This window comes from Bos grunniens, chromosome 5 (assembly GCF_055505025.1).
Source record: "Bos grunniens cultivar Pamir isolate PY7600 chromosome 5, Bosgru_T2T1.0, whole genome shotgun sequence".
NCBI lineage: Eukaryota > Metazoa > Chordata > Mammalia > Artiodactyla > Bovidae > Bos > Bos grunniens.
Window position 1 is genome coordinate 33,193,252 of NC_141169.1, and position 56,062 is coordinate 33,249,313.

General features: G+C 55.8%; 2 protein-coding genes and 3 long non-coding RNA genes across 20 annotated transcripts; 3 read left to right on the forward strand and 2 right to left on the reverse strand.

The window, feature by feature from the left end:
- Nucleotides 1-229: 229 nt before the first annotated feature.
- Nucleotides 230-36,997, forward strand: HDAC7 (histone deacetylase 7). 9 transcript variants are annotated; one of them, XM_086399756.1, is made up of 26 exons: nucleotides 230-533; nucleotides 16,602-16,652; nucleotides 19,915-20,102; nucleotides 20,201-20,291; nucleotides 20,599-20,710; nucleotides 21,497-21,612; nucleotides 21,784-21,909; nucleotides 22,247-22,338; nucleotides 22,527-22,622; nucleotides 22,760-22,940; nucleotides 23,124-23,320; nucleotides 23,545-23,718; nucleotides 24,883-25,102; nucleotides 26,639-26,772; nucleotides 26,925-27,045; nucleotides 27,287-27,336; nucleotides 28,511-28,618; nucleotides 29,476-29,531; nucleotides 29,728-29,815; nucleotides 31,172-31,291; nucleotides 31,513-31,610; nucleotides 32,791-32,909; nucleotides 33,531-33,664; nucleotides 33,982-34,066; nucleotides 35,508-35,646; nucleotides 35,790-36,997. In XM_086399756.1, exons 1-26 carry the CDS (start codon nucleotides 245-247, stop codon nucleotides 35,833-35,835), a joined length of 3,231 nt encoding a protein of 1,076 aa, XP_086255882.1. In that variant the 5' UTR covers nucleotides 230-244; the 3' UTR covers nucleotides 35,836-36,997. The 9 variants fall into 9 exon arrangements, with proteins under 9 accessions (XP_086255882.1, XP_086255883.1, XP_086255888.1 ...); XM_086399759.1 differs by having other exon boundaries at nucleotides 374-547; XM_086399761.1 differs by lacking the exon at nucleotides 230-533 and adding an exon at nucleotides 802-1,027.
- LOC147371737 (uncharacterized) lies at nucleotides 1,634-6,795 on the reverse strand. 5 transcript variants are annotated; one of them, XR_015163724.1, is made up of 5 exons: nucleotides 6,378-6,550; nucleotides 6,023-6,078; nucleotides 5,573-5,732; nucleotides 5,291-5,384; nucleotides 1,634-1,834 (listed from the first exon to the last, which is right to left on the reverse strand). It is a non-coding gene; the product is annotated as an uncharacterized LOC147371737 (long non-coding RNA). The 5 variants fall into 5 exon arrangements; XR_015163722.1 differs by lacking the exon at nucleotides 6,378-6,550 and having other exon boundaries at nucleotides 6,023-6,159; XR_015163725.1 differs by lacking the exon at nucleotides 1,634-1,834 and having other exon boundaries at nucleotides 4,745-5,384; nucleotides 6,378-6,623.
- Nucleotides 6,084-8,761, forward strand: LOC147371738 (uncharacterized). Its single transcript, XR_015163727.1, has 3 exons — nucleotides 6,084-6,139; nucleotides 6,345-6,428; nucleotides 8,632-8,761. It is a non-coding gene; the product is annotated as an uncharacterized LOC147371738 (long non-coding RNA).
- Nucleotides 36,969-45,811, reverse strand: SLC48A1 (solute carrier family 48 member 1). Of its 2 annotated transcripts, none has more exons than XM_086399774.1 (3): nucleotides 45,561-45,811; nucleotides 39,773-39,940; nucleotides 36,969-37,609 (listed from the first exon to the last, which is right to left on the reverse strand). In XM_086399774.1, the coding sequence occupies exons 1-3, from the start codon at nucleotides 45,694-45,696 to the stop codon at nucleotides 37,578-37,580; spliced, it is 336 nt and encodes a 111-aa protein (XP_086255900.1). In that variant the 5' UTR covers nucleotides 45,697-45,811; the 3' UTR covers nucleotides 36,969-37,577. The 2 variants fall into 2 exon arrangements, with proteins under 2 accessions (XP_086255900.1, XP_086255899.1); XM_086399773.1 differs by lacking the exon at nucleotides 36,969-37,609 and adding an exon at nucleotides 37,927-39,153.
- A 61-nt stretch (nucleotides 45,812-45,872) lies between these two features.
- Nucleotides 45,873-55,585, forward strand: LOC147371740 (uncharacterized). Of its 3 annotated transcripts, none has more exons than XR_015163720.1 (4): nucleotides 45,873-46,051; nucleotides 46,190-46,518; nucleotides 50,056-50,243; nucleotides 54,692-55,585. It is a non-coding gene; the product is annotated as an uncharacterized LOC147371740 (long non-coding RNA). The 3 variants fall into 3 exon arrangements; XR_015163721.1 differs by having other exon boundaries at nucleotides 45,887-46,051; nucleotides 50,044-50,243; XR_015163719.1 differs by lacking the exon at nucleotides 50,056-50,243 and having other exon boundaries at nucleotides 45,893-46,051.
- The last annotated feature ends 477 nt before the right edge of the window (nucleotides 55,586-56,062 follow it).

The window sequence follows — 56,062 nt, forward strand, 5'->3', positions numbered from 1 at the left end:
GACACTGGGCACATTGCTGAAGTTTGACTCATAGGGACCGGGAGGGGTAAAGTAGAGGGGGGGAGGGTGGTGGGGGGAGAGGAATGGGAGGAAGAGAGGAAGAGGAGAGGAGGGAAGGAAATCCCTTGAGAAATTTCTTTAAAAAAAGAAAACTTTCAAAATCGGCACCACCCCACCCCCTTTTTCTTTTAATAGGAACAGGCTGGACCCTTCTATTCCCCTCAGCAGGCATGGGGGGGGGGGCATGGCAGAGGGGGAGGGCTGGGCAGTGATTCAAATCAGATCCTGGAACTTTCCTCAGGCACGTTGTGCTTGGGGCGGGGTCGGGGGTGTCCGTCTGGGATTCCTCGCCGGGACCGGTGACTCCACGCGCGTCCCGCGGCCTCCCGCCCCTCCCCGTGTAACTGCTGGCTGGTGGGCCGTGCGTGCTTGTGCCTTTGAGCGCGGGGGTCCCTCCCTGCGGCGTGTCTGTGTAGACGACTCTGCCCCGGGCCAACATGGATGTTTGCTTGCGGCCCCGGTCGCCCGCGAGGGTGCGTGCGCTCAGGTATCTGGGTTTCCGGGAATTGTGCGCGGGTCGCTGCGCCGCGCGGCGGCCGGGACTTGGGCTGCAGCGCGGCGGCAGCGCGCGGGTCGGGGCCGCGTCCCCCGCGTTCCGGGTTCGGCGCTGCCTCCCCGCGATCTGGCCGCGCGGGGTGTCCGCCCGCCCGTCCGCCAGCCCGGGCGCCGCGCCGTGTCTGCCGGGTGGTGCGTCCCCGGGCCGCGAGCGCCTGCCCCCTCCCTCCCCTCCCCCTTGGCCCGCTCTCAGACTCAGATAAAGCATTTCCTTCCATTGTCATCCTACCCTGCCGGCCGGGCTGCCAGGGCCCTCCCCCTCCCGGCCCCCTCCCTTCCTCTCGCCGTCTCACAGTCGCTCCGCAGCCTCCGGCGACCGGGGGGGATGTGAGGCCGGCGCCCCAGCCCCCCGCCCCGCCATGAGCCCCCCGCTCTGAGGGCCCCGGCCCCTGGATGCACAGCCCCGGCGCTGGTGAGTACTGGGCTGCCGCCCCCCGTCCGCCCCGCCCTGCGCGCGGCACCCAGCGCCGCCCGCCCGGGCTTGGGCTTGGGCTCCGGCTCCCGCGCGGGGCTCCGGGCGGCCCCGCGGGCCCAGCCCGGCGTGCGCCCCCGCGATCGTGCCCGCGTCGCCCGGCTCCGCGGGGCTCTGGCAGGCTCCCGGCCCGGGCTGGTTCCGGGGCCGGAGGGTTAAGGGCCTCCTGCGGGGCGCCCACATCCGCCCGCCCCGGGGCAGCGACAGGCCCGAGGGAGGGAGTTGGAGGCCCCGGGCCGCCGGTGCGCGGGCCCGGCGTCCCATCACCCGCATTCACCGGGAGGACTGAACGGGGGACCCTGGAGGGAGGGACGGCCGCCGCGGCCCCGGGAGGGGGCGGTGCTCCCGGGCGGAAGGTTTGGAAGCGCTGGGCAAAGGGCAGGACCCGTTGAGTTGGGGCCACACTCTGAGCCCCGAATATCAGCGCCCCCAGCCCGCGGACCCCGGTTGGACTTTTCCGACCCCTCCGCTGGGGAAAGTGATCCCTATGAGGGAGGGTCTCTGACAGCAACGCCCCCCGCCCGCCGCCCCCCCAACCCTGCTCACCCATCTGGGTGAAGAGACACCTGTGCTCAAGTGAGCTGTGGAGGTGCTGGCGGGGCGCGGGAAGATGGGGACCGCAGGCTGTGTCCTGAGCGGTGGGGGACAGGATGTGTGCCCCCCAAACCTGGGGTCTGTTGGTCCTGGGGAGTGAGAGCAGGCGGCAAATCCGGCAGCTGGGCTGAGCTCTGATTCTGGGCCTGTGAACTAAGAGAGACCCGTGGGACTTGCAGGCCAACCAGCACCCCCACCCCCATTTCCTTCTCTCCTGCTGCCCAAGCTACCCTTTCAGATCTGACCTGGCCAGCCACTGGGGCTCCTCCCACCCAGTCCAGGCCATTCCTTGTCCCTGCTGGCCGTCTTGCATACCCCAGAGGCCTCCCCCTGCGTCTGGACGGGGCCTGTCCTGCTGCTGCCCATCCCTCCCCACACCCTCACTCAGCATCTGCTTGAGGCCCAGCTCTGCCTGCCAGTTTCAGTGGCCCTGCTGGGGACTCAGCATCTGGATTTATCATCCTATTCCCTGGACATGTATTTGGGTCGATGAGGACTTTCTTCAAGACCCCTGCCCAAGCCACTGTGACTCAGTTTCCGTGCTCCCTAACAGTGGCCCATTTCTCCCCTGTAGGACCCCATAGGTCAGGTCCTCCGAGTGGCTTGGGCAGCCACACACTCCTTTCCTCATACCAACTCTTTTGGAAGCTCCTTCTCCAGCCTCTGCAAGACCATTTGCAGAGCTCATTGCTCAGCATCTCAACCTCCCTGCTTTCTTCTCTCTGTCCCCTCTACCCACTGAACTAAGAAGTAATGTTCCTCTTCCGTGGAGTCACTGCTGGGGAAACAAAGGCACAAAGCAGTCTCGCTGTGCTGCTCCCAGTGAACCTGAACTGGAACGAGGTCCGGGATGCGCTGGGACTCTTCCTCGGCCTTTAGTCCCATGATGTTCCTGGGCCCCGCCAAGGCCAGGCTCAGAGCTGCTTCTTGGTATTACGCCTGGAATGGCTCCGGGGCAGTGTTCTCCTGAGGTCTCTGTGTTCCTTAGCCTGAGCCCAGGGGTGGGTGTCTCTGGCCACCAAGTCTTAAGCTGTTATCCTGTGGCTGGGAAGGTTGCATTCAGGTCTTGCACTGACCATTCCAAGAATCTAAACTGGTCACTCTACTTTGACACTGAAGCTCAGTTTCCCCATCAATAAAATGACCACAGAGGAGGAGAGGCTGACAATAGGAGATGGACTGGTGGTGTCCAGGATGGGGGCTGTTATGGCCCCCATTTCCTTCAGTAATGGTGGACCCCAGCTTTCATTCTTTTCTGGGAATGAGAGTTGGAACTTTCTTTTCCACCATCCTCTCCTCAATCTGGATAGAAAGCCCTTGGAAATTAGAATCTCATGTGTGATGGGTGTGAGGAACGGGTACCCTCCTGGGGCTGCAGGCGTCTGTGCCCAAGGCAGAACCCCCACCACCTCTTTGCCTTCCTTCTCCTGGCCTTTCATTTTAAGAGCTGGTAATTTTGAAGTTGTCAGGAGTCCGAGAGAAGATAAGCTAAGGTAAGGCCCGGGGTCACCCAGCCAGGGAATGGCAGGCCAGGTGGGGCCAGGACCAGACCTGCTAACTCTGCCAGTGCCCATGCTCCTGGCCTTCTCCTCCCCGGCCTGGCTCAGGTCCCGCGCATGCCCTCGTCATGCCTTGGCCTGACCTGTCCTTAGGCAGACCTGAGACCGGGGCCTGTGGTGGGGTGAGGGGTACTGCTGGAAGCAGGGCCAGGGTGAGGCCTGGGAGCTGGCATCTGTCTTTCCAAGGCTCTGGGACTGTCGTTTCTGTGTTGGATTTGTTCACTAGATGGGGCACTTCCTCTGGGGCAGGAAGCTTTGATTTCCTGTGGTGGGGGCGCTGGTAGGATTAGGAGTGGGGGACTCAGCTCTGGGCCATCCCTGATGTTGTTTGGAACCAAAAGGAGCAGAGCTTTCTGCATAAGGCAGGGGAGGCAGGAAGGAGAGCTTCGGTGAGGAGGCCCCGGGTAAGGCCAGAGAAGGAGGCCAAGAGGGCAATGAGATGGGGAGGCGGGGCGGCGGTGGGCAACACAGCAGGAAGCCTGGTCAGCAGGTGACCCTGCCGGGTATTGTGTTTCCCTGTGATATTTCCCCCTGTTTCTGTGGCAACCTTCCCAGGGGGACCCAGGCCTTGGAACTGCAGGAAAGTGCCCCCAGACAGCCCTTTCCTTAGTGGTCTGAGTATTAGGAGGAGTCCTTAAATCTGGCCACCTCCCTTACCATTTTGGCTCCTAGGGACCAGAGCTTGGGAATCTAGGCAAGTAAGTGAGCATTGGGGGTGGGGGCTGGGTGGCTGGGCTGGGTGGAGCCCCTTTTGCACCTCCTGGTGGGGGAAGCAGAAGAGACGTTTTTGCTGGACTTTTGGGGTAGGGGACTCTGTGCCTCTCATCCCATCTCTCCACATCCCATCTCTCCACTGTCCTCCAGCTCTCCCCCTGTGAAAGGGAACTGGACATCATGCTGCCTGGGGCAAAGGGTGAGGGGGGAGTGGCAGAGGCAGGAGAGATGTTGTCATCAGCAGAGCATAGCTCCTTTGGTCCTGCACCACTTCCCAGAGGCCGAATAAATTCAGGATAGTGTCTGTTTCGTGTGGATCAACACGTGATGGGTGTGTATGCACACTGAGTGAGTGGTGGGGGTCTGCACGTGTGCCCCTAGGCTTGTATGTAGAGGTGGTGATTCCATGGCAATTTGCAGTCCATGCGGTGGCTCTTTGTTGGGTGTCTGGGGAACATGCACACATGTAGTATGGATGTGCGTGGTCTCTAGAGTTGTGCACCTTTGCATTCTTGGCTCTGCATGGGGTGGATGGATGTGTTTGGAGGGGATGTATGCCTGTGCAGGAATGGCTTTTTTTTTTTTTGAAGTCCAGGTATTTGCTGGAAAGCATGCTCATCTCTCTTCAAATGCTGGTTCCCAGGCCACTTGCTTTAGAGTTCAGGACACTTGGAACTGCAGGAAAGTGCCCCCAGACAACCCTTTCCTTAGTGGTCTGAGTATTAGGAGGAGTCCTTAAATCTGACACCTCCCTTCCCATTTTGGCTTCCAAGACATTTCCAATTCCAGGTACATTTCAATACCTGGGGATGTATTCAAAATAAAGATCCTCAGGCCCCCTTCCAGACTCAGAATCTGCAGGGGTGGGGCCTGGGAGTCTGGATTTTGACACGTGCTTCAGGTGATCTGGTGGCAAGCCGTGTTTGAGGACTGCTGATCTGGGCCAACCTTTTCAGTTTTTCCTTTGAGGAAACTGAGACCCGCAGAAGGTATGTGGTTTGTCCAAGGACACAAGGATAGTAAGACAAGAACCAGGGCACAATCCAAGCCTTTCAACACCAGTCCAGGACTCAGCCATGCGTCCTCTGGGTGTGCAACTGTGTACATGTCCACACTCAGCGTGACACCGTGGATCCAGACGGAACTGGAGTGGATGCTCACTGGCCTTGACCTTTTCCCTGGGGTCCCGGGCTTCCTGCCCTTGCTTTTCCTTTTACATCCTGCTTCCTTCTCCCTGGGGAAATCCTGGACCTGTGGCTCATCAGTCCTAAAAGTGACGTTGGCAACCAGAAGGCCCCCTTTGCTGTGCTAAGCATTCAGCTATTTATTTACTCACTGGGTGCTTACTGAGCCTTGCTGTATGCCAGGTCCCGGGCACAGATACACAGTGATCTCATAGGCAGGACGTCTGACCTCAGGGAACTTCCACTCTAGTGGCAGAGACGGTAAGACAAGTAAGCAAGTCAAGAAATGAGTAGATACATTTAGTTACCCATTGTGATGAACCCTAAGAAGGAAATGAACCGGGCGCAGCAAGAGAGAATAACAAGGGGGACTTCCTTAGACAGGGAGGCCAGGGGAGGTCTGCCCGAGAAGTGAAATGGATGCCTGCGCTCACCTCCCCAGGCTGGAAGTGAGCCCTCGGAGCTTCTGAGCCATGCTTGGCAACCACCTGGATCCAGGTGAGGGACCTAGGCTGAGGATTAGAGCCCGAGGGCCAGCCTTTGGTCTGGTGCGGAAGACATCAGGGTCCCGGCTCCTCAGGCAATCCACAGAGGCTGATGAAAGGGGAGAAGAGGAGGGGGAGCTGGACAGGGCTGACCTCAGGCTGCTTCAGCGCTCGGGGGCGCAGCCTCTTTCCCTCCCAGGGGCTGAGTCCAGGGCCCCGTGGATGAGTTGGGTGCCGGGGAGGTGGCGGCAAAGTGCCACCCCTTTCCTGACCCTCCTGCTTCACCTTCCTCCCTCCTCATTCCCTTCCTCCCCCTCTCGCCACCCTGTAACTCCTGTGCCAAGTCCCTCCCTTCTTGGTCTAGCCTGGCTGCCTCTGTGGCCACTGGGATCTATTTACCTGGTTCAGGAGTCACCGAGGAGACAGGGGGATCCTACGTAGAGAGGACTTGGGCCCTGGAAGAGAGGACACACCAGAAAAAAGGACGGGCCGGGGCCTGTGTGAGGACGGAGCAAAGTGAGGGCTGAGGCTGGCCGAGTAGGGCCTGGGGCAGGAGAGAGAGAGGAGGAGACCTTGGGCTGGGCGCCGCAGAGCCTCTCCTGGGCCCTTGGAATCTGCTCCTCAAACCGGGAGAGATTCTGTGCATGGGGCGGGGTTGGGAGGCATTGGTGGGGGCCGCAGAAGACAGCTAGAAGGCCGGGCCCCTCTGGTCCCCCTGCAGGCCTGCCCCTTCGGCCCCTTCTCAGAAGGTTACCTTTCACATCAGCCAGCAGCCTTCAGACCCTCTCGCCTCCAGCCTCTTCTGGTAGGTTTTCCTGGGGGCCCCCAGAACTGTGGGCTGCAGGATGGTCCAGCCCTCTCCCCAGAGAGCTGTGTATCAGAGGAGCCCTCATGCAAAAGAAGAGGCCTCCAACCACCCTCCTGGAGTCCTTCCACCCTGGGCCTCCTTTAGGCTTCTGGTGCACTCACTCCCTGGACTCCTGTGTCTCCCCGGCCTTCCGCCCAGGAGGGGGAGAGGACGGCTCATGAGGAGGGCCCTGGGCTAAACTCACCATCCCCACCCTGTCACCAGCCACTTCCTTTTTTCCCCATGTTGCCTGCAGGGATTGGAAATCCTGGTGGGCAGAGACCTTGGGCCTTCAAGGAGAGCCTGGCACCCTGGAGAGAGTGAGGGGGACTCCTTCAGGAGTCCAGCTCAGCTCCCTCACCCCCAGGAGGCCAGCTCTGGCTCCTGCAGTCTCCCCCCACCTGCCCCCCCAGCCCTTGAAGTCCCATTTCTCCCTCCCCCGCTGCCAGGATGACAGGGAGAAGCAGGGGAGGCTGGGAGTCACAGGTTCGGAAAGAGTCGGGGTGGGGGAATTCGGCGACTGGGGCGACAGGGCTGTAACTGTGTTGTTTTGCTTGCCCCACAAACCTGCACGGGCATCCGCTACGCCCAGGGGCGTTCAGGTTGTGGAACTGCTCTCAGAATGACAGGCTGGTGGCACCCGGTTGGGGCGGGGGGGCGGGGTGGGGTGAAGGGGGGAGCCCCAGGCAAGGGGGAGCTGGAGGGTTAAAAATAGCAACAGCCGGGTTTCGGTTAGCAAATGTGGAGGCGGGGAGCTGGAGGCGGGGCAGGCGGCAGGCCGTGTTTGCCCACAGCTCAGGGCTGTGTTTCCCCTGGGTCCCAGGAGTGAGTCACGGTGGAGCTGAGGAGGCGCGCTGGCACAGCCCCCCACCCCCGCCCCACCGGGCGAGGGGCTGGGCCCTGACTTCTGCTCCAGGGCACTGGAAGGACGGCCTCTCCCTTCCAGGCCTTCAGAGTCCTCTAGTGTGGTAGTGGGGAAGAAACTATTCTCAGACCAGAGACCTGGGTTTGAATCCCAGTCGAATAGGCTGAGGAACCTTGTGCAAGGCTGCCAAGGACTCTGACACCTGATTTCCTAATCTTTCAAGTGGGGATTTACTCGTATGTGCCTGTCAACCCTCAGCAGATTCAAATGCACCCTGGGAATGTGAGTGATCACCTTCTCTCTCCTGGGCCCATCGCAGAGCTTGCAGAAGGGCCCTCCAGTGAGGTCACAGGGAGGAAGGTGGTAGCGTCCCTATTCTCCTCCTGCAAAAAACCGAGTGTAGCTCTTCTCTGTGCCTCGGTTTCCTCATCTCTGTGATATGAAAGTAATAATTGCTTCAAGCTCCTTGAGTTGCTCTCAAGATTCAAGTAAGTAAGACTAGCACTGTGCCCAGTATGAGGTCAGTGCACAGAGAACATCATCACCATCATTGATGTTATTGTTCATATTTTTGAAGGTCAGGGATAGGGAATGTTAAAGACATGAAGAACAGAAACTGGGCTCAGCCCCAGTTCACAGAAAAATCAGGCCAAATTCACAGATTCCTCCACCCATAAGGGCCTGGAACAGCAGGAGTCTGTAGCCAGAAGTCACAGGGTGGACCCCTTCTCTCTTTCACTCCCTCACCCCCGCCTCTCCCAGTGAGGCAGGATGCAAGGGACCCTAGGACCTCGCTGCCAGCTGGCACAGGGAAGGTCTGGGATGGGACTGGCCCCGATGGCCCTGCTGTGCAGTAAGTACCTTGCCAGCATCTGCCGGGGTGACCTTTATTTTAGCCCCTCCCTGGCAACTTTTAAAAGGAGCATGAGGCAGGGGAAGGATGAGAAGGTCAGTGATGTCAGCAGTCTCTATTCCCAGCACAGCGGCCCTGGAAGAGGCAGGAGGCATTTCTTTCAGGAAATGATCATTATTCAGGCTGCAGGCATCCATTAAGTCAGTCCTGACTTGGTGCCCAGGCCCGTGCTCGGCCTTCTGTGTGCTTCAGGGAGAGGCCGAGGATCCTGGGCTGTAGATAATGCAGAACCCCAGAGGATATGGGGTCCAAGAATAGGAGGAATCAGTGAGAGCCCTGTGTCCTAGTTCTCACGGGACCCAGAGCTTACATGCCCATTGGCAGTGCCATCTTGATCGTGCAGGGCGGTATATATACATATCAATTCTGTTTCATTGTTACAGAGGCAGTTCATGCACCTCGTAGACGTCAGACAACACAGAGGAGCAAAGGTGAAGGAGTAAGAAACAGCCAGTCCCAGCAATGGGAGATCGCTGCCAGGGTCCCTCTGAGCACCTTTCCATCTCCTGACTTGCCTTCCTGTGTTGTGCATTTTACCAAAACAAGACCACACAGTGTATGCCATTTTTTCAGTCAGTGATCTCTACCTTCCACTACAGTAAATGTTCATCTCATCAAATCCCCAGTTGGCTAGAAATTTTCCAAGACAGCTGGTTGGCCCAAATCAGTACCCAGTACCATGCATCTGGCATTTGAATTCCCTGAGAGCTGTGCATGCACCCTAGCTGGATCTGTGGTCTAGAGACACCCCAGCCGAGCAAGCCTGAAGGGCAGCCCTGGCCGCAAAAGGGAATTGTGTCACCTGGAGAATCTACCCGCCACCTTCCAAAAATAACAGGCGAAATGAGTGGGATTCCGGGGCTTAGCTGGGATGGGGATCTGGTATTTAACTGTCATGAATATTAATGTGGCATCCTGTGAGTGCCAGCATTCATAGCTTGTTACTATTCATGGACTCATATCCATGATGCCCCAGGCCATGGAGCAGGCCAGGGTCTCCACCGTGATCTCTGTCTCTCTCCAGACATCCAGGTCTAGGGGTGCTGATGGCTGTTTGCTTGTGTTCCTAGCCCCTCAGGAGCCTGCCCTGAGGATCGTGGCAGTTTAGTTGCTAAGTCATGTCCGACTCTTGTGACCCCATAGACTAGCCTGCCAGGCTCCTCTGTCCATAGGATTTTCCAAGCAAAAATACTGGAATGGGTTGCCATTCTCTTCTCCAGAGGATTTTCCCAACCCAAGGATCAAACCTAGGTCTCCTGGACTGTAAGCAGATTCTTTACCACTGAGCTACCAGGGAAGCCCTGAGGATGGGGGCTCTCTTTTGCACGCGGGGCCCCTTCCACTCCTGCCCATGGCCTGCCGGAGTGTGTAAGGCCTGGGCAAGAGAGGGAGAGAGAAGAGAGCATCTTCTCCCTGGGGATTCACTCCCGAGTAGCCGCTCCGTGGGTGTCTTGCTTGGGTTATGTAACCTGCATTTTAGACAGGGCCTGACGGTTTCCAGAGTGCCTTCACACAGCGTTTGTCCTCTGAGGCAGCCTTGGGGGTTTGCTTGTTTAGTTATATGCGCGCGGCTGGGGGCAGCTTACAGGAAATGATAAAATGGTAACAAGTACATTTAAAAAGCAGGGAAAATGAAGAGGATGAAAAAGGAAGTAAAGATGGAATTGGGGAGTGCCTCTTGGAGGCCTCTTGGAGGCATAGGCAGAGATGGTCCTGTCTTTATTTTTGTTGTCTTCTGGATGGAGTGCCGGCATTGTGGGAACACGTGAGTCACACCCAGGCCTTCCGATGCTGGGACCACACTCTGTCCAGTGACCCCCAGGTGGCCTCACCTCACCTCAGTGGGTGGGGCTCATTATACACACCAGTGTAGGGATTATGAGCTTAGATTCTGGAGTCCCAGAAGCTCCACTTACTGTCTGTGTGACCTTGGCGAGTTTCGTAACCTCTCTGAGCCTCAGTTACCTCCTTTGTAATTTGAGGATGGTAGCAGTGTTGACCTTATAGGGTGCTTGTGAGGACCGAATGAGAGAGTACAAGTCAGATACTTAGCACGGTAACCAGCACCCAGTAAGCATTCAGTACATGGTTGTTGATCCTTACTAATATTACTAATTACTGGTAATAATAAAATAATAATGATTGATATTAATATAACTTAAGCTTTTCCCTGGCAGTCTCTGGAGTGGGCTGAGTGGCCTCGTGGATGGCACCAGTGAGCAGAGCCAGAAAGGCATAGCTGAGAGAGAGAACCGGCGGGAGGCAGAAGTGGGGTGCAGAGGGAGGCAGGGTCTAGCCAAGGAGGACCCAGGAGCTGGGGGACCAGTGAGGGCGAGGGAGTGAACACAGACCTCAGAGGGGAGAAAGGAGCAGCCCTGAGACAGCCCCAGGGCGGTGACCGTGCTTCCTGTTGGGGCAAGCGCTGGCCCTTGAGAAAGACTGGCTGGGGCTGGCGGCTAAGAGGGAGCAGCTGGTCTCAGTGGGGCACCAGGGGGTGGGGGAGGGGAAGAGACAAAGGCAGAAGCTTGACAGAAACTCAGCTCTTCTCCCCGAATTACAGATGGGGGCCCCATCTTGACTGCTCAGGTTGTTTTGCTTGTAATAGGAAAGACAGATGGTGGGCAGACATCGTGGTGAACTTCCTATTTCAGGGCTTGGTGCTCCTGGAGCAGAGGGCTGAGGGTAAGTGGCAACTTTGGTTTCTGAGGCCTTTTGGGACCTGAGAAAGCTTAGGGCAGTCTGGACAAGGGGGCCTGGCCTGGGACTGGGGGGAGCTTGCTGCTGAGATGCCACACACCCTGAGCAAGTGGTTCTACCCTCCCCGTCCCACAGAGAATAGCCAGGGGAGACTGAGCAGTGGCCCCGAGGCCCCGGGAGCTGCGGGGTTTGGAGAGACTCCCATTTTCCCTTGCCAGAGGGCAGTGAGATGCCCCAGAGAGCGCCAGTCCCAGGAACCACCAACCCCTCAGGACTCAGAAAGGCCCAGCTCCCCTGCCTCATGGTGGTCTCCATCCGCCAGGAGAGGCCACAGAAAGGACTGGACCCCAGGGCAGGGACAAGAAGCCAGAGAGGACGCCTTCCCACCCCCAGGGAGCTCAAGCTGCTGCTGCCATGGTTACATCTGCTTCCTGTTTGATTCATCTCAAACAGCAGAAAGGGGGGTGCCCGCTCCCAGCACAGGCCACCGCTGCGTGGGGCTGTTTACAACAGCCGCATGTGGGATTCCCAGAAAGAGACTCCAAACCGGACATCCTGCGGCTGCAAAATACCCAGGTGTCAAGAGCTAAAAATAGCTGCCCCAGGGCCCCAGGCGCGGGGAAAGGGGCATGCTTGCTGCGGAGGCGGAGGTGGAGGGCCGGCCTTGCGGCCCTCACATCCAGCCTCCTGCCTGCCGCATAGCTGCGGAGCCTTCGAGCTTGGGCCCCCCGCCTCGGCCTGACTGGAGGCCTTTGTCTGGGCAGGCCCGCGTCCCCAGCCGCTCACCTGGGAGCCTCCACCCCAGGCCCGCCAGCCTTCCTGCCTGCCTGGTGGAGCTTGCTTTGAGACGCTAATGAGAAAGCCTCAGAGGCCCTTGGGAGCATCTAAGGAAGGGACAAAGGAGGATGCCGGAGAGCCTGAAGATGAAGGCGGTGCTCGTCCAAGTTCCCGCCTTGTCAGTTGCCAGCCCCTGTTCCCACCTATAGTCCGAAATCATCGCTTGGCATGGCATCTGCAGAGTCAGCAGTTGGTATTTATCTGTGATCTGGGAGGACTGTCTTCACCGGGGCCTAGAGATGAGACAGGCAGTTTCCGCCCTCTAACCTGCAGCAGGACTGGAGTCTGCCGCTGGTTCAGGTTTCCTGGGAGCTGTGTGATTTTTATCTTTCCCTGTGCCCAGCCAGGTCCTGCATTCGCTGTCCACCCACTAGCCTGTAGAGTCGAGGTGCTGGGGAAAAGCAGCCACGAGTGTTGCTTAAGAACATGGATTCTGGAGCCCATTTGTCTGGCTGAAGTCCCAGCTTAGCCACTTCCCTGTTATGTGCCTCCAGATGAGTTATTTAATACTGCTGGGCCTCAGTTGACTAATCTATATAATAGGGATAAAAATAGTAACCACCACATAGGTTTGTCATCAGGGTCAGATGAACTAGCAAACACAGGGCACATAGTAAACGGCTAGTTTACAAAAGTTCAGATGGAGAAGAAAGAGAAGAGTTGGGAGAGTCAGGAGATAAGGGACTGGACAGGAACGCATCTGGGAGCAAGTGGACTGAGAGACGAGGGGAGAACGCAGATGGGACCAGACGATGAGATGCTTATGCCAGAGGGCGGCTGCAGGTGAGTTCAGGGGCAAACAGGATGAATCACGACCCTAGCGGGGAGTACCCGCCATGTGCCCCGTGCTTCACGCGCAGCGTCGCTCATCTCAAATGACCTCTTTCTGGTCCATATTCTTACTGTTGAATTTCGGAGGCACAGCCAAGCCTTGCCCAAGCTGCAGCGTGTCCCTGGCTGTCCCTGCCGGTCACTGAGGGAGTCGGAGTGTGAACACCGGACTATCTAACCTCAAAACCAACGTCCTCCATGCTGCGGACCCTTACTTCTCTCACTTCGTGGGGCCGGAGTTCCCATCCAGCTTGCAGCGCACTGGGTTCTGGATAAATCTGAGTAATAAGCAGCTTGGTGCCAAGATCATGAGCAATAGAATTAGTAAGTAGCAAGAGAATTTCTGGAAGAGGGACATAAGAAACTGTTAAATGGAATTGAGTCTAAGGAAGTCCTAGGGAGTTGGATGAGTGAGAAACTTCTAGTTTCATACTTTGGGGGGCTCTTTGAAATGTTTTTAGTGTCTACAAGTCATATACTTTTCAATTTTTAAAAAATCGTGGGCTGTCTGGAGTTGAAACTCCTGAAAGTAAAAGTCAGGTTTTATCACTTTTCCACTCCTTCGAGCCCAAGACCAGTGCCCTCATCGAGAGGTAATTAGAACCTGCTTTTGGGATCGACTTCTTGGGTTCTCCTCCCCGCACTGGTCTGGCCTGGTTGTACCGCTGACCCGCTGGGTGACTGTGATCTAGCCCTCCCTCCCCTCTCTCTTTCCCTTCTCTGGGAAGTGAGAGTGTTGCCTGCACAATCTCTGAAGCCTCATCAGCTCCTAACATAACACTACACAGTCCTCACTCTGTCAGTTGGGCAACTGTGACGTTCTCTCTTCTGTTTATTGATTCTTGGACCTTCGTGGCCATTTCACTCCCAGCTTTGTCTTCTCTGCCAGCCCCCTGCGGAGTCAAGCTTTGTCTGGCGAGGCAGACCTGAGCTGAGGGGGCTGCGGGAGGGAGAGGGGGAGAGTCAGCCCTGGACCCAGGGCTTCGCCTCATGCCTGCAGGGTAGGGGTCTGGCTGCTCCTCCTTTTTCAACTCCTCAGGAGACCAGGGAGGGGGACACAGCTTTGACAAAGACATGGAAAGCATTCAGAGGGTGCTTGTGGATGGCCATGCTCCCTCCCCTGACATAAGACTGGCAGCACCGGGGAGAGCAGGTGGCCAGGCCGAGCTCAGGTTTCCAGTCACATCTGCTGGGCAGGTGAGGACCAAGGGGAAACAAGGGAGGAGCGGGAGGCCAGCTTGTACAGGTGCTCGGGGACGGGAGAGCTGCATTTATGTCTACCCTGGAGGTGGCTGAGGGCCAGGGCGGACCCACTGGGGCAGAATTTCTGGGTAAGATCAGGTGTCCAGTTGGGGAAGGTGACTTGATGGAAACTTCAGCACCTGGTAAACCGTCTCTTCAGCCTGACTGCAGTTGCCTCCAAAGAAGGTAGGAATAGAGAGTGACCAGAATTCCAGAAATGAAAGCTGTCCACGAAGGCCGGGAGCAGTGTGGGAAAGGGCCAGACCTGTGCTGTGTTTTCCATCTCTTGGGTCCATTCACTCCTGATTGTATTTCACACGTGAAAGTGTCAGTCGCTCAGTCATGTCCAATGCTTTGTGACCCCGTGGACTGTGGCCCGCCAAGCTCCTCTGTCTATGGAATTCTCCAGGCAAGAATACTGGAGTGGGTAGCCATTTCCTTCTCCAGGGGACCTTCCTGACCTAGGGATCGAACCCCAGTCTCCTGGATTACAGGCAGATTCTTTACTGTCTGAGCCACTAGGGAAGCCCACATTTCACTCCTGATTGCACCCAAATTAGTGATAATAGCACTATGAGAGGGGCTGATGAGAAGGGCCCCCAAATTCATCCCCAAGTCTGAGATGCCAGATGGTTACTTTGTGGTTTCAGGTCAGCCGCTGACCGGGTGCCTTTTCTTCTCTCTGGGACACAGGAGAGCTGCTCCCTAACAATTATCTCGGTTGCTCTGGGCGCTTCTGAACCCCTGGTCTCTCAGCATGGACCCAGGGGCTTGAGAGAAGCAGAGCTCTTTCCAGGCATTGCTTCTAAAATCCACCCCTGTTGGTAGGCAAAACACGCACACACACACCCAGCTTTCCTAAACAGAGTTTACATCATATCATCATCACAGAATGTCTCTTCTGAGCCCTGTAACAAACACTTCGGAGTTCAGGGCCATTAGTTTTGTCCCCTCCAGAGGGTGCATGGTGTCCAGAACCCGTGGTTACAGGGGAATGGGGTGCAGAGAAGCTGGCTGTGCCCCCACAGTGCATGCTGCTGGCCAGCCCTCAGGCAAGGACCAAGGGCTGAAGGAGACAGTTCCCAGCAGCAGGGACTGGAGGCACAGGACCCTATGGTCTCTGGACGTGCAGCTGGGAGCCTAGTTTTGAAGCCTGTCTCGGAGAACGAGGTCCTGAGAGAGCCCCGGGGTGGGGGGCTATCCCATTCTGGGGATAGGAGGCTGCCTCCTGCACTCCTGTTCCTTGAGGCTCACAAACCTTGAGAGATACTCATGCCGTGTCCTAGGCATGGGGTCAGGAGAGTGTCCTGTGTTCGAGTCACCAGTTTCTAACAGTCTGCCATGTGCCCAGCAAGGTATTAGGTCATAGCTCACCAGTGGCACTGTAGAGACCCCGATTACGAAAGTGTCGAGGTGGTGGGTACCAAGTGGATGCTTGGGGAGGTGAGGAATGGGGGGTCAGGGGGAGCTTCCTGCGGAGATGGGCTCCGGCTGGACTTGAGAGGATAGGCCGCATTTGAATAGGTGGAGTGACATTTCCCTACCAAATGTCATCCGGGCACGGGGCACTAGTATCTGGGGGCAGTTGGTGGGAGTCTCTTTCTCTGTGCCCAGAGGCGCCCCTCCCCGACAGGCACCTGCTTGCAGGGACTTCTACTTGTCCAGCTTTTGAAAGATGACTGAGGCTGCCCTTAGGCCACAGAGCAGTGCCTGCCAGCTGACCTTCAGAAAAACACCCCTTCTGCCCCAAATCTGGTCTGAGGAGGGCTTCTGTATGTCCTCCACTTGCCCCTCCAGGAGGCCTCTGGTCTCCAGCTCCGTCCCCTCTGCCCTGAGCTGGACAGCAGGAGGGCAAAGTGGCCTCAGGACTCAGCTTTCCCCACCCCAGCCAGCCCCTGGGCTCCTGTAGGCCTCTCTGCTGCTGACTGCCCTACCGTGGGATTCCATGGGCTCTGAACTGGATGGAGGTGGGGTTGGGGATCCTGAGCTGGACCGAGGAGTCTGGGAGAGGTGGCCGCTTCCAGAAGGAAAGACTTCTTCTTTCAGGTTATCCATGAAACAGAGGCTGAGCGATTCCCTTCTCTGGGGGCACAGAGGCTGCAAGACCCAGGATGGGGCAGTAGGAAGAGGGGGTTCCTCTTATGGGGTCCTCGAGCTGTGCATTCCAGATCCACCCCTTCGCAGCTCCCAGCAGATCTGACCTGACCTCCAGGCCATGACCTAATCCCTCCCCAACTGTGGAGGGGGGCCCAGCTCCCTTTTCAGTCCTGCTCTCCCTTCCCCTTGTTTCCCTCCAGGCATCCTTAGGGCAGTCTCACCAGCCTGCTGTCCGCCTCACCCCTCAGCCCTCTCCTTCCCCTTCCAACTCTGGGAGCCTGCTTCGGCTGCCCAGAGAAGGCTGGGCACCTCAGGGAAGCCTGACACTTCTGGGTAAATGAACCACCTGAGTTTCCTGTCCAAGACTGAGCTCCAGTAGAGCGAGATATCTCAGCCACTTGATAGATCGGATGAGGAAGATGGAGCTGGGGATCACTCTTAAGCGGCATGGGAGTTCGAGGAAAGGAATGGGGTGGGATCTTGACTTTCTGGCTAGCTTCCGGTGGAGGTGCCAGGTTTTGGCATGCTCGGGCTGGAGTGGGGCCTCCTGGACAGGCAGGCAGCCTGCCTGGCTTAGCCCTCTTTCCTCTCCCTCCCCTGCCCTTCCTCTCCTGGCAGCTGATTCACTCCATCTCTCTTCTCTGTACAGATGGGACCCAGGTGAGCCCGGCTGCCCCCTGCTCCAGCCCACCCATCATAGGTAAGAGTATGCCGTAGGGGGAGTGTGGTGGGGAATAGAAGATGAGGCTGGAAAGGACAAAGGAGGGTGAGGAGCTGAAAAGGACAGAAGGTGGTTCAGCAGGGTGGCTGGAGGATGGGCCAGAGAGTTGGGAGACTGGGGTTCTGGGGGACAGGGCAAAGTTGGGGTTTTGTGGGGAAGAGGTGAGGGTGGGGGATAAGAGAGGCAATTCTGGATCCAGGCGGGCCCCAGAGCTGGGAAGCACAACAGGAAAAGGAAAGGCAGGATGCTCTCCTTGTCTGCGCTGGGGCAGCGAAACAGGAAGGCAAGTAGGAAGCTAATATTTATGCTCAGGTCCCTGCCTTGGGGGCTCTGGGGAGGGGGTGCATTCTTGTTTGTTGGCTCTGTGGTCCTCACGCCGGCCCTGCGGGGTGGGCACAGCAGCCCTTGCAGGATGGGAAGATGCCTTGTGGCACTTGGGTGGAGGTCGAGGACCCCCCTCCGTGATCCTCTCAGCGTTCCACACCCCCGCTGCTGTCAGGCTGTGTTGGGCGGGGAGGGGGTGGATGCCCATGGTTTAGGATGTACCCATGGTTGGGCGGGGGGTTGGGGAGGCTGGACGGACTGAGGGCTGCTTTGTCCTTCATTTCAACCAGATCCACTGAGGGCCTTCTGGGTGCAGGTTCCACACCTGACACCCAGCCTAGGGCAGCGAGAAAGGAAGGGCATGTCCTCTTTGCGCCAGTCCTAGCTGTCGAAAGCTTGCAGACCTGGGGAGATGAGACACACAGATAAAAAGAGAAATAATGGTAGAATGTAGTATGTGATCTGTGTGAAAGGAGGCAGCAGCTGGTTAAGGAATTCATCCATCCATTCAAGAAACATTGAGTTCACCACCTACTGTCATATAGTCCTCCTGGCTGTGTGATTTTCTAAACATTGAAAGACAGAAATTGGAAAAAGAAGCATGAATGAACTCCATCTCTATTCCAGGGCACAGAGGACATAGGGATTTATTTATTGATTCAGACAGTATTTGCTGAGTGCCTGTCATGTGCTAGGTCCTGGTTCTAGGTGCTGGGATAGTGAGCCATAGGGAGAACCAAGTCCCTGCCCTTGGAGCTTAGCTCAGATTTGGTACCTGCCTCGCTGGTGGTTTCAGGGGACAGAACCACCAGCATGATGGAAATCCAGAGGAGGGCTGGACACGGGACCCTGGGCTGGCTTCAGGAAAGGGGAAAGACTCCAGCAAGGCTTGGAAGTCTGGCAAGATCTAGAAAAGTGGAATTGAGGGGTGAAGACAGCACCAGCGGGGGGACTTTGTGAGCAAAAGCTCAGAGGACGGAAGGTACATGGTTTGTGATGAGACATGGGCTGTACATGAGCTGATGGCTTAGATAGAGGGTCCTTGTTCAGATGTGGGAGACAAGGTGGGGAGAGACCAGCTTAGCACCAGATTGTGGAGACCCTCAAATGCTAATTCACCCTGAGAGGGGTTCCCAGGGTTGAAGGCAGACCCCCTCCCACCTTTCCAGCAGCCTGTGCTCTGGAGGCTGAGGCAGTGAGGGAGAGAGGAATGGGCTGCTCCCAGTCTGTGCGGCCAAAGCTGCTGGCCGAAAGTCCAGGGGGCCTGCCCTGAGGACCCTCGTGCATCACTGAGGGAGTCCCCCCAGGAAGCCAGGACACCTGCCATGAGAGGACTGAGACCTTTCCTGGGGCAGCAGCGCAGTGGCATCAGAAGCCCAAACTCAACCCAGAATGAGACTTTGGGGTCCCTGAGTGGAGGCATGAGCAAGAAGTGGGGACATCAAAGTGGTGCATTGCCTGCTGTTGTCAGTATCTGGGTGCCCAGCCACCCACTCTGGTCTCTTAACATCCAGAGAATGGTACAGGCACCTCCCTGCTCTGCTCCTCTCTCGTCTCCATCTCACAGTCAGAGAATATAAGAGCGGGTACCACTTAGTGACCACCTACTGCAAGCCCCTCTGCCTTTCTCCAGCGAGAAACCCATCCTGGGGTGAGAGACAGGGGAGGCGACTTCCTGAAAGTGGAGGGGAAAATGGAGCCAGAGCGCCGGTCTCAGCAGGACAGAACCTGTGCTCACTGTGCCCTGGGCTGGTGGCCTTGGCCAGGTCCCTTCACCTGAGCCTCAGTTTCTTCCTGTGGGAATAGTAGTAGCTCCCTCCCAGGGCCCCAGGGTGATGAGGTGAAAGGGTTTGCAGCAAGTCGGCACATGTGCTGTAGATGTTAAGATAATGGTTCAGCTGGACCTGGAGGCTGTGTTTCCTGAGTCCCTGGCTGGTCTTTGCCCCAGCGCCTTCCAGTCCTCCTCAATGCAGGCCTGGAAGACAGCCCATGGCTGCCGCCATAGGGGATGCCCAGCACTGCATTAGCTGAAGGAAGCCTCTCTTAAAAGCTTCCTCCGCTTGTGTGATCTCACCTGCTCCCAGCCCCACCTGTGACCTCCTTTCTAGGATAACTGGGAATGTCTGGCTGCTGAGCGCAGCCTGGCACAGCTGGCGGTGCTGGCGTGGGACCTAGTCTGGCAACTGGTTATATATAGCCCCTGCGTCCATGGCCTTGGCAGGGTGCTCCTGGTGTGGGTGCAGGGGACACTTGAGAAGAGGCCCTGAAGCTGCCGTCCTTGCCACGCCTGGCCCAGAGCTGGCGTGAGGGTACCTAGGAGCTCCCTGGGCACCTGGGCCTTGTGTAGGCCTAGGGTGCTAGCCAGGGCTGGCTGTGGGTTTGAGGCACCTCTTCTTTATCCTGTGACCTGGGATAAAGTAGGGAGGATGGCAACTGAGGGCCTGGGGTGCCCTTTGGGCTTGGAGACAGAACAAAGGGAACTGCCTGTCCTATCGCTGTTTTTGAGATCAGTTTATCAGAGGGCATGTGTGTCCAATCCTCCTCCAGTGGGGAAGAAGGGAAGGAGAGGTCAGGGCCCAGGATGTATCACTAAAGGGTACTCAGCCCATTCCTAAATCCCACAGCCCCCAACCGTGGCCTGGAGAGGCAATATATTTAGTAGAAAACTACACTTGGGGTCAAAAGGCTCAGCTCACCACCACCAGCGATAGACTAACGGCATGGTATATATGACCTCCTTTCTCACGGGTGAAACAGAATTGAAAATACCTACCTTGCAGGACTGTGCTGAGGGCCCCCAAGGGGAAGGCCCCTGGAGGGTGTTGTGCCTTGTCAAGTGAGTCTGAAGGAGGCGGATTAGGTAACCGCTCACCTGCGGGCCTTTCCCGCTCACCCTGCCCTCTCTGTGCGCCCTCAGGCTGGCCCAGGCCCCGCGCAGACACGCCAGGCCCTCAGCCCCAGCCCATGGACCTGCGGGTGGGCCAGCGGCCCCCGGTGGAGCCCCCGCCGGAGCCCACACTGCTGGCCCTGCAGCACCCCCAGCGCCTCCACCACCACCTCTTCTTGGCGGGCCTGCAGCCCCAGCGCTCGGCAGAGCCCATGCGGGTAAAGCTAGAGCTCCCACCAAGCCTCAAGCCCAGACGCGGCCCCGCCCTCCCTTCAGCCTCCACCTCTGTCCTCAACTCCTCGCCCCCTCCCCACAGCTCTCAATGGACACGCCGATGCCCGAGTTGCAGATGGGGCAGCAGGAACAAGAGCTGCGGCAGCTTCTCAATAAGGACAAGAGCAAGCGAAGTAAGGGTGGAAGCCTCCCCCGGCGTGTCCACGGCCCCCCGTGTGGGCGGGGGGAAGGAGGATGCCAGCTCCAGTCGGGGTCGCTCTCTGCCTGCCAGGCACTGGGGGTGAACGTGGGAGGAAGTGAAGGGGGACCCGCGGGCTTCACAGAAGGGGTGTAGCCTCAGGCTTGGCTGTTGCATAAAGGGGCCCTGGGAAGCCTAGTCTGGGGCACGGGGGGCGTGATCAGGGCAATGGGCAGAAAACGTTCCAGGGAGGCCACCCACCCATCCACCCCCCAAACCACTCATAATTTCCACCCCTGCAGGTGCCGTAGCCAGCAGTGTGGTCAAGCAGAAGCTGGCAGAGGTGATTCTGAAGAAACAACAGGCGGCCCTAGAGAGAACGGTTCATCCTAATAGCCCCAGCATTCCCTACAGGTAACTCCCTCTCCGCCCCGACTCCTTGTGTCCTTGCCACGCCCCCCTCCGGATGTCCGCCAATGAGCACACAGCACACGCAGACCGCTGCTCTCAGCTGCCCTTCACCTAATCCTCACCCCTCACCTCTAATCCTAGTGCCTCTCCGACCCTCTCTCCCAGCTGATACCTGCCCTCCTCTGGCCTTTAATTATCTCTCCTCACCCCGCCTGAGGCCCTTCTTCCCTACAAGCCTCTCCTCCCCCCACATACACTCACGCACACCACGCTGGTTTTCTCCTCTGTATCTTCCCCTAAGCACAGAAATATCCAGATTCTTAGAACAGCTTCCTCCCTTTGTGTCTGGGACCCTGGCTCCTAAGGACAGATCAGGATGGGTGGCCCAGTACTGCCCCCTGGAGATGGCCCCTGTTCCTACTGGCCATGCACTCCGCCTGGCCCTCCTGGCTGCTGCCACTCCAGCATGCCTGCATCCTAAGTCGCTTCAGTCGTGTTCGACTCTTTGTGACCCCATGGACTGTAGCCCGTCAGGCTCCTCTGTCCATGGGATTCTCCAGGCAAGAATACTGGAGTAGGTTGCCGTGCCCACCTCCAGGGGATCTTCCCAACCCAGGAATCGAACCCACATCTCATGTCTCCTGCATTGGCAGGAGGGTTCTTTACCACTAGCGCCACCTGGGAAGCCCCGCTGCCTCCCCCGACAGGTCCCAAAGAGTGGAAGGAGGTGGCTGCTACGCCTCTGGGCATCCCTGCCCCTCTGAAGCAGCCTTGGTGCTCACTCCACAGAACTCTCGAGCCCTTGGAGACGGAGGGAGCTGCCCGTTCCATGCTCAGCAGCTTCCTGCCTCCTGTTCCCAGCCTGCCTTGCGACCCTCCAGAACACTTCCCTCTGCGCAAGACAGGTGCGTGGACAGGCCAGCAGGGACCTCCAGAGGGGCTAAGGGGGAAGAGCCTTGGGAGAGGGTCAGGGAGGGGGTACTGCCTTCTCCTGCCTGTCTCAGAGAGGGCTGGAAGGGAGGGCTTAGGGCAGAGACCAGGTGGGCGTGCACCAAGTGATCCCGGCGCTCCTGCAGTCTCCGAGCCCAACCTGAAGCTGCGCTACAAGCCCAAGAAGTCCCTGGAGCGGAGGAAGAACCCGCTACTGCGGAAGGAGAGCGCCCCTCCCAGCCTCCGTCGGCGGCCAGCAGAGACCCTCGGCGGTGAGGCCCGGCAGGGTGGGTGGGTGGCAGGCAGGCCTGGTGCCCTCCCCCAGGGCCCCTGTGGGTGGTTGTCACAGGGTGCCCTACACACTTGCCAGGGGGTGAGTTGGGGCTGAACCCAGCTTTTGCTCCATTGGCTAATCTGACGTCTGCCCAAAAGAAGGGGCATCTTTAAAAAACCAAGTGTTCAGAGGTGCTGGAGGCTGGTGGTGGCCTTCCTGTCCTTCTGGAAGAAAGCAGGAAGCAGAGCCCATCCACAGCGGAAAGGGCTTGTTCCTGGCCCCCTCCTAGCCACTCTTGGCTCCTAACTGAGCACCCCCCTCTCCCCAACCCTCAGACTCCTCCCCTAGTAGTAGCAGCACGCCGGCATCAGGGTGCAGCTCCCCCAACGACAGCGAGCATGGCCCCAACCCCGTCCTGGGCTCCGAGGTAAGGCCTTGGCAGGCTGGGCGCCCCGGGGCATCTCTGGGGCTCAGCGGTCCTCAGCAGGCAGCCCGGCCAGGCTGGGGCTTTAGCATCTGGGCAGCCCCCACCCAAGCCTCTGGGGGTGTTCCGGGGAAGGTGCGCCTAGGGGTGGAGGTCTGGAACCGGTGACCCCTGCCCTGCTCCCATGGCAGGCGCTCTTGGGCCAGCGGCTGCGGCTGCAGGAGACCTCTCTGGCCCCGTTCGCCTTGCTGCCCACAATCACACTGGGGCTGCCCGCCCCTGCCAGGGTGAGTGGCTGAGGCGCCCTCCCCCACCCCAAACACCCTGAGATCTCTCCATTCCTTCTCCTACACCCCGCCCCTGGCCTTCACTGTCCTCCCCACCAGGGTCTTCTCGCCAGTGATGTTCCCCCACTCTCCCGCAGGCTGATGGTGACCGCAGGACCCATGCGACTCTGGGCCCTCGGGGCCCAGTCCTGGGGAACCCCCATGCTCACCTCTTCCTGCCCCATGGCCTGGAGCCCGAGGCTGGGGGCCCCCTGCCCTCTCGCCTGCAGCCCATTCTCCTCCTGGATCCCTCAGTGACTCACACCCCTCTGCTGACTGGTGAGTCCCAGCTTCTCCAGAAGGGCTGGATCCCAGCACCCTGCCAAGGGCCAAGCATGGCCAGGGTCCCGTCCTCCTGTGCGTCTTGCTGCTGAGTCCCTGGCTCGCCTCACCCTCCACCCTGGCTTCCCTCCACTCTTCCTTGTGGTCTCCTCCTTATGCCCCCCACCCCATTCTTTCCAGTGCCCGGGCTTGGGCCACTGCCCTTCCACTTTGCCCAGTCCTTACTGACCACCGAGCGGCCCTCTGGATCAGGCCTCCACCGGCCACTGAGCCGGACCCGCTCAGAGCCCCTGCCCCCAAGCGCCACTACCCCCTCACTGCTGGGGCCCCTGCAGCCCCGCCTGGAGCGGCTCAAACCTCACGTCCAGCTGATCAAGGTGAGGGGGACGGGGTAGGGGAGGCAGTGAGGGGTGGCTGAACTGGGGTTGAAAGAAGGGAGACTCAGGGCGGGCAGGGCCAGAGAGGGGATGTGTGGGGCCCAGGGCTGTGTGACCACTAGAGTCTCAGCGGGATGCAGGACGATCTGGCCCCAACCACCACTCCCCACCTCACGCCCTGTGCCATAGCATGTCTCCTCAGTAGACATCTCCCCCACCCCTAGAGGTCAGCCAAGCCGAGTGAGAAGCCCCGACTGCGGCAGATACCCTCGGCTGAGGACCTCGAGACGGATGGTGGGAGCGTGGGGCCACTTCGGGATGATGGCCTGGAACATAGGGAGTCCAGCCATGGGCAGCAGGAGGCCAGAGGCCCTGTTCCTCTCCAGCAGCACCAGCAGGTATGGTCAGGCCCAGGGGCCTCTCAGAAGGTAGAGTCAGGAGACTCTGGGGCCTGGTAATGGTGGAAGGGAGGGAGATAGGACGTCAGTGCAGGGGACAGCTCTGGGACCATGGTTCTTCTGCCAAACCCACACTGAGGTACAGACAGACACACGCGCAGGCATACACGCATTCACACACATGCATACGTGCATTCATACACACATACATGTACGTGCACCTCCAGCAGCCTTCCAGCCTCAGGCTGAAGCCATGTCCCTTTCCAGTGGTGAAACTGGTCTTTCATGGAGCCCCATGCATTCCCGCTCTAGGACTTCTCCCCTGTGACTGTTAGTACTGTTTCCAGGAAGGTGCTAGGGCAGGAGGTGGGGCAGAGCCAGGCTTGGCCCTTCAACTGAACGAGTCAAGCCATGGAGTCTTCATTTGCTGGGGCTCGTGTAACAAGTACTACAAAGTGTGTGCCTTAAACAGCAGGTGTTCCTTTCCCCACAGTTCTGGAGGCTAGAGGTCTGAAATCGGGGTGTTGGTGGGTTGGCTCCCTCTGAGCCCTGTGAAGGAAGGCCTCTTCCCTCGGCTTGTAGATGGCCGCCTTCTCCCTGGGTCTGCACGTTGTCTTCTGTCCACGTCCGTATCCCAACTTCCCCTATTTATAAAGATAAGAATCATATTGGAGCTTACCCTGATGACCTCATTTTAACTTGAGTACCCCTGTGAAAACCCTATTTCCAATCAGGTCACATACTGAGGGGACTGGGTGTCCAATCCTAAATACGAGGTAGGAAGGGACACAGCTCAGCCCATAAGATGTGGTAACAGTCCACAGAGTGCAGCGGCTCACGCAGGTCCCTGTGTCCTTTAGCGGTGATTAGTCCTCGAGACCAGGAGGAGATCCTGGTCAGAGCCGACCTGAGGCCCCTCACTCCAGTTCTGGTGTTGGAGTCTCGAGGGCTCAGGGAGTACTGGGGCAGTGGGGTGGTCAGTCTAGGCTGCAGATCTTTGGGGGAGTATATGGGTAGGGAGCTCAGAGACTCAAAGCCCAGCTGGGCAGCAGGGCCAGAGGCTGCTGCAGAAGAGGGGCCTGACGGGAGATTTCTTGGCTGTGGGCAGAGGCGGATGGAGCAGGGTCTGAGAACCTGAAGCCTGAGGCCCCCTGTGTCCCTCAGGTGTTCCTCTGGGAGCAGCAGCGACTGGCCGGGCGGCTCCCCCGAGGAGCCACTGGAGACTCCGTGCTGCTTCCCCTGGCCCCGGGCAGTCACCGGCCCCTGTCCAGGGCTCAGTCATCCCCGGCTGCGCCTGCCTCGCTGTCAACCCCAGAGCCCGCCAGCCAGGCCCGTATCCTGCCCAGCTCAGAGACCCCTGCCCGGACCCTGCCCTTCACCACGGGTAAGGCTTGGATTAGAGGGCAGGAGGAAGAGGCCGGGGCACACGGGGGCTCAGAGGGGAGTCCATAATTCCCTGTGTCATAATTCACTCTGGACATGTTTCGAGACCACAGAGCCCTTTCTTAGTCTGAGGAGATCTACTCAGTGTCCCATGGAGCAGGTGATTGTATCCATGTTACAGTTAAGGAGACCCAGGCTCGGGAAATCAAGGGGACAGCTGGCTGGCAGTCAGGCCAGGCTAAGAATTCAGGTCTCCTGACAATTAATTCAGGCCTTTCAAAAATTACATTGTTGCTCTGCTTATGAGAAGAACTCAAGAGCATTTTAGAAATTTTGAAAAATAATAGAAAAGCATAAGAATGGAAAAAAAACCACCAGCCAGGGGACTTCCTTGGTGATCCGGTGGCTAGGACTCCATGCTCTCAATGCAGGGGCCCCAGGTCCAATCCTTAGGGAACTAGACCCACATGCTGCAACTAAGAATTCACATGCTGCATGCCACAACGAAGACCTGGTGCAGCCAAATAAATAAATATTTAAAAAGGAAAGGAAAAAATATAGGTGTGACCTTTAAATTTACTAAAAAAAAAATCATGAGCCAATATCCCATCACCCAGAGGCAGCCCCTCATAAACGATGCCGTATTTCAGGCCAGTCTTCGTTCTAGCCACATGTATAAATCCCATATACACTACGTTTTGTGGCTACATTTTATGCCCTATTCATTTTACACATTATGAATACTTTGTGATATAATTAATCTTTAAAAATTTTTTAAAGATTTTAAAAAATAGTAATTTTATTTATTTTTGGCTGTGCTGGGTCTTCATTGCTATGCAGGCTTTTCTCTAGTTGCGGTGAGTGGAGGTTACTTTCCAGTTGTGGTGTGTGGGTTTTTCATTGCACCGGCTTCTATTGTTGTGGAGCGCAGGCTCAGTAGTTCTGGCACAAGGGCTCAGTTGCTCCTTGGCATGTGGGATCTTCCCGGACCAGGGACCAAACCCATGTCTCCTGCGTTGGCAGGCAGATTCTTGACCACTGAGCCACGAGGGAAGCCCTAAAAATGAGATTTTATAGTGTGTCATCATAGTATTTTAGTTTAAACATTTCTTATTGGTCGAGCAGTTAGGTGGTTATTCATTTTCCCCTATTTGAATTTCCCCAAAGCCACATCTGTCTTGTCACATGGCCCGGTGTCTCTGTGGGCTTCCCAGCTCCCAGATTTGGGGCTCCTATTTGGGTCATCATATCCAGGCGAGCCCCCAGCCTCAGGCCTCCCTTTGTTAGGCTCCAAGCTCTTGAGGTCCTGGTCATGGTCCTTGGGCCACATGAGGAGGGTCAGTGAGTCGGGAAGGCAGTAGTATGTGGCAGTTGTGTAGGTTGGGGCTGCGTGGTGTGTGGGTGAGGTGCCCGAGGCTGCCTGGGTAAGGAGCTAGGGGTGTGTGTGCAGGCGCCGAGGGGTAGGATGGGGCATGGGGGACTGTGGGGTGTGTCTGGGGCTCCCCAGGGCCCTGACCCCTGAGCCCACTCCCCACAGGGCTGGTCTATGACTCGGTGATGCTGAAGCACCAGTGCTCCTGCGGGGACAACAGCAGGCACCCGGAGCATGCAGGCCGTATCCAGAGCATCTGGTCCCGGCTGCTGGAACGGGGGCTCCGGAGCCAGTGTGAGGTGAGGAGGCAGGTGGGAGCTTTGGGATTAGAGTGGGTGAGGGCTGTGGGAGGGAAGGAGCTGGGAGGGCCTGGAGCCAGTCTGGGCGGTGGGAATGGCAGGGGAGGGCTGCCCAAAGCAGAGGCTCAGGGGCTCTGTGGGTCCTTCCTCAGTCTCTCCGGGGCCGGAAGGCCTCCCTGGAGGAGCTGCAGTCAGTGCACTCTGAGCGGCATGTACTCCTCTACGGCACCAACCCGCTCAGCCGCCTCAAACTGGACAATGGGAAGCTGGCAGGTAGGGGCCCCCAGACCCTCCCTGCCCCACCACCCCGTGCCACCGGCTCACCCAGCCCGAGCATCCTCCTATGCGCTCGTCCTCACTCCGTCGAGCTTGTCCCTTCGGCGTCCAGGCATCCCCGTGCTGCCCACCTCCACCCATGCCAGCCCCTGCCGGCCCTCTTCTCGGGGCTCCCCTGCTTCGGGCCGGGCCGGAGGCTGAGCGGGTTCAGTTCATGCGCCTGGGCCTCTCCCTGCAGGCCTCCTGGCACAGCGGATGTTCGTGATGCTGCCTTGCGGCGGCGTTGGGGTAAGTATGCAGGCTCTCTAGACCTCCTCCCTCCCTATTCCCCCAGGCCCAGCCCCCGCCTGCTTGTTTCGGTGGTCCTGCCGGGCCCAGTGGGCTGGGGCTCTCCCCTAGTGCCTCCTCTGCCGGCTAGAAGCTCCTCGTTGGTGGGTTGTCCTCCTGAGTGTAGAGCCCCTTGCCTTGCAATTTGAAGGCCTCTGGTGGAGGTTGAGGAGGCTGAGAGAGCAGGGCTGAGCCTGGGGCTTGGGCTCATCTCCCTCTGAGAGCACGCTGGCCTCCAGGCCACCTGGCCCGGGGCTGTGGGGTGCCTCTGGCATCCTTGGAGACCCAGGCATGTCCTGATGCCCTAGCTTTCCCTGCTCCTTCTCATTCTGCCTGGGGACTTCTGCCTCCTGGCAGTGCCCTTCCTCCCTTCAGAATGTCCCCGTGGTGGTGTCCCGGCCGGGAATGTAGAGCAGGGGATGGAGGCCTAGTCCTGGAGGGATGGGAACTGTCGCTGGGAGGCTGTGTGGGAGCCGGTCAGCGCCCTGTTCACAACTTCCCATTTCTTGCCACTTTCTGATTTTTCCAACTGTTGTTGCTTCTGTTTTCTCCTCCCTCCTCTCCCTCTCTGTCTCTGTCTTTCTCTCTTTCTCCAGCCTCTTGCGACTCTCTCTGCCTTCCTCGCCTCTCTCGGTCCGCCTCGCCCTCCCCATCTCCCCATCACGCCCCCCGGCCCCTCCCTAGCCTTGAGGCCCAGGGACTGGGTTTGGGGGGCCTCCCAGCCTGGGCTAGGGGCCCTGAGTGGAAGACAGTGGTGCAGACGGCCCCTCGAGCTCCGACCATCCCGAGGGCCTGAGCAGAGTCAGCGGGGGCTTAAAACCCCCTCCAGGCCCAAACCCCAAGTCCCGCCCAGGTAACGCCATGCCCCCTCCTCTGACTGGGGGGGCAGGCGCGATGCTGCCGGCAGAGTGCTGGCCAGATGCGGGCTGGTGATGTGGACTGAAGCTGGGAAGAAGTTGTGCTGGGACTGGGGGACACGGGAGGCCTTGCCTTTGGGCGGTGGGGCATGGGGGAGGCAGTCATCTGCCCAGCTCCCTGCCCCTGGGGTCCTAGCCATGGGGTGGGCACTGCCCCCGAGGCCCTGGCTCCTGTGGGAGGCCGTGGGTGAGGCGGGTCTTGACTCTGGCCCCCACAGGTGGACACCGACACCATCTGGAATGAGCTGCACTCCTCCAACGCGGCCCGCTGGGCTGCTGGCAGCGTCACCGACCTCGCCTTCAAAGTGGCCTCCCGTGAGCTAAAGGTAGGAGGCTTGAGTGGAGGGTGGGTGAGTCACGGAGGAAGGAGGCAGGGAACGGGCAGCGGGGGAGGCAGACCCAGGGCCTAGCATCACATTCCTCCTGGAGATCACCACAGGGTTTCGGGAGGGACAGATGAGATCTGAATCCTAGGCTCACGTTACCTGCTGAGGAATCAAGTCACTGGGCCCCTGGTCCTGTGGTCTCTGAGAGAGGCAGGCCCATGCTCATGCGGGGTCAGTTAACATATTTGCTGTGTGACCGCGGGCAAGTCGCGGAGCCTCTCCAGGGCCCCATGCACTGGCAGAGTGGCCCTTCGTGATGCTGAAGTTTTACCCACCGGGCTGACACCCGAGCTTGTTTGCTCTGGGCTTGGCACCTTATGGGAGCTTGTGTTGAGCCCCCACTGTTTAGGAGCTCGTGGCCCAAGTCTTAGCTCTGCTATCAGGCAACTTCGCACGAGTTATTAATATTAAATCCACCTAAGGCTCCAGGCTTCTCCTGTCTGTAAACCAGATAATCACAATGTTTACCTTATGAAGATGTTATGAAGATTAGGTAACATTTACCTCAGAGCGTTGTGAGGGTGAAATCCAGTGTTAACCCTGTGCTTAGCACAATGCCAGGCACATAGATTTTGCCCAATAAATAATAGCTGTTGTTATTACAAAGTGATAACAGCCAGGAGCCCCCAGGATGGGAGGTTCTGTGTTCACGGCCTGGGGGTCAGCAGAGGGCCCCTTGGTCAGTCACACTGTCTTATAGTCCCTTCTCAGGGGAAGAGCCTGCGGCTGGGGGACGGCTTCATAGAGGTGTGGGTCAGACGGTTGGCTGTTTGGTTGACAAGCATTTCTGTTTCCAGAATGGTTTTGCTGTGGTTCGGCCCCCAGGACACCATGCAGACCATTCCACAGCCATGTAAGGCCCGGGGAGGCCTAGATGGGCTGGAGTGGAGGGCAGGCCCTCACGGCCCTCCTGTTGGGGGTGGGGGGGGCTTGGTTGGCCAGGTTCCCCCTCCTTCCTGTCAGCCTTCTGGGGCCGGGCTGGAGACAAGTGGGGTGGGGGTGGCACGGGGAGCGAACAGGCTGGCACGACCTCTGTCTTTTCCTCCCAGGGGCTTCTGCTTCTTCAACTCAGTGGCCATCGCCTGCCGGCAGCTGCAACAGCAGGGCAAGGCCAGCAAGATCCTCATTGTGGACTGGGTAGGTCCCAGCTCCTGGCCCCTGCAGGTCCGAGAGCCCTGTGGAAAGAGCCCTGAGCCTGGCGACCCGAGACGTGGCTTTGTGTCCTACCTAGTTCTGCATTTGCCTCCCCAAGCCTCGGTTTCCCCGTGTGTAAATGTGGGTGAGGATAGTGCCCCCATCACGGGGCCTTTCGGAGGCCCAGAGGAGTTGGCCTGTGGGAAGGGCTCAGCCGTAACCGGCTCCCACAGGGGAGGAGCCATCTGAATGCTGCCTTTGGGCCTCTGTTGGCTTCCCTTTGTAGATCTGGTCACTTCTGCTTTTCCTCTGCAGGTACTGAGAGTGCCAATAATAGCACATAACATCAACCTCAATTCAGTTCAGTCGCTCAGTCTTGTCCGACTCTTTGCAACCCCATGAACCGCAGCACGCCAGGCCTCCCTGTCCATCACCAACTCCCGGAGTCCACCCAAACCCATGTCCATTGAGTCGGTGATGCCATCCAACCATCTCATCTTCTGTAGTCCCCTTCTCCTCCTGTCCTCAATCTTTCCCAGCATCAGGGTCTTTTCCAACGAGTCAGCCTTTGCATCCAGTTACCACTAATCAAATCCAGACACTGATGGTTTCACGCATCACATATTTAATCCTGACTCTGCCCTGGTTTACAGATAAGGGAAGTCAGCACAGAGCGGTTAGGTTAACCTGTACACAGCCGTATACCTTGTAAGCCCTGAGAGCCGAGGCCCTTTAGCCCTGGAGCACCTGTGTCTAACCACTTCGTATTCACATCTACTTACGGGATGTTCCAACGCAGAACGGAGGGACGGGCCACACTAGTGCGCGTGCACAGTCCACCTTCGCGTTCCCAGGCCAGGCAGGAGCCTGGGGGTGGTGCTCGGCGCTCCTCTGAGGATGGCACTGGGCCTCGTTGTCCTAGCCCCTCTTTAATGGAGTGTGGTTTCCATCACTTGCATCACGCCCTGACCTTGAGCAAGACGCAGTAGTAAGGGTTCCTGATGTGTGACCCTGGAAGCTTCCCTCTCCTGGCACTCACCTTCCCCCAACACGTGCTCTCCCTCTGGCTCTGGCTGGCCTGCCCTCGGTGCGGCTCCTCCCCTTCCAGGTCTCATGTTATCATCACCCCCACCTAGCGTGTTATGTACATTTCTGTACATAAGGTGGGGAGACTGAGGCTTACAAAGCACCCATGGGTCCCTGGACAGTTTAACTCTAGGAGTCCCCGTGTTCTCACCCCCAGGTCTAGACTCCTGACCTGCATAATGGTCACTGACCTGGAGACCTTTCCAGCCTGTCCTAGCCCCCATCTCTCTGCTTTCAGACCTGCCCTAATCCACTGCCCATCTCCCTGCACAGGACGTTCACCATGGCAACGGCACCCAGCAGACCTTCTACCAGGACCCCAATGTGCTGTACATCTCCCTTCATCGCCATGACGACGGCAACTTCTTCCCTGGCAGTGGGGCTGTGGATGAGGTAACCACATCTTCTGGCCCACTGACTCTCATGAGTGGCCCTAACTCTCTCTGTCACAGCTAGCTGTGTGATCCTGGGTAGGCTGCTGAGCCTCTCTGATCCTCCGTTTCTACATTTGGAAGGGAAGGGGCTGCATGAGCTGCTCTTGTAGCACTGACATCCAGGGGTTTGGATCCCGGGACACTGCTCTCTTCACATCTCTCCTGCCTCCTGTGTTCCAGGTGGGAGCTGGCAGCGGTGAGGGCTTCAATGTCAACGTGGCCTGGGCTGGAGGTCTCGACCCCCCCATGGGGGATCCTGAGTACCTGGCTGCCTTCAGGTAAGCTCACTAGGGGCCCAGAGGAGGCCTGGCCCAGCAGGGCCACCCTCTCCTCCCCTTTTCCAGCAGCACCAGGTTGGAGGTGATGAGGTGGCTTGTCAGCTTGTCCTCATCTAATCACTAGACATTATAAGCCAGCCCTGGAGTGGGGCTGTGGACTGAGACACAGGGAAAGGCATGGTTACACTAGACTCTAGGGGCATCCAGTCCCTGTGGGAAGACAGGAAAACAGACTGAAAAGGTCAAGGCGTACTTTATAATGTCACACGCTACCAAGAGCCAGTGTTGAGCTGAGTGCAGGGAGACAGGCAGGGGGAAGTGAGCAGAGCTGCTATGTTAAGGCAAAGAAAGCTGCCTGGAGGAGGTGGACTTTGCATAGGAGCTGAGAAGCCTAAACTGTGGAGGAAAAGGGAAAACAAGCAGGTGATGTCCATATTGGGGTCGTTGCTTAAGAAAAGCCATTCTAGAAGGGGGACTTGGCTCAGGAGCTGTTGTGGATTTCTCTCTGGGGGTTCCTAGATTCCATTTGGAGAAAGAGAAGCCTGGAAATAGGTCTCCGTAGACTTTTTGGGAGTATTCTTAATGGGAGTTAATTTTGTAGGAGCCTTGGGCTGGGGTTCCTGGCATCTGTGCACCCAGGGTCTTGAAGGACAGCAAAGTGGACCCAGGGATGGGTGAGGGATGAGGAGGGGCTGGCAGGTGCAAAGGATGAGCATGGATCTGGTGGCCCAGGACCTCAGAGGATCTATTGCCCGGGTCAGCTCTCAGGTGGTGAGTGGTGACGTGTGGCCGACTCAGTCCTAAGCAGGTGGCGGCTGAGTGCTGAGTGTTTCTGGTGTTGCCCTGAGGCTTTAGTAACCTGCCCCTTCCCTGTGGCCCTGCCCACCACTCCCCACTGAACACAGCGCACCAGCTCCTCTTTCATCCCCTCATCCTTGGCTCCTTCCTGCCTCTTGCCAGTTAAGAGCCCTGGGTGGCTGAGTCCTTAGGCTGTACCAGGGACATGGATGGTGGGCCAAGGTCGAGGAAGCCAGAGGCATCCGCTCATCCTGCTGGGAGTCCTGAAAGTAGGGTGCTTCCCCGTAGAGTTGGTGGGAGAGGACTGGGCCCAGGCAGGGCCCTCCACCTCCGCTGCTGGGCAGCCCTGCACAGCCTGTGAGCCCCCCTTCCCCGCACACAGGATAGTCGTGATGCCCATCGCCCGGGAGTTCTCTCCGGACCTGGTCCTGGTGTCGGCTGGGTTTGATGCTGCCGAGGGTCACCCGCCCCCACTGGGTGGCTACCATGTTTCTGCCAAGTGTAAGGAGACCCCTGCTAGGGGGGCGGCAAGGGCATGAAGGTGGGCCGGGGGGGTGGGCAGCGCTGCCCAAGTCAAGAGGGAGGTGACAGTGGCTGGCCCAGGGCCATGAGCATGGGACGGGGATCATGCACAGGTCAGGTCGGTTCATTGAGGAAGGCCTAAGTCACACCTGGGGACTCAAGTCCCGCAGACTGGAGGCTCGGTCACAGGACTTCTCCCACCCTGTGTCCTTCCCAGGCTGGGCGGGCAGCTTCTCCTGGGCGGGGGTGGATGGGAGGAGCAGAGTTCTCAGAACAGAGGGAGCCCACTCAGCAGTGCAGAGCCTGGAGGACAGGGAGGAATATGGTGTGTCTCAGTGGAAAAGACATGGGCTGGAGTCCCTACCCCGGGTTCGAGTCCTCGCCCTGTCACTTACTAGCCGCCCTTAACCTCACTGAGCATTCAGTGAGGCACACTAATAGGATTCACAGGGGGTTCCGTGTGAAAGCCATCGGTAAAGTAGAGATTTGTCACCCGAGTCACTCTTTCTAAGGGAGGAGCCAAGCAGAGAAATAACAGAGGTAGAAGGGGCTCCCCTCCTCTACCCCGGCCCCTCCTAACCCTCCTCATCCACCTTGTAGGTTTTGGGTACATGACGCAGCAGCTCATGAGCTTGGCCGGAGGTGCGGTGGTGCTGGCCCTGGAGGGTGGCCATGACCTCACAGCCATCTGTGATGCCTCCGAGGCCTGTGTGGCTGCTCTTCTGGGCAACAAGGTGAGGTGCCCGCCCTTGATCCGTGCATCTGTGGGGCAGGCAGTCCAGTTTTCCCAGGAGCAGCCCAGGCAGCAGGCAGTTGGGGCGCCTCCCTGGGGGCTTGCCGATGGGCAGGGTAAGGGTGGCCAGGCCCGGACTGAGGGGAACAGAGTGGATGCCTCTTCTCTGGGTCAGACCTCAGGTCAGTGTCCCCTGCCCCAGGCAGAGCCAGGAGCACATGCCTATCTGAGCCTGGAAAGTGAGGGCCCTGGGATGGGGGAGAGCTGGGCCTGTGGGTCGCTGTGAGGCAGGCAACTGATGCATGCCTTCTTCTGTAGGTGGATCCCCTCTCAGAAGAAGGCTGGAAGCAGAAACCCAACCTCAATGCCATCCGCTCCCTGGAAGCTGTGATCCGAGTGCACAGTGAGTGTGGAGAGAGGACACGGCTGACCCCAGACTTGGGGAAAACTCGGGGGTCTGTTGCCCCCAGGGACCAGAGCCCCAGGTCTTCCAACCCCAGCCAGCCCAGGGGAGCTGCTGCTGCTTTGGAATAGGCATTCTGTAAAGTACCCCATAGTAATGGGGGGCAGGCGCCCCCACAGGTGAATACCCTCAGAGCCTTCCAGATGGACTCAGCAGGGATGGGCAGACGGTGGGGACCAGGCAGGACTGGCTTCCCTTCCCCAGCTGCTGCCCTAGGCCAGGGCCCTGCCCCCAGCAGCACTCAGGCCTCGTTTGTGGAAGAGCTTGTTCCCATCCTGACCCTCAGTTCTGGCCACAGGGTCTTAGGAACTCCACCTGCTTTGGGAGCTGAGTCCTAGGTTAACCCCGCATTTGGAAAGCACTTTAAATTTTCAACTTCAGCTCAGCATCTATGGAGCACTTTATATGCTACCCATGATCTGTGTAGTGTGTGTGTGTGTGTGTGTGTTAGTTGCTCAGTCATGTCCACCGCTTTGAGACTCCATGGACTGTAGCCCACCAGGCTTCTTTGTCCATGGAATTCTCCAGGCAAGAATACTGGAGTGGGTTGCCATTTCCTCCTCCAGGGGATCTCCCTGACCTAGGGATCAAACCTGGGTCTTCTGCATTGCAGGCATATTCTTTACCATCTGAGCCACTGGGGAAGCCCCATGATCTGTGCTAGGGATACAAAATGAATAAAACAGATTTCCCACACCTGGGCTCGGCATGGGGTCATACATGACACTGAAGGTGCTGCTATACTTGGCATGGAGCCCTCACAGAGCTGGCCAGGCTCTGTGCTGGGCATGTTCCATGGACATTATTTCTCACAACAGTAGGCAAGATGGTCATGTCCACGGTCTAGATGGGGCAGTGGGAGCCCCGGGCAGATAAGTGACTTCCGACGGCCACACAGAGCGGCCGCAGTGTTGACCGGCTCTCCCTTCTGTGTCCTTCCCACCTCCCCTGTCCTGTGCTGGGCTGAGCATTGCTGGGGTCTTCATGTGAGGGGGACCCTGCGCTCCAGGAGGCTGGGACTCAGGGCTCTATGAGGTCACTGTGATGCAGACCCCATCCAGGGGAAGGAGGCCCAGATGGTGCTCATGGGAGCCCTATACCCATGGGAATGGGTCAGCCGTAGGGGTGGGGGAGTGGCCTGGGCTTTGTGAGAGCTCCTCACAGCACACTGAACCCTCACTTTCTCACGGTTGTGGGGATCAAGTTGGGGAGGGTGTTGTGTGGAGGTGGAGGCAGCTGAGAACTGAGCCCATGCTGAGGACACGTCTGCTACTCTGGGCCTTTGGCCTGAGATATGCAGCCTCAGTACCAGTCTAGTAAATGTGGCTGGCAGGTGGGGGGCCTCGTATCCCTGACCCTTCTGAATCAGCTTCTTGTCCAGGTGAATACTGGGGCTGCATGCAGCGCCTGGCCTCCCGTCCAGACTCCTGGGTGCACAGGGTGCCAGGGGCCGATGCAGAAGAAGTGGAGGCAGTGACGGCGCTGGCATCCCTTTCCGTGGGCATCCTGGCTGAAGAGCGGTAAGAGCCTGGGCTGACAGCCCCTCCCCTGCGGGGATCCCCCCAGGTCCTGGCACAGCCACTCCAGGCTTCTCAGGAAGCTGGGCCCCGGCCCTCCCTGCAGCCCCAAGCACTCTGGCAGCACCACCCTGTTCCTCTCCCAGGACCTCAGGGCAGCTGGTGGAGGAGGAGGAACCCATGAATCTCTGAGGCTCCAGAATGGATCTGCCACCCGCTGCACCCCGCCCTGCCCCACCCCGCGGACCTGGTTCTCCTCCAACTTCTGGCAGCAGTACCGGTTCCCGGGGTCTTCAGAGATCCTTCGGGCAGGTAGTCGGGGCCAGAGAACAGCCTTGACAGTCACCCCAAGGACCCTGAGAAGGCCCGGGGTCTAGGACAGGGACCAGAGGACCTTGGAGGAGGCAGGCTGCGCAGCCAGCCGGGCCCCGGTAGGCCTCTCCCCAAAGCAGAGTCTACCCCTCTGGGTCCCGGCCCCCGGCTGGGCCTGGCTCCTCAGGACCGCACAGAGGAGGACTGGCTCAGCTGGGCCCAGCCCGTAACCACTATTCTAGGCTCTGTAGACCCCGGACTTTGCACACAGCCCCAGGCTTCACACAGAAATGTGAACGTGGCCTCTGCCAGAGTGGCCCTTCCTAGGCTCTGGGGGCTGGAGTCGGGGGAGGATGGTTAGGAGGAGCTGAGGGGTCCCATGTCCCTGGGTGCAGGGGAGTTCCTCCTCTCCTGCTCCCTTGGATGACTCTGGAAGCTTCCTCCCCACCACGGGGCAGTGAGGCAAAGCCCCCTCTGAAAGCAGGCACGGCAGGCCTCCCATCTGGGCCCTGCCCCTGCCAGAGGACTCCCTGCGTCGACCATCTCAGTGCCCTGGTGGAGCAGACAGGTGCTCTTGGAGTTCCGTGCTTCCTGATCCAATGGTGCCAAACCCTTCATCTCTCCTCAGAAGCACAGCATGACCCCCCCAGGGCTCCCTCAGTCACCATGCCCCCCTCCATGAGCCTTCTCTCTTTCTGGGGTCTCCTGGACCCCAGCTGACTCTTGCCCTACATAGGACTAGCTTGGCTGAGGGGAGAGTGGGTGGGAGAGTGGATGGAAGACATGGGGGAGGGGGAGGCTACCCTGGCACAGTCTTCGAGGCTTCTGGGGTTGAGGCCTGGGGCCAAGAAGGAAAGTATTTGTGTGTATGTGTGTGTGCGCGCGTGCATGCACGCGTGTGCGAGTGAAAGAGAGGGAGTGTGTGTGCGTGCAAGTGCGTGTGTCTTCCCCAAGACTATACCCTGTGTATGTATGCATGTTTTTGTAAAAAAGGAAAAAAATGGAAAAAAATCTGAACAATAAATGTTTTATTTGCTTTAAAGGTGCATGTGAAAGGGCCTCCGGGGGATGAGGGCTGGGCAGTGGGCCCGCAGCTACACAGCAGTTTATACCTTATTTTGTGGAAGAGAAGGGACGGGTTGGGCTGGCAGGCAGCTCCCTCCAGCTCCTTGATATGTGGCAGCTGCCTTGCAGGAAGAATCTATCCTGAACCCACCCTGGCTGCCCCCGCCTGCCCCACCTCTGGGTAACAGGGAGGCGGCAGCTCTGGGTCCACAGACAGAGGACTGGTTAAGGGCTGGGGGACATGGAGGCCTGCAGACCCACTCACTCGGGCTTCCCTAAAGAGTCTCAGTCCCAAGTGGGACTGGTAAGTCACGTCAGGTAAGTCACCTCCTGGGGCCTCTGTTTATCAGCTGAAGTCTCCTGAAATAGACACTGTTGTGTTCCTGCCTGCTCTAATGTACCTTGACTCCTTAAGCATCTACTGAGCCTAGAAGAGAGAATGGTGAGGCTACAGGACTGGGCACGCTCACCCACTGTGAGGTGCTGGGGCTGCCGGCGCCTGTCTTGACAGTTCCGAGATGGCCAGGATTCTTCAGGCAGCAGAAGCAGCAGCCTCATTAGCTAGGATCTGGCCCCAAGTCTTCGGAGCCTGGAGAACACAAGGAAAGCATGTTCATCCATTCTGTCCTGGCCTCTTGGGCGACAGGCACTCAGTCCCACAGGCATTGCTGAAGCTGTGCCCAAGGGCATCCTCACCCTGGCTGGGGGTGTGTTGAGAGGGCTGGGGGTGTGCTGCTGGCCTAGGGGTTCCCCCATGGGGAGTCCCTCAAGTAGGACCAGAGGGAGAGAACCTCCTCTGTTACAGAAATGGCTTACTTAATGAGACAACTGGAGAGCCCTCCCATCCCCACCCTTCCCACCCACTGCTCCCACAGTCCATCCCGCAAGAAAGCACTGGAGGCTGGATGATACAAATGGCTGCTGTATTTTTGCTAAAGTGACAGTGACACAGATAAGGCAAAGAGCTGAGGGGCAGGACGCATCGGGTGGGAAAGGGGTGGACCGTGCAAAATGGCAGCCGAAGAAAAGATTAATGCGGCCCTTCCCTCCCCGCCCTTGGGCCAGTGTATAGGTGGTAAAGCAGATTTTGTCCTTTGGAAGGGAGATTTTGAAAGATAAAAAGCTCTCATGAAGGGCAGCTGGCAGGGGCAGTGGGGGTGGGGCGCGTCTGGGGGCTGCAGTGACTCGGGTGCCAGGAGGAGCAGGTGTGAGAAGACTGAGTGGAAATGTTGGGCTATAGAAGCCTCACTTGAGAGTTTCTTCTAGCCCAATCTGCTGCCCCCTTCCCCAAAGCCCTTTAGGGGGCAGGAGCACCTCCCCCAAGACCTTGAGTCTGGCCTCATTTGGGGCATCCTGCTCTGATGTACGTGGTGAAGGGGCAACGGCTCTAGCACAATCTTGGAGCCAGTGCTGTGGGAACAGAGTGGGGAGAGGGACACTGAACTCCCCCCAGGTCCCCAGGCCTTGGGAAAAGACAGCCAATGTCACCCACCCCTGGGACCAATGAGTTCAACTACCTGACACTTGGGGGACACAAGGATGGGGGTGCTGGGATAGGGGGTTGAGAAGCCTTTACTAGAGACCCCTTATTTGACCTGACCTCCCCAGGGTCCCACCCTGCCTGAGGGAGAGGGCCCAGGGCAGCAGAGACCATACTGCCTGCCCCTGGGCCCCAGGCACGGCCTCCATTGCGACTGTAGCCCTGGCCTGCTTACAAAGACTGCCCACTGAGTGCTAAGAAAATAGAGCCACGTTTTAAAGGTCTAAAGCTGCCCTCCAGCCAGGCTGATGAGCAACACGGCGGGGCCCCTCCCCACAGCAGCCAGGGCTCCCCCAAAGGGGACAGGACAGCTTCACAAACACCATCCGTCCTCCTGCTGTAGATTTTCCGCCTCAGTTCTGGGGTTCCCAGGGGGTGTACAAGTCCGCCTGATGTCTCAGAGGCTGAGTCCAGGTCCTGAGGACCATCAGGGTGCAGAACCCTCATCCCGTGGGGTCAGAAATCGCTGAGGATGCTAATGTCAGCAAAGTCAGCCCGGTAGCGGTGGGCGTAGAGGCTAAGCAGGAAGGCCCACTTGAAGGAAATGAAGCTCCAAACACAAGAGAGGTAGTAGCTGTTGGGGTCTGTGAGGCCTGCAGGGCAGAAGAATCCAACTGTGACTTTCAAGAGGACCTTGCCCTTGACCCCTAGCCACCATGCCACAAGCCCCGGGCCATTCTTCCCCACAGTCTCCAACAGAGGCTGAACCGATCCAGTGGAGAGATTAGGTGTAATAGAGGTTCCAGAGCATTCAGAGTTTGCTAGCAGGAAGCAGTGGGGATGAGGCTAGGTCAGGGCTGGCTAATCACAAGTCTGTATCATCATCCACCCTGCTATTGTGACACTGACCTTAGACCTCTACTTTCCAATCTGCTTCAGCATCGGAGCGGGCAGGAAGGGCCTTTGGCTACTTGCTTACTGCAGCCACCAGGGGGCGCTCCCATCCCGGAGCTGGGCAGGAGGCTTAAAGGTACTGCTAACCACACACTCCTGGATGCTGACTGCAGCTCACACTTACCCCTTCTAACCCAGAGGCTGGGGTTGGGGGGTCCATTCTCCCCACTTTAACAATGAGAAAACCTCGGTACAGGGAAGTTAAGTGATCTGCCCAGTCCTGTGGGCATAAACATTGGACGTAGCAAGGTAATCTGGGGTCTACTGAGCGCCCCACCCAGCGGCCCGCCCACTCTCTGCCGCGGCGGAAGTCCTTACTCTGGTGTCCAGTGATGGCCAGCACCAAGAAGGTGCAGAACGTGGCGACGGAGACGGCCGAGAACAGCACGCCCACGAAGAAGAAGCCGCGCAGCCCCTTGAGCCACGTTCTCCAGTAATCCTGCATGTACATCACGTGCGTCACCAGCACCCACAGCGCCAGCACACCTGCCGGGGACAGACCGAAGGAGGCTCAGGCGGGGGCCCTTCCGTCCTCACATGCCGACCCCCAGGGCCCTGCGGGTCCCCCCAGACCAGACTGTTCTCACAAAAAAAACAGTAAGGTAGTATGGGCCTTTTCTCTGTCCCTGTTGAGCGGAGTTTGCTGGAGTCCACAGTGGCCTGCGATGTAAAGAGGACATGAATGCAAAAGCAGCTGAGAGATTCTGGCTGCCTCCCAGTAAGCCAGACATTAAAGAGATTTGCAAAAATATGAAACCATGTCATCGTTCTCCCTAGTTTTTTGTTTGTTTTGGAAAACCTGAGTATTTCTTACCAAAAAAAAAGTTACTTATCACAATGTTATTTTTAGTATTATAGTTTAAAATGGTTAAGAATTTTTAATTCCTCAGTATTAATTTCTAATACAGTACATATTGATAGATATAACCCACATCAACAAAATTTCCTTGGGGTTTCCCCACATTTTAAGAGCATAAAGGGGTCCTGAAGTCAGAAAGTTTGGGGACCACTGCAGTCCAACCTGCTTTCCAAGGACTCCCTACTACCCAACCTGGGGCCACAGATGTGGGGGCACTGCTCCCACCCTGGTGCTCCTCCTGGGCTTCCCAGGTGGCTCAGCGGTAAAGAATCTGCCTGTGATGCAGGAGACGCAGGTTCCATCCCTGGTTCGAGAAGATCCGTTGGAAAAGGGAATGGCAACCTACTTCAGTATCCTTGCCTGGAGAATCCCATGGACAGAGGAGCTTGGGGGCTAAAGTCCATAGGGTCACAAAGAGTCAGACATGACTGAGTGACTAGCACTTCTTCTGATGCTCCTGCTCCCTCACCTTCAGAGGCCACCACCACCACACTGAAAGGCTAATGGCGTGGGCAGTGGGGCTCTTCCCAAACTCCATGTATTGGTTTTATGGGATGGGGAGGCCCAGTGGTAAAACCCCCAGGACCACCCAGTTCCCATGTGGCCTTCTTCTTGCTCTTGGCCAGACTCCATTTTATTTACTTATTTGGCTGTGCCATGTGGCATTCAGGCTTGTAGTCTCCTGACCAGGGATCAGTCCATGCCCCCGGCAGTGGAAGCGTGGAGTCTTGATCACTGGACTGCCAGGGAAGTCCCCTGCTAGACTCCATTTCCTAAGTTGTTTGCTGAAAGGGCAGGCCAGTTGCCCCCAGCTGGTCATAGGTTTGCCCTCTGGGCCTGGCTGGGCTCTTCCCCTCCAATGCCAGCTGCCAGTCAGCCAATACAATGAGTGCCCTCTGTGCCAGGCGCTGCCTGCCACCGCAGCCCAAAGAGAGAAGCAAATATTAATTCCATTGGCAAGGGTCTGGGGCAGAGCTGCAGGGTCCCGACAAGGGAGGAATGAGGAATGAGGCAGAGTCAGCTGTGTGGAGACTGCTGTATCCTGAGAGTCAGGAGGCCTTCCAGAAAGTGAGCCGCACACACTACACGCAGAGGGGCACTGGGAGGCTGGGGGAAGCGGTGGTCAGCTCTGGCAGGGGAGAGAGGGAGGGGAAGCAGATAGGGAGATCGGGGTGGGGGAGAATGCTTTGACTGAATCTACGATATTTAAGGGAGTTCACTAAATTGTCTATCCCTTTTTATGAGCCTGAAATATTTCATAATATTTTTTTAAGTTGGGGGAAAATAAGAAGGTGGAGGGGGAGTCATCACAGATCTCTGCTCTGGTTACCACCTCAGAAGCTGTCACAATTCAGGCAGCCTGGCAAGGGACAGAGAACCACGAGGCTGCCAGCCAGGAAGCCTGGGCTTGGCACTGCAGGGCTGCTCGTGACTCTCAGAGCCTCCACATCTGAAAGAAGGGACGCCCGAAGTTCCCACCAACCTGGAAACTGGGTGACACAAGGCTCCCCGCTAGTGAGGACTCACCTCCGCCAATACCTGCGGCTTCCTCTCCCATGGTGTTTGACCCACGCTCAACCCCTACTTCCCTCAGGGGTTAGGGATCTGGAATGTGGCCCTAGAGTCAGGTTGAGCCAGGACAAGCATGTCCTCATCCCTGCCTAGGCAGGAAGCAGGTCCAGGCCAGAGAAGGACAGAATACCAACCCCCCAGCTTCTGCGTACGTCTTCCATGATCTGAATGGATGCTGTGCTAGTCACCCTTCCCAGAAATCTTTCCCAATCATCTCACGTGCATCCTAAGTGTTCACTGGGGGAGCTGTTTGGTTTCTTAAAGGGCCCTAAGAAGGAAGGGTATTGTCACTATGCACATCCAAGCAGCCGTCAGATGGGCACCTCTGTGACAGCTCCACTTGCCCTCTGTCACCATGGAGGGGCTGAAATAGATGGCTCTCTGATGTTTTACACTTAAAGATTCTGGAAGCCAGCTTAGGGGAAAAATAAGGAGGTCAGAGCGATTCCCCTGTGACTCAGCAATCTCTGGGTTAGGAAACGCTGAAATAAGGGCCTGTGAGATGCCCTCTCTTAGTCTACTAGCTGTGCTCCAGCGGTGCCTCCCAAACACCCATGTATCCACCCCCACATCCATCCATGTAGTAAAAAGGGCTGAGCAGGAAGAAGAGGAAGACGACCATTCAGGGTGTTCCAGATCCCAGCTCTCCGTTAATAAGCAGGCACAACCTGCCCCCACCTCTCACTTCCCCTGCTCACAGGCCTGGCCTCCAGATAAACACCAGCCACATCTGGAAGCAGGCCCATCCCCACTCATCCTGGTTCCTGCCTCTGCCCATAGAAGAGGGACCGCCCCTAACTCCACCCAGGTGGTCAGTGAGGCAGCAAGAGTCCCCAGGGTCCCTCCCTCGCCTCAGCCCTGCTCCCTTCCCTGGGACACTCTAGACTGCAGGAAGCCTGGTCTGCATGACTCGGGGCAGAGCGGATAGTTTCCTCACCCAGCTGCGTGTCCATGCCAAACCTCACTCCTTGCTCCAGCCCATCTGCCTCAAGGAGTAGGGCCCTGCTTGGCTTGGGGCATCAAAGGCACACAGCTGGTCAGTGAAAGAACCCCCAGTGGCTGGGTTAGAGGTGAGGAGCCAGGAGGAGACTGGGGGGCCCACAGGGAAACGCAGATGAGTGAGCCACTGAACATGGGGCCCCCTCTGTTCCCACACCCCTCTCCCCACCCCAGCTTCTCTCACTCAGCTCACGGGAAGAACCTAGAGCCCGCTAGATACCCAGCCAAGCTTTCCAATCTTACTCTATTTTGGTCTACTAGACCTAGAGTCAGTCTTCTTCCCAAGGGTTCCCAAGCAAAATCATTTCTCCAGCTTCTCAAGCCACTTCTTCCCGGACAACCACCAGGATCAGGGAGAGTGGGTCTCCACCCAGGCACATTTTCCCAGGGGCTCCAGGAAACCAGCACCCCCCAGCAGCCCCGCCCGGCACACAGGGGAGGGAGTGCGCTGGGGCTGCCCTCTGGTGACTCGGCAGTTTCTGAAAATGCCAAGTCAGAAGTGGGGTGCTCACAAATCTGCTGATGATTCTCCCCAAAAGAGGAAGAGGCTGACTGGCTGCAGACACTCTCAGCACTCATTCACGTGGAGCGGGCGTGTGGCCCTCACTGCCCCTCCCCCACCTGCCCCGCTGCTACCACGAGGGCCACAACCACGGCCGCCGCTCCCACCGTCACCGGGCATCTTCGGTTCTGCAATGGCTGTCAGGGAGGTGCCAGGATCCTGCCCCAGCTGTTGCTGCCCTCACACCTCTCCCTGCACGCAACTCCATACATAGCTGGCCTGTCTTGGAGGCTAAGGGATGTCTTCAGGGAGGGAGAGAAGGCAGGACTGGGTTAGAGGGAAACCCTGGGACTCCCCAGGGCCCCCCAACAGGAAGCTGCAAGATGGGTGATTCAGGGAGAGGACAGACAGCTGTTACATTCTAGACCTGAATGGGGGCCTCACACAACACGCCTGTCGGCAGCATCTCCTCCCATTCCTAACAGAAGAGGAAACCGAGCCCAGGAGGCATTGATGTGCCTACGGTCACACACCTCCATGGGTCAGACTCCACACACCCAGCTCAGATTCCAGGGGTGGCCCTTCCTCCTCAGCTCCAAGCAGCCCCCTCCTGTCCAGTCTCATCAGGGCAACCCCTGGGTCTCACCTGAGGAGTCATCCTGCCATCCAGAGGGGAAAGCAGCAGGGCCGAGGGAAATGGGAATACTCTACAGGGACAAGAGAACCAGGAGGGGCATGGCAGGCGGGGGGAGCGGGGTGCAGAGCAGAAAGGGGCCAGGGGACTGCAGATAACTGAGCAGAGGTGGGCAGGCTTCCCCCAGGAGGACAGGAACCCACAGGTGGGGAGTCCAGGCGGGCATGAGGAGCAGCCCAGCCAGGCACCCACTCACCTTCCTTGGAGACCCCCAGTGCTCGGCTTGGCATTGCTTAGGCTGCAGTAACCTATGCCCCTCTTACAAGGCAGAAACCCCACCTCCATTCCTTCTCTATCCAGATCGTAGTCAGTAAGCTTCAGGGCAATGAGCAAATCTAGTTATTTTTAGTTAGTCCATTTAGGGCTCTTTTGGCAGAGTTTAGTTACCAATAAGATCATCCTAATGTAGAAGCATTATCCTCACATGTACTTTTTTCCCAGAGTGCTTTCCCACACAGATTATTTCATGGAGGTGTGTAACCCTGGGTAAGCTATTTATTTACACTAAGCCTCAGTTTAAGCCTGACCTGTAAAATGGACACAGGAATAATGACTAATTAAGGATTAAATGAGATGACAGAAGCAGTTTGCTTAACAGGGTGCCCGACACATAGAAAGCGTTAAAAAAAAAAAAAAAAAAAAGTGAGCAAGTAGAAAAAATATGTTTCGTCTTCTCACCAACTCTACAACACAGAGAAGTGAACAACATGCCCAAAGATGCAGAGCGAGCACAGCATTGGTAAGCACGGGACCTCCACCAGCGCGCTGACGCTCTCAACACCAGTGCTAGCCTCCTCTGCCCTACTGGAGGCACAGAAAGGGAGGCCGGCGGGGTTGAACGGACCTTGACTCAGGAGCCACAGCTCCTGAGGGTGGCACGGAGACACCGACGTGGTGGAAAGAAAACGTCAATTTCCCTCAAACCCCTAGCGCAGTCCTGAGCCCCCGCTGAGGACTCTGCCGGGGCTGGGCTCCACCCTGGAAGGAGGCAGCCGGGCTTCCCCGGGAAACCCAGCCCTCCTTTCCACTGACTCCTTCTCCGCGCTCACCCAGCCTCCAGGGAAGGGGCGCGGATCCCCCAGAACAAGTGCGTGTGTGTTTGGGTGTCTTCACACCTGGCCGCCCATAGGAGGTGGCGAGGGCAGCGGGCGCACAGGGGCGCTGTCACCGAGGCACAGGGTGGAGAGCGGACGGGCTAACCTGGGGGCTGCGGGGCTGGTGAAAACGGCAGAGGCGGGACATCGGGGCCCTGGACCTGGGGCGGGCATTGGGTCCCCGAGGTCCCCTAGGGATGCCCAGAAGCCCGGGCCCACGAGGGGCCTGCTCTGCCCACGGCCAGTCTTGGGTAAACACGCCACCCACTCCCCGGGGAAGCGCCGCCAGGGAGGAGCTTCCCGGAGCAGCCGCCGGCGCCTCCCCGCAGCCGGGCGCCCGAGCCGCGGGAGCCGGACCCCAGCGCCCCCCGCGCGCCCCGGGGTACCTGCGAGCCCCCCCATGGCCGCGGTGCCCGGCTGTCTGTAGACCACCGTCCAGACGAGGAAGATGGAGAAGCCGGCCACGGAGCTGAGACCCGAGTAGGCGGCGCGAAGGCCGAGCTGCAGGCGGGACGGGGCCATAGGGCTGCGGGCTGCGGGCGCCGGGCGCGGAGGGCGAGCGCGGCCGCTGGTCACAGGTGCAGGGCCCGGAGCCGGAGCGGGGAGCCGCGAGCCGAGCCGGAGCCGCCGGCCGCCCGCGCTCCGCCCCCGGCCCGCCCCCTGCGTCGCCGACACAGCGCCCTCCCCGGCCGGAGGCCGCCCGCGCCCGGAACCACCGCGGCGAGCGCGTCCTGGGCTTGCCTGCAGTCTGCGGCCCGGATCTCTTGGGGATGCCGCCTTAAAGGGCAGGTTCTGGGGCCCGTCGTCTGAGCTACAGTATCAGGATATTTAGGCCTCGGCGGAGCCCGGAAACACTCAGCTCTACAAACCAGCTGCGGTATTTGCTTTTAAAGTTTATCACGTTCTCGTTTAAAATTTCAGATGTAAATTTCTCGTTAAAAATCAATTATAAAAAATTAAGATATAGGAAATTACACAGCGAATATGATTGCTTTCGCGCCTATCTATCCATCAGGTTCCCTCCTCAGGCGTTAAGCAGTCTCAGCAGATGCTTCTCTCGGAACCCTTCTCGTCTTCTGACCTCAGGCTCCTTCCCGTCAAGGACAGCTCCTTTCTTTCATCTCCACAAGCGTACCCTTCCCACCCAAAACCTACCCGAACGCCACTTGCATCAGAGTCAGACAAAGCCAAGGAAGAGACTGGAATCTGTAGCAGGTGTGTACTGAGCTACGGCTGCGGGCCCAGCGCCATGCTGGGAGCCCGCAGGGAAGATCAAAATGTAGCACACGGAGCCCTCAAACACTTAAAATATAGTGGAGGAGGTTCATCGCATACTGGCACGAAGTAAGTATCCAATATACCTTGTATTTATTTCTTTTCCCTGCTGTAGCAAATTACCACAGATCTAGTGGCTTCAAACAACACAGATTTATTATCTCACAGTTCCCTAGGTCAGGTGTCCAAAAGTGGAACTCAGAGGGCTAAAATCTAGGGGAGGGCAGCGCAGCCTTCCTTTTGGAGGCATGAGGGGAAAAGCTGTTTCCTTGCATTTTTCAGCTTCTAGAGCTGCCCACATCCCTTGATTCCTGAGTGTCTTCGAAGCCAGCTCCATCTTCAAAGCCAACAGTCACACCACCTAGACCTCTGTTTCTGTCATTACATCATCTTTACTTTCTCACTAACTCTGCGGCCTCCTTCTTTTCCCTTATAAGGACCCTTGTGACTAAGAACCTGGATAATCCAAAGGAATTTCCCCGTTAAGATCCTTAACTTAATTACACCAGCAAAATCCCTTTGGCATGTGAAGCAATAAATTCACAAATTCTGGGGATCAGGACACTGACATCTTCAGATCAGATCAGATCAGTCGCTCAGTCGTGTCCAACTCTTTGCGACCCCATGAATTGCAGCACGCCAGGCCTCCCTGTCCATCACCAACTCCCAGAGTTCACTGAGACTCACGTCCATCGAGTCAATGATGCCATCCAGCCATCTCATCCTCTGTCGTCCCCTTCTCTTCCTGCCCCCAATCCCTCCCAGCATCAGAGTCTTTTCCAATGAGTCAACTCTTCGCATGAGGTGGCCAAAGTACTGGAATTTCAGCTTTAGCATCATTCCTTCCAAAGAAATCCCAGGGCTGATCTCCTTCAGAATGGACTGGTTGGATCTCCTTGCAGTCCAAGGGACTCTCAAGAGTCTTCTCCAACACCACAGTTCAAAAGCACCAATTCTTCAGCACTCAGCCTTCTTCACAGTTCAACTCTCACACCCATACATGACCACAGGAAAAACCATAGCCTTGACTAGACGGAACTTTGTTGGCAAAGTAATGTCTCTGCTTTTGAATATGCTATCTAGGTTGGTCATAACTTTTCTTCCAAGGAGTAAGCGTCTTTTAATTTCATGGCTGCAGTCACCATCTGTAGTGATTTTGGAGGCCAGAAAAATAAAGTCTTACACTGTTTTCACTGTTTCCCCATCTTCTATTTCCCATGAAGTGATGGGACCGGATGCCATGATCTTCGTTTTCTGAATGTTGAGCTTTAAGCCAACTTTTTCACTCTCCACTTTCACTTTCATCAAGAGGCTTTTTAGTTTCTCTTCACTTTCTGCCATAAGGGTGGTGTCATCTGCATATATGAGGTTATTGATATTTCTCCCGGCAATCTTGATTCCAGCTTGTGTTTCTTCCAGCCCAGCATTTCTCATGATGTACTCTGCATATAAGTTAAATAAACAGGGTGACAATATACAGCCTTGACGAACTCCTTTTCCTATTTGGAACCAGTCTGTTGTTCCATGTCCAGTTCTAACTGTTGCTTCCTGGCCTGCATACAAATTTCTCAAGTGGCAGGTCAGGTGGTCTGGTATTCCCATCTCTTTCAGAATTTTCCACAGTTTATTATGATCCACACAGTCAAAGGCTTTGGCATAGTCAATAAAGCAGAAATAGATGTTTTTCTGGAACTCTCTTGCTTTTTCGATGATCCAGCAGATGTTGGCAATTTGATCTCTGGTTCCTCTGCCTTTTGTAAAACCAGCTTGAACATCTGGAAGTTCACGGTTCACATATTGCTGAAGCCTGGCTTGGAGAATTTTGAGCATTACTTTCCTAGCATGTGAGATGAGTGCAATTGTGCGGTAGTTTGAGCATTCTTTGGCATTGCCTTTCTTTGGGATCGGAATGAAAACTGACCTTTTCCAGTCCTGTGGCCACTGTTGAGTTTTCCAAATTTGCTGGCATATTGAGTGTAGCACTTTCACAGCATCATCTTTCAGGATTTGGAATAGCTCAACTGGAATTCCGTCACCTCCACCAGCTTTGTTCATAGTGATGCTTTCTAAGGCCCACTTGACTTCACATTCCAGGATGTCTGGCTCTAGGTCAGTGATCACACCATCGTGATTATCTGGGTCATGAAGATCTTTTTTGTACAGTTCTTCTGTGTATTCTTGCCATCTCTTCTTAATATCTTCTGCTTCTGTTAGGTCCATACCATTTCTGTCCTTTATCGAGCTCATCTTTGCATGAAATGTTCCTTTGGTATCTCTGATTTTCTTCAAGAGATCCCTAGTCTTTCCCATTCTGTTGTTTTCCTCTATTTCTTTGCATTGATTGCTGAAGAAGGCTTTCTTATCTCTTCTTGCTATTCTTTGGAATTCTGCATTCAGATGTTTATATCTTTCCTTTTCTCCTTTGCTTTTCACTTCTCTTCTTTTCACAGCTATTTGTAAGGCCTCCCCAGACAGCCATTTTGCTTTTTTGCATTTCTTTTCTATGGGAATGGTCTTGATCCCTGTCTCCTGTACAATGTCACGAACCTCATTCCGTAGTTCATCAGGCACTCTATCTATCAGATCTAGGCCCTTAAATCTATTTCTCACTTCCACTGTATAATCATAAGGGATTTGATTTAGGTCATACCTGAATGGTCTAGTGGTTTTCCCTACTTTCTTCAATTTAAGTCTGAATTTGGCAATAAGGAGTTCATGGTCTGAGCCCACAGTCAGCTCCTGGTCTTGTTTTTGCTGACTGTATAGAGCTTCTCCATCTTTGGCTGCAAAGAATATAATCAATCTGATTTTGGTGTTGACCATCTGGTGATGTCCATGTATAGAGTCTTCTCTTGTGTTGTTGGAAGAGGGTGTTTGTTATGACCAGTGCATTTTCTTGGCAAAACTCTATTAGTCTTTGCCCTGCTTCATTGGTGGCCCATTATTCAGCTATCACATCTCTCTGGAATGTCATCTCCATTAACAGCAACTGTGCCTCTTTCATTCACACCAACACATAAAAGAGTTTCCAGCACATCAAATCCCCTTGGAAAACATTTGTTGAGTGGATGAATGTGAGTGAATGAAGGTAAGAATTAAATAACAATAAAGGAGATCATATACAAGAAATGTAGTCAGGACATGATTAGTTGCCAAGTGAATGATGTAAACCACATTTGCCTCACTTTTTTTTTTTTTGGCAGCACTGGATCTTCATTGCTTTTTCACAGGCTTTCTCTAGTTGCGGCAGGTGGGGGCTACTCTTCTTTAGGGTGCAGGGGCTTCTCATTGCGGTGGCTCCTCTTATGGAGCACAGGAGAAGAAGGCTCTAGCATGCCAGCTCAGTAGTTGTGGCCGGGGCTTAGTTGCTCTGAGGCATGTGCTGTCTTCCTGAGACCAGGGATCTAACAACATTGACAGGCAGATTCTTATCCTCTGAGCTACAAAGGAAGTATTTGCTTCACTTCTGAATAGTCTGGGGAGCTTCTTAAAAAAAAAAAAAAAAAGACCCCAGAATCCGCCTCTGCCTTATTAAGTTTGAATCTTGGAAGTATATATATATTTTTTAATGAGAAGTGATTTTAATTTGGTGAGCTTGGTATCCAGCCCTCCTTTGGGAGCTGCGGATGGAGGGAGTTACTGCTGGCTGTTCCGAGGAGGGAGCAGGCCCTGTGGTCCAGAGTGCACTGCCGTGGATGACTTCAGAGCTGGCCTGCAGGGCAGCGCTCCATGCAGTGGGAGCAGCCTGGGTGACAGCCCAGAAGGAAGAAAGAGCGTGGCAGGTTTGGGAAACTGTAAGTAGTTTGTGGTCTGTGGGTGATGTAAAGGGTTTTGAGGTTGGAATTATTCTGAACGAAAATGGCCTTGCTTGCTCTTCTTAGAAGGTTTCCCCCTCTCTGTGGAGCCAGGGGAGGGAAGTAACAGTTCTGTGTTTAAGAAATGTGGCCAGGGTAATAGTGTGAGGATGAACTTCCTTTGAAAAGACCAGAAAGCGGAGAGGCCATTCAAATCCTTCATCTCCCTATGCTTTAGTTGTCCCATCTGTAAAATGCAGACAGCTGTGTTGTTCGCTTCAAAGTATTTTGTGAGGAGTCAGTGCTTAGAAGAATGACTAGTATGCAGCAGGTGCTTCATAAACACCAGCGAGTATGGTTAGTAGCAGTGGAAAGGCTGTGAGGGCAAGAGATGGTGAGGGGAGAATGAAAGGTGGTTCAGGCTGAGTCAGCGAGAATGGGGAAGAGGGAACTGATTCAAGAAATATTTATGCTATTTGAACCTTAAGGTCAGGTAGCAATTAACTAGCTGGGGAGATAGAAAGGAGGAGAGCAAAAATATTTATGAATGCACATGTCAGGACTATTGGAGAGGAGTGAACAAACTCGTTACACTGGAGAGTGAGGTTGTGCAAGAAAATAACGAGAGATAATTATGTAACAGTAGCTTGGGCCCAGAATATAACACAAGAAGATTAAAAGCAGGCTGAAACTTTGGCTTAACTGTGAAAGCAATAAGGAGCTGTTGAAGAATTTCATGCTCAGATGCGGTTACCACTTACTATGTCACATGAGTAGGTTTCCCCTAACTCAGGAGAACTTTCTGCCCAGAGGAAAATAATTTTCTATATCTGCCCTCTCTACACTGGTAGCTACTGGTCACATGTGGCTGTTGAGTATTTGATATGTACCTAATATGACTTTTGAACTGTGGTGCTGGAGAAGACTTTTGCGAGTCCCTTGGACTGCAAGGAGATCCAACCAGTCCATCCTAAAGGAGATCAGCCCTGGGTGTTCATTGGAAGGACTGATGCTGAGGCTGAAACTCCAATACTTTGGCCACCTCATGCGAAGAGTTGACTCATTGGAAAAGACCCTGATGCTGAGAGGGATTGGAGGCATGAGGAGAAGGGGACGACAGAGGATGAGATGGCTGGATGGCATCACCAACTCGATGCACATGAATTTGGGTGAACTCTGGGAGTTGGTGATGGATAGAGAGGCCTGGCATGCTGCAATTCATGGGGTCCTGAAGAGTCGGACATGACTAAGCGACTAAACTGAACTGAACTGAATATGACTGAAGAACTAAATTTTTAATTGATTTTAATCTAAATGGCTACACATGGCTTATTGTTGTTCAGTTGCTCAGTTGTGTCTAACTTTTTGTGACCCCATGGATTGCAGCATACCAGGATTCCCTGTCCTTCACTATCTCCTAGAGTTTGCTCAAACTCATGTCCCTTAAGTCAGTGATGCCATCCAACCATCTCATCCCCTCCTGTCACCCCCTTCTCCTCCTGCCCTCAATCTTTCCCAGCATCAGGGTCTTTTCCAATGAGTCAGCTCTTCACATCAGGTGGCCAAAGTATTGGAGCTTCAGCATCAGTCCTTCCAATGAATATTTAGGTTTGATTTCCTTTAGGATTGACTGGTTTGGTCTCCTTGCAGTCCAAGGACTCCCAAGAGTCTTCTCTGGCACCACAATTCAAAGGCATCAATTCTTTGGTACTTAGTCTTCTTTATGGTCCAACTCTCACATCCGCAACAACTGCTGGAAAAACCATAGCTTTGATTATGCAGCTTTTTAATATGCTGTCTAGGTTTACTATACTGTCTAGGTTTGTCATAGCTTTTCTTTCAAGGAGCGTCTTTTAATTTCGTGGCTGCAGTTATCATCTGAAGTGATTTGGGAGCCCCAAAAATAAAATCTGCCACTGTTTCCACTTTTCCTTCATCTATTTGCCATGAAGGGATGGGACCAGACACCTAGTGGCTAGTGGCTACACATGGCTAGTGGCTGCCATATTAAGCAGCACATTAGACAGTACGGGAACCTCTCAGAATCTCTGCTGCTCTATCTGCAGGGTGGGAATGATGTGTAATCAGCTTGTTACAGCAACTGAGAAATATTGAGATGCTGAAGTTAAAGTACTCAACGCGGTAATCTGACAAATTATTATTGCCATTTTTGAAATTGTTGTTATCGTTATTACTGAACAGGGATAGCACAACAAAAACCATGTCTTAGGAAAGATTATTTAGACTTTAGTATCCAAGTTAGATTTGATGGGAAAAGAAAATTGTAGAGGGGAAAGCATCCACAATGCTATTTTAATGATATGATGTGGGATAAAGATCTTATCTGGGGACTTTCCTGGTGGTCATTTAGACTCTGAGCTCCCAATGTAGGGGGCCTGGGTTTGATCCCTGGTCAGGGAACTAGATCCTGTATGCCACAATTAAAATATCCTGCACACCGCAACAAAGATTGAAGAGCCTATATACCACAACTAAGACCTGGAGCAGCCAAATTAAAAAAAAAAAAATCTTACCTGGAGAAAGGCCAGGAGAAGGCGAAAGCATGGAAGGATTATGAAGCTGCAAAGCACACAGGTGTGCATCACACATGCTCTTCTCCCCACATCAGCTTCCCTTCCAAGGGGCTTTCAGAGAGCGAGCTCTCATTGCAATCCTAACTCAAGAAAACACCACCCCCCTCACCCAACATCCCTAAGAGAGGCAGCCACTCTCCCTGCCTGTGGCAGAGACCAGCAGTGCTCATCATGAGCATCTCTTTTTCTGGCCCATGACCTACTGAATTGGAACTTTGAACATGTCCCAGTTTCCTTGCAGTTAAGTTGATGCTATCAGAGAAAGTTCTGAGCATTGGAATCAAAGCAGAAGCAATGTGCCCCATTTCCAGGCTGGACCCATACAGTCTCCTGTGCACCGTGCATTCCCTCTTCCCATTCTGTGATGATTTTAGAAGCCACATGTTGAAGACAGCTGTGCCACATGACAGAAAGAGCCTGGGACCCTTAAATGAATGAATGAATGAACAGAACTACGCACTCCATTCCCCAGACCCTCCCTGGACTGTAATATGAATGAAAAACACTTTTTGTGTGTGTGCACTCAGTCACTGAGATTTCAGCCTTGTTACAATTAACCTCATTACCCTAATTTACCATCCCTCATTCCATTTCAGGTCATGTAAACATCTCTTACATGCATAACCTCTGATGTCACTTTTTTATTGGACCACATCAATATTAAGACAGACTCCTAACTCCCACCCATAGGCATCTTGTCTCCTAAGACATTTCTTTCTCACTCCTCCTAAGCAGGCACATTCCAGACATAGATCTCCTCCCACAATGCCGACTCACTGGAAAAGACCCTGATGCTGGGAAAGATTGAGGGCAGGAAAAGAGGGTGACAGAGGATGAGATGGTTGGATGGCATCATTGACTTGATGGACACGAATTTGAGCAAACTCTGGGAGCCAGTAAAGGATAGGGGAGCCTGGCATGCTGCAGTCTATGGGGTGGCAGAGTTGGACATGATTGAATGATTGAACAACAACAGCACAATGCTACCGAGCTATACGCCAGTTGATTGAGTTTATTGGATGTGTCAGGGCTTCCTCCTCGCTGCTTCTTAATTCCCACATGGAGGGAACTCTGATGTCCTTTGGGATATATCCTTATTCACTATGGCCTCACCGCTATGTCCAATTCATTAGCAAGCACAGTTGGGTCTGCCCTCTCTTTTCTCTCTGTCCCCATGCTTAGTCTAAGCACCATTGTCACTACCTACCCTTCTGCAGCAGCTCCCTAACCCGTCTTCCTCTGCTCCTTCTTGCCCCTCCAGTCCACTCTGCAGCCAGCAGCTGGACTGGTCTTTTAAAGATAACAACCAGAATACAGCTCTGCTACTGCTACTGCTAAGTCACTTCAGTTGTGTCTGACTCTGTGTGACCCCATAGACGGCAGCCCACCAGGCACCCCAGTCCCTGGGATTCTCCAGGCAAGAACACTGGAGTGGGTTGCCATTTCCTTCTCCAATGCATGAAAGTGAAAAGTGAAAGTGAAGTCGTTCAGTCGTGTCGGACCCTCAGCGACCCCATGGACTGCAGCCTTCCAGGCTCCTCCATCCATGGGATTCTCCGGGCAAGAGTACTGGAGTGGGGTGCCATTGCCTTCTCCGAGAATACAGCTCTCCCCTGCTTAAATCCCTCAATATTTTCCGTAGCAATTCAGGTAAGCAAATCAGAGCCTTGCCAACTCCAACCAGTCTCACCTCTACCCATTTCTGTTCAGGTACACTGGTCTTCTTTCTGTTTCTTGAGTGTGCCAAGGTTGTTCCTGCTCTAGGATGTTAGTAACTTTGTGTTTAGAAAGCTCTTCTCTCTCTCTTTTTTTTTGGCCATGCATTGTCACCCTGCTTATTTAACTTATATGCAGAGTACATCATGAGAAATGCTGGACTGGAAGAAGCACAAACTGGAATCAAGATTGCTGGAAGATATGCAGATGACACCACCCTTATGGCAGAAAGTGAAGAGGAACTAAAAAAGCCTCCTGATGAAAGTGAAAGAGGAGAGTGAAAAAGTTGGCTTAAAGCTCAACATTCAGACAACGAAGATCATGGCATCTGGTCCCATCATTTCATGGGAAATAGATGGGGAAACAGTGGAAACAGTGTCAGACTTTATTTTTCTGGGCTCCAAAATCACTGTAGATGGTGACTGCAGCCATGAAATTAAAAGACGCTTACTCCTTGGAAGAAAAGTTATGACCAATCTAGATAGCATATTGAAAAGCAGAGACATTACTTTGCCAACAAAGTTCCATCTAGTCAAGTCTATGGTTTTTCCAGTGGTCATGTATGGATGTGAGAGTTGGACTTGAAGAAAGCTGAGCGCTGAAGAATTGATGCTTTTGAACTGTGGTGTTGGAGAAGACTCTTGAGAGTCCCTTGGACTGCAAGGACATCCAACCAGTCCATTCTAAAGGAGATCAGTCCTGGGTGTTCTTTGGAAGGAATGATGCTAAAGCTGAAATTCCAGTAGTTTGGCCACCTCTTGCAAAGAGTTGACTCATTGGAAAAGACTCTGATGCTGGGAGGGATTGGGGGCAGGAAGAGAAGGGGATAACAGTGGATGAGATGGCTGGATGGCATCACCAACTTGATGGACATGAGTTTGGGTAAATTCCAGGAGTTGGTGATGGACAGGGAGGCCTGGCATGCTGCAGTTCATGGGGTCGCAAAGAGTAGAACATGACTGAGTGACTGAACTGAACTGAACTGAACTGTGGCAAACGGGATGAAGTAAAAAGTAGTGAAAGTGTTAGTTACTCACTTGTGTCTGACTCTTGTGACCTCATGGATTATAGCCAGCCAGGTTCCACCATGGGATTCTCCAGGCAAGAATACTGGGGTGAGTTGCCATTCTCTTCTCTAGGGGATCTTCCTGACCCAGGTATCGAACCTGGGTCTCCTACATTGCAGGCAGATTCTGTACTGTCTGAACCACCAGGAAAGCCCAGCAAGCAGGATGTGGGATCCTAGTCCTTGACCAGCATCTAACCCACACCCCGAGCAGTGGTAGTGTGGAGTCCTAACTACTGGACTGCCAGGGAAGTCCTGGAAAAGTCTCTGAGTGCTCATAAGATTGATTGTTCATCATTCAAGCCTCAGGTCACATGTTACTTCATCAGAGAGGCAATCCTGTCCTTATTCTCTAAAGTACAGCCCCTACTAGGAAAAGGCAGTGGCAACCCACTCCAGTACTCTTGCCCGGAAAATCCCATGGACAGAGGAGCCCGGTAGGC

Coding starts and splice junctions, on each gene's coding strand:
- HDAC7 (XM_086399756.1), top strand. CDS start 245: ATGGCAGAGGGGGAGGGCTGGGCAGTGATTCAAATCAGATCCTGGAAC. Junction 20,292..20,598: donor TAAGGACAAGAGCAAGCGAA/GTAAGGGTGGAA, acceptor CCACCCCTGCAG/GTGCCGTAGCCAGCAGTGTG. Junction 22,941..23,123: donor TCACACCCCTCTGCTGACTG/GTGAGTCCCAGC, acceptor CATTCTTTCCAG/TGCCCGGGCTTGGGCCACTG.
- SLC48A1 (XM_086399773.1), bottom strand. CDS start 45,696: ATGGCCCCGTCCCGCCTGCAGCTCGGCCTTCGCGCCGCCTACTCGGGT. Junction 39,941..45,560: donor GGCCATGGGGGGGCTCGCAG/GTACCCCGGGGC, acceptor TGTCCCCGGCAG/GTGTGCTGGCGCTGTGGGTG. Junction 39,154..39,772: donor GGCCATCACTGGACACCAGA/GTAAGGACTTCC, acceptor TCTGCCCTGCAG/GCCTCACAGACCCCAACAGC.